Source organism: Homarus americanus, unplaced genomic scaffold (assembly GCF_018991925.1).
Source record: "Homarus americanus isolate GMGI-L3 unplaced genomic scaffold, GMGI_Hamer_2.0 scaffold32583, whole genome shotgun sequence".
In the NCBI taxonomy this organism is placed as follows: Eukaryota; Metazoa; Arthropoda; class Malacostraca; order Decapoda; family Nephropidae; genus Homarus; species Homarus americanus.
Window position 1 is genome coordinate 16,602,821 of NW_024713129.1, and position 72,089 is coordinate 16,674,909.

Here is a 72,089-nt window from a genome sequence, read left to right on the forward strand (position 1 = left end):
TCGATTCCCTGGGGTGCTTATCTCACTGGCGGGTCACGGCTCTCGTTGGTACTGTCTAGTGCTGAAGTCATTGGCTTAAACACTGTTCAACACTGATCCCACTTTTTTTCCGAAACTAAATTGCCACTTTTGGAGGGATTATGTTCATATCCCTGTGGTGAGGATGGGTCGAGGAGAGAAACTTGGGGAATGGGCCGAACATTGGCCGGGGGCAGCTGCCGTAGCAGGAGTAGGCGCCCGATAGGTCTTGACCCTCCAGTGGTCAAGGATGTAGTGTGTGTGTGTGTGTGTGTGTGTGTAAAGAAGACGTTGACAGTATGTCTATAGGCCTCAACATGAGTGTCATGCCGACTTAGAACTTACTGTATGTTCAGTACAAAAAACCGGGGTTGTTGGCGAGATGTTTATCGAATCAACACACTTCAAGTTGGCTTAAGTTCAGAGGTTCACATAAGATGTGGCATTGTTTTTAGGCTCATAAAAACATTCTTACGTCGTCTTTACACACACACACACACACACTACTACAAGTACTACTACTTTGCTGTCACTCGGAATCGATTATGACGATCATCCAGCTATGATACAATGATATGAGTTATTAAGTTTGTCAACTAGGTTAATGAGTTTTGAGGTAACTAAAGAGGCCGATACTAGACCCGGAGGGTCGTCTACATTCGTTGCACATGTAAAGTAGCTGCTTTGGCAGTCTACTGTCGTCCATGCGGGTAAAATAGCCTGTCCAATGTAGTTGTTCATGGATAATGGTAGCCTCGATGCCCCTACAGTTGGTGTCAGCAAGAAAACTGGCATTTGTTCTCTTGTCTTCCCAGCAAACTCGGAGGATGGAATGTAGACTGCGTTGGTGAAAGTTTTCAAGTGCCTTGAGGTGCCTCCTGTATGTGACCCATGTCTCACTGCCATATAGCACGGTGGGGAGGACCACTGCTCCATATATGTGCAGCTTTGTAGAAAATTTCAGCTCCCTGCAGCTCAAAACACGGTTTCGGAATCTGCCAAAGGCTTGAGATGCACATCTGATCCGATGTTGAATCACTTCATCAATGTCTGCGGTGGTGGACAGGTGGCAGCAGAGCTACCAAAGTGGGTAACATTAGAGAAGTTCCCACCCAACCTATGACGCAAACAACCTTACTTATGTCTCTCACACACCAAACCAAACGAGTTCCTGTCGTGACGGTGCTTCTTCTACACCGCCTCCGTCAATAACCTGATGCACCTTAAGATGCACCTTAAGAAGGGGTGATAGTCAACAGAGATTACACCCACAGCTGAAACCAAATTTGAATTTTATTTTCGTCACGCGAGGACATGGATAATATACTTTACTGTAAGTCACTCGATAACAAAAACCCATAATGTCACTAATTGCAATTAGCTAAATGAAAAGCTAAATAAATACTGGACATGACAAATAAAAAGACCATGGGAAATATATTCTTTTGCCAGGTAACAAAATCTGAATTAAAACACATAAAAATACCATAATCTAACAGTTGTACTCATGAACGCGTCAGCTGGACACCTACACAACCACGGCCGATTTAGGAATTAAAAAATACAATTAGCGAGCAAATGAGGACACGGACATAATCCCTGAGTTGTTGACCAAGGTGGCCTCAAATATCCATCAAGAGGACTACACCAGACAAGACAGGACACACTGAGGCGTCCCACTAATACCTCATCAAGCAAGTCACCAAACAGTGTGAGGTCCCCGCCAAGTGTTGTGTCCAGACAATAACGAGTTCTTGTCACACACTCGGTCGCCTGTCTTATTAATAAATAACACAGTGTACACATAAATGTATAGTGCAACGTTATCATAACACTGCACGTGACATAGAACCGGTACTGACAGACACGTGTCACTTACACTCAGTGCTGGCATCAAGCTGTGTCCACCAGGGGGATTATGGCCGCTCTTCTCTAATACCAGTAATGGCTACTGTACCTGTAATACTTGTAATTTTCGTCAAAGCTGCTCCTACATGCTAAGTAGTGGGAGAGGCAGCATGAGAGCTTAAATGTTTTACCTGTTACGCAGCGGTTGTGGCAGTCATCAACTAAGTGGGATTGTTACTATTTTATAAAGGCTCATATTCCATCCCTGTCAAGCAATGACAGAATGAAAATATTAATTACAAGGGTGACCAAAATACCCCAGAGTTATCTATCAGAGTCAACGACTGGACGCATACGTTGAGGACAAAGAAACATACAATACAGCTTATACCAGCAGTAAGAGAGGGTCAGGAACGTGACCAATTTCCACGTGTGAGAAGAAAATTACACGATAGAGGAAGGTGCAGGCGAGAATGACGCACGAGGTATTACTACTGGGAAATTTTGTTTGTTTATGGATTATTGCCTCTGTCTCCTCCATCGTTCCCTGTCTCCCGGGAGGTGGCCTTACTTCACCTAGACTCTTTTGTTTACTGTTACTACACACATATTATTCTTTCAGGAGATCAATTACTTTCAAAAATACAAAACTGACAATAATTTCAATACAAACAACAGATTCTCTGGTGCTTGCGAATCAAAATTATCAAACTTCACTAGTACTTGGAAAGTGAGCACCTTCCTTGGTATTCGTCCTCCAACCGACAAACTCTACACTGAACTTATTTGACAATTTTAGTAAAAGTAAATACAGATGAATCTTTCAAATCCCTCACAAGGGATCTTGAATGTTTCATCTGTTATCAGACATATTTAACTTAATGTAAAACATATGCATTCACTCTCAATTTCAAGTGTTATAACATGGTATGAGATACTAAGGAATATCAGAGTCTTGGTACTACTTGAGAGAAAACAGACATCTCAGGCGTACTGAAGCGGTAGAAAATCGAACGCCTCAGATGGGGGACTCAATAATGAAGTCATAGCTACATGTTTTATGGGCTATTGAGCATAATATGAATCATCTGATTTTACTTTAACTAACACTAGTAGAAACGCCGCCCTCCGGGCGGCTCATTCGCTAGGCCACGGTAGGACGCCACCCTCCGGGAGGCTCCACATTGTCTCACTGTTCAGTCCCCAAAACTTCTTCTTCAATCAATAGTTCATTAACGGTGTATGTAAGTTCCACCATGTTTTTCACTACAACATTACAGCAAAGTACATTTTTTAGCATTAAACTGTTATTATTTTATTGCCTAATCATCACTACATATAACACAACCCATCATCACTACATATAACAACATCCATCACTACATATAACATCATCCATCATCACTACATACTGAGATAACCAAAGAGGCTGATACAGGACCGGCAGAGTCGTTCACAGATGTTGGACATGTGGGGGCTACATCTAGTGTGCAGGAGGGAGGGGGGTGGGGGGACGGCGGCTGCGGCAGAATCTTTCCCGGGCTGGAGCTTGTTTGCCTCGTTATGCAGTCGGGCTAACTAGAAAGTATTGACACCTTCTTCTGTGGTGCTCCTCCAAGCGTTACAGTGTGGAGTAATCGTCTCCCAGGTGAGGGGGTCGATTTGACACTTTTTCAGGTTTGTCTTAAGACTATTCTTATACCTTTTCAGTTGCCCGCCAGGGTTACGTTTACTACACGTTAAGTGACTGTAAAGTAGCTGCTTTGGCAGCCTACTGTCGTCCATGCGGGTAACATGGCCAGTCCAACATAGTTGTTCATGGATAATGGCAGCCTCGATGCCCATACAGTTGGTGTTAGCAAGAATGCTGGCATTTGTTCTCTGTCTTCCCAGCGAACTCGGAGGATGGAACGTAGACTACGTTGGTGAAAGTTTTCAAGTGCCCTGAGGTGCCTCCTGTATGTGACCCATGTCTCGCTGCTATATAGCAGGGTGAGGAGGACCACTGCTCGATATACGTGTAACTTTGTAGATACTTTCAGTACCTTTAAGCTGGATGGATGGTGGAGGTGTGTGTGTGTGTATCAGGGGCAGGCTGAACGAGAATCCGAGTCTTGCGTACTTTCACCTCAAGGCCAAAGTGTGCATGTGCATCTCCTTAGGTGAAGTTACTGAATTTCCTTTGTATTTTATTGATTTGTTTACCCAACCCTCGTTATTATTTGCTCAATTGCCAGTGTAATTATGATTAACGTTAACTTCTGTTCATTCTTGCTGAGTTGTGAATATTCCCACATCGGTTAATACCTAGTAAACCCATCTTTTGATTCAGATTAATTATGTACTTTTGTCAGATGCTTTATTTCTCTTGTTAAATGAATTTGTATTCTCGTTTATTCTCTTGTGTTGCTTATTCCTTTTATTTATTAATTTCCTTGGCCACCTTGTTACTTTTTACCCTGCTGCCGGAGTGAGGAACCTATGATTTGACACAATCTAGGACCACCAGTCTGTAACACAACCATCACAACCATTACTACAACCACCAGCACCAGCATAACTCCGGCTACAACAACGTCTCTCCACCCTTGAAATGCCATCCCTCAGTGACCTCCACCACCGAGCACTAGCTAGGTTTGGCAGTGGACCACTTCACCATCCTCGTCATCGCCACCTCCTGCCACGGGCAGTCCCCAGCCCACCTCGTTCAGTCCGCTACTACAATAAAATTCAGCCCACAAGAGCCCGCACTGATAGATATAAGAATAACACCATCCCATCTATTGTTAAAATAATAAACAACTCATGATTTATGTACTGTACAGCCCTGTAAATGTATTCAACGCATATCATTATGTCTAAATCAAATGTAAGTTTGTATATTTTCAGCCACCGGCTGCAACTCTATAAATAAACCGTTTATTAGTATTATTATTTTATTTATTTTATTTACCACAACAGTAAGAATATCATCATTATCATCCCCAAAGCACTTTTGTGCATCACGAAACCAATTGTGAAATATTTAAACCTATGGTCTTTTTTCACTTGTTCGGATTTTTCTTTTCAAAAAAAAAATGAATTTCACGCAGTTTTGGTCCGGCCTCTGCTTGCTCCTCCTCGTCGTCACCACTTGGATGGTGTGGAGTGTCAGCGACAGCAACATAAAGGTGAAGGCCGACGTCAACGTACTCTCCCAGATCCTGGTCAGCAGTTACCAGTCTCGGTACTGGGTTCAACCTCCGCCCCTTGACCTCCACCCGGAGTTGTTTACCTCCAGGTGGGAAGAAGTGCCTGTGGTAGGTACCTTTGTCACCAGCGTGATGAAGAGAAGGCAAAATGAGTACTTACTGCAGACACTTCTCTCACAGGAAAAACACGCGGCGGCACCGAGAAAGTGGTATTGTCTCTACTTCGCCACATTTTTAATGGCGATATCAGTGTACCTGTGGCGGGCTTCGACGAGCGCACGGGCAAACGCCTCCGAGCAATCCCAGGACACTCATGAGCAGTTCCTGGGAAGCCATGAACAGAGCAGCCAGGATCAGCCCCAGGCCAACTGCAAGCACCCCCATAGCAGCCGTAAGCCGCCCAAGGCGTGGTTTATACCACTCCACGGCAAAGATGAACTGACCCAGGGCAGTCATGAACACGCCCAGGAAAACCATGAGTTGTCCCAGGGCAGCCAGGAGCAGTCCCAGGGCAGCTCTAAGCCGCCCAGCTGTAAGCTGCCCCAGGGAAGCTGCAAGCCGTCCCAGGGCAGCTGCAAGCCACCCCAGAGTAACTGTGAGAAATCCCAGGGCAGCTCTGAGACTTCCCAGGGAAGCTATAAGTCGTCCCAGGGCAGCTATGAGCCGTTTGAGGACAGCTATGAGCCGTTCCATGGCAGCTATGAGCAGCCCCAGACCAGGGATGAGCAGCGTCAGGGCAGCAATGATCAGCCCCAGGGAGGCTGTGTATTTCACATCTATAGCGAAATTTTTAACATTTGGGTAATAAAACAATAGTTTGCTCGTGATATTTAGTTGTATTAGATTCTTTTTCTTTTCTCTCATTCATAAGATGTCTCTAAACTTTATTTTCAGTGGGTATTATCAAGCTACCACTAGGCGCCAGTTACCAGTCAGGGTAACCATCCATTTATTACTAATCTATTTTCTAAGTACAGATTATAGTTAAAAAGTAATTCTTTCCTGGGTGTGGTAAGCTGTTTCCCTCTAAACTGCAGGGTGACTGAAGCAATAACTCTGAACACTTCTCCTCTACCTTGTTACGCATTTCTACACTCTCTCTACTGTAACCTTCCCCTGCAGTTATCTAGAGCTTGCTGATAAGTCCTCACACACACACACACACACACACACACACACGACTTCCTCAGATCTAGAATTAATCAATTCGTTTGCGGGTTGTAATGCCAGGACGTAAAAAAAAAATCAATACATGAAAATGACAATTAACAAGATGGGTTAATAAGAGTGAGACACAGGGTGAATATTAAGGTTATAAATTAAAATTACGTTATTCTCATATTCAGAAATTATGTGTAAATGTCATAGTCCAGGTGGGGAAAATACGGTGAGATCAAGTCATACATAACGAAGCTTATGGTCAGTCAATAATACTCGAAGGCAAATGATAACGTCATAACCAACTTTGACAAATGACCAATAACTATAAGTCTTGAGTAATGACGTCATTACCACATAGAAGAACGACCAGTAAAAGCGAGCCTTTAGTGATGACGTGCTTAGCAGAGAGACGAACGACCAATAACAGGGAATCTTGAGTGATGACGTAATTATGACGGGAGACCAAGCCATGATAAACTGTACCATGAGAGGTGACGTAACAGCACTACCATGAGCGGTGACGCAACTACACTACCATGACAGGTGACGTAATCACACTTCCATGTGAGGTGACGTAACAACACTACCATGTGAGGTGACGTAACAACACTACCATGTGAGGTGACGTAACAACACTACCATGTGAGGTGACGTAACCACACTACCATGTGAGGTGACGTAATCACACTGCCATGTGAGGTGACGTAACCACACTACCATGAGAGGTGACATAACAACACTACCATGTGAAGTAACATACCAGCACTACATTGTGTGGTTACATAACACAGCTACCATGAGAGATGACGTGTATTAGCCCGTCTAATGGACAGTAGTAATTATATAAATATGGATTAATACATCAGTTTTATATAATTCCATCACCCCGTAATTTTCCATGAGCTGTGAGATATCATGAAGTGATCATATGATCACTAGTTTCCACTGGCGGGCGCCTTCCTAAAGAAGCTGACCCAGCTTCCTTTATAGCCAGCTTACCCTCAGTTATCATTCGACTCTCACAAAGCATAGATGTTGACTCCCAAAGCTTCCCAAATAAGCTTGCCGTCTATTTACTAACACTCACAGCTTTCAGTGTTAATTACGGTGATATCCTTGTTGCCTCTGCAGAGACTATTTTTATAAATAAATGGAGAAAAGACCATTTGGGATTTGCAAACTTAACCCATAAATATTTTTTTATATGTAGCTCAGTCACCTGTCAAGCTCAGGTGACCGGTAACGGCTACAGACGTAACAATACTACCATGAGAGGTGACGTCACACTACCATGAGAGGTGATATAACCACACTACCATGTGAGGTGACGTAAGAGCACTACCATGAGAGGTGACGTAACAACGCTACAATGAAAGGTGACGCAAACACACTACCATGTGAGGTGACGTAACACTACTATGAAAGGTGAAGGTAACAGCACTACCATGAGAGGTGACGTAACAGCACTACCATGAGAGGTGACGTAACAGCACTACCACGAGAGGTGACGTAACACTACTATGAAAGGTGAAGGTAACAGCACTACCATGAGAGGTGACGTAACAGCACTACCACGAGAGGTGACGTAACACTACTATGAAAGGTGAAAGTAACAGCACTACCATGAGAGGTGACGTAACAGCACTACCACGAGAGGTGACGTAACACTATTATGAAAGGTGAAGGTAACAGCACTACCATGAGAGGTGACGTAACAGCACTACTATTCGAATTCATTATTGAAATATGTGTCTCCAGCAGCAGATCAGTGAGGGACAGTGCTGTATATTGTTAACACTTAAGCTTATTTAGTAGACTACAGTATCTCCACTAAGGAACCTCAGGTGGTGTTGGCCATCACGATCTGTAGGTGTCAGCCACTCACATAACTCACGTCTGGAGTTGTGCCGGAGATGTACTGTACTGTACTGAACTGTAGTGTATAACCGTGTGCCTGCATAATCTACAGTATATACATGCCAAACCATTCATAATCTTGTATGATGATTTTAATGACAAATTATTATTATTATTATTATTATTATTATTATTTATCATTATTGTTATTATTAATCATTAATTATTATAATTATTGTCAATACGCTGGCCGCTGAACTGCTGACTCACCGTGACCTGTAGTTTTCTCGAAGGCTGAACACAAGAGTCTGGAGAGTAACAATTACCACCAGGTGGGATGTGTCGATAACAACAACTTGCTGAACCAACCCCGAAAAAGGAACCTCGTTAATTACACCTCAACAAAGAATATTGGACGATCAATGGTAAAATTCATGCATATTTAGGCTATTCATTTTTTTTTACTTACTATATTGCCTCTGTGATCTGTTACAAATGCTTGAACTAATAATTATTTAAACCGTTTTGTTCCATGTTTATCTTCCTATACATAGCCTAGTCATCCTTCCTACCTAGTATACTGTACCTGATCATTTCATTGTAATCCTTGTGATTAAAAAAAAGGGGGGGGGGAATAATAAGGTAAAAAAGACAGAAAAGGAAACTTAAAAGAGGAAAAGGATGATGCATAACGAACGAAATATGTAATTTCTTCATTTAACACGATTCAAAATTTTCTATGGGCTGTTTCCCTTTAAGCAGTGAAGTGTATTTAAAGACTGAATACGCTGTAGGAAAGTGAACAGTCACCCATTATCTCTACAATACGAAAGAATAATTTTCTCAACTTTACACGGTATTGTGCATCTGAGAATACAATAGCACCCACCTCTAACGGCACATAACAAACGGTCATAACAGTTCAGTGGTAACAGGGAAATGGTAAGTCCGTGCAGCCAGCCTTGAGGACGGGTGTACAATACTGACGCTGTTATTACATCTGAGCTGACGACGACCCCTAACACAGGGACATGGTTGGTGCACACTGCACACCATCCGTTTTTTTTTTCTTTCTTTCTTTACGGGGATTAGCCCACCCGGGCACAGGTCACTGACCCACATCGGGGCCTAGGGGGTGAAAATGTAAAAATAATAATAATAATAATAATAATAATAATAATAATAATAATAATAATAATAATAATAATAATAATAATAATAATAATTCATAGTAAATAAATTTTAATAAAAAATGAAAAATTTAAAATAAAATAATAAATAAATAATAATAATAATAATAATAATAATAATAATAATAATAACACTGTAATAATCATAATAATAATAATAAAGAAATACAAAAATAAAAATAAAAGATCAAAAGTGAGAAACAATATATGTATGTTGTGTTGTGTTGTCAATAGTAAGAGAAACAATTGAGACCCTGCAATTGTGTGTAAATGAGGCGGAAATTCATATTAGCAACCTGGGACTTGGTCACAAATTTCGTGATGCCATATGGCAGCAGGGTCTACCATTAGACAATACATTATGCTTCCAATATCTTCCCAGGCGGTAGTACCTCCCTGTTTGGTAGCTGCTTACTACCTACTAATGGTATATATCTACGTCAAATGTTGTTGTACAGTATTACCTTCGTCTTTTACCAAAATTTTATGAATAACTGAACTTATGATACAGTGACATTGATAAATGACGTCTCCACCTAATTCGCATCGGAAAGAGGATTCCTCACAAGCTGTTGCAATTTCTCAACCCTGTGAGTAAGACGTCTTAACCCCATGAGTACAGTGGATTAGCCCAATGTACTGTATATGATATATTTAACACCCATGAGTCGGATAAATTACCTCACTGAATATGATAGCTAAGCCCCGTAAATATAATGACACTCCAGCGATTAAGATAACTCTACTCAGAGGGGTTAAGTCACCGTACTCCAGGGTTAAAGTACTAATTCAGGGTGACATGTTTTGTTTGGCTTCCAGGAAATCAAATAAATAGTAAAAACAATTGTTGTATACCGATCATCCCTACGTGAGGTTTGTGTTAGGAACAGTTTACATTATCGACACTCCTTCTACATGTATACTAAGGTCTTGTGTTAACGCAAACCGACACAAACATTAAAAGTGTCAGTGTCTTTCCTGTATGTGATGGTACAGTATGTGGTGGTATAGTATGTGGTGGTAGAGTAGGAGATGGTAGACTAGGTGGTGATACAGTATGTGGTGGTATAGTATGTGGTGGTGGTACAGTATGTGGTGGTAGAGTAGGTGATGATAGAGTAGGTGGTGATACAGTATGTGGTATGTGGCGACCTGTGGTGTAATGGTCATGCTCGCCTCGCAAGCGAGTGAACCCGGGTTCGATCCCCAGGTAGGGTGAAACTATGGTACAGTAGGTGGCGATACAGTAGGTGGCGATACAGTAGGTGGTGGTACAATAGATGGTGGTACAATATGTGGCGGTACAGTAAGCTTTGGTACAGTAGGCGGTGGTGCAATATGTGGCGGTACAGTAGGCGGTGGTACAGTAGGCGGTGGTACAATAGGTGGTGGTACAATATGTGGCGGTACAGTAAGTGGCGGTACAATAAGTGGTGGTACAATAGGCGGTGGTATAGTAGGTGAAGGTACAGTAAGTGATGGTACAGTAGGTGGTGGTCCAGTAGGTGGTGTTTCAATAGGTGGTGGTATAGATGTGATGGTACAGTAGGTGGTGGGACAATAGGTGGTGGTACAGTATGTGGTGGTACAGTGTGATGGTACAGTATGTAATGGTACAGTAGGTGGTGGTAAGTATGTGGTGATGCAGTAGGTGATAGTACAATAGGTGGTGGTACAGTAGGTGATGGTACAACAGGTGGTGGTACAGTAGGTGGTGGTACAGTAGGTGGTGGTACAGTAGGTGGTGGTTACAGTATGTGATGGTACAGTAGGTGATGGTACAGTAGGTGATGGTACAGTGGGTGGTGGTACAGTAATGTATGTGATGTGGTACAGTAGGTGGTGGTACAGTAGGTGGTGGTACAGTAGGTGGTGGTACAGTATGTGATGGTACAGTAGGTGGTGGTACAGTAGGTGATGGTACAGTAGGTGGTGGTACAGTAGGTGGTGGTGCAGTATGTGATGGTACAGTATGTGATGGTACAGTAGGTGGTGGTACAGTAGGTGGTGGTACAGTATGTGATGGTACAGTAGGTGGTGGTACAGTAGGTGGTGGTACAGTATGTGATGGTACAGTAGGTGGTGGTACAGTAGGTGATGGTACAGTAGGTGGTGGTACAGTAGGTGGTGGTGCAGTATGTGATGGTACAGTATGTGATGGTACAGTAGGTGGTGGTGCAGTAGGTGGTGGTACAGTATGTGATGGTACAGTAGGTGGTGGTACAGTAGGTGGTGGTACAGTATGTGATGGTACAGTAGGTGATGGTACAGTAGGTGGTGGTACAGTAGGTGGTGGTACAGTATGTGATGGTACAGTAGGTGATGGTACAGTAGGTGGTGGTACAGTAGGTGATGGTACAGTATGTGATGCAGTACAGTATGTGATGGTACAGTGGTGTGTACAGCAGGTGGTGGTACAGTATGTGATGGTACAGTATGTGGTGGTACAGTATGTGTGGCACAGGTGGTGGTACAGTATGTGATGGCACAGTAGGTGGTGGTACAGTATGTGATGGTACAGTATGGTACAGTATACAGCAGGTGGTGCATGCATGTGTGCAGGCGTGTGTGGTGGTGGATGTGTGGTACAGTAGCTGGTGCACTGTGTGACAACAGGTGGTGGTACAGCATGTGATGGTAAGTGGTATGTGATGCACTGGTAGGTGGTGGTACAGTATGCATGGCACAGTAGGTGTGGTGGTACAGTAGGTGGTGGGGTACACAGTATGTGGGGTACAGCATGTGATGGTACAGCAGGTGTGCAGTATGTGATGGTACAGTAGGTGTGTGTACAGTATGTGATGGTACAGCATGTGGTACAGCATGGTGGCACAGAGGTGGTGGTACAGTGTGGTGTGATGGTACAGTATGTGTGGTGGCAGTATGTGGGGACAATAGGTGGTGGTACAGTAGTATATGCACTATGTGGTGGTACAATAGGTGGTGGTACAGTATGTGATAAGTACAGTAGGTGATGGTACAGTATGTGATGCTGTTGTACAGCAGGTGGTGGGTACAGTATGTGATGGCAGTGGTACAGATGGTACAGTAGGTGGTGGTACAGTAGGTGGTGGTACAGTAGGTGGTGGTACAGTATGTGATGGTACAGTAGGTGGTGGTACAGTAGGTGGTGGTACAGTAGGTGGTGGTACGAAGGTAGTGTCTCACGTCGCCTGTTCGTACCTGTCCCATACCTTTCTCGTTTAATTAAGTGATTGCAGGCGGCCCATGCAACGCCCCAGTCTATTCTCGGCGTCTGTACTTCAATCTAGCCTGAAGACGCTCTTAATGTGAAATCCATGTTGGAACTCCTGAGGTAGTTTTAAATTGTGTTTCATAAGCAATCATTTGTAATTACTGTTGGGAGCTGTTCTTTATGTGTTAATACAGAAACGCTTTTGTGTGTGTGCGGGGGGGGGGGATCAATACGCCCATCTTGGTAAATAGTGAAAGACTGTAATATACTTCAAAGAAAATTATATATTTGATCTGATTATAATGTCGTATAGTATATCTTGCACTTAAATGGCCTTCAATCTCCACATAGAAACACTGTATAAGATATAGGCTGATAAGAGTTGGTTTTTAATGTTCACTGACGTCTGGAAACTACCTCACAGTGACTGGGTGTGGGGTACCTGTCTCGCTCTCCAACCCCTACCTCAGCGTCTCAGCATAAGCCGGTGTAGAATAAATGGTCGAACGTAAGAATGTTTACGGGCGAGGCAGCGAGCTATGGGGCTTAAGCTTGTACATTATTCTTTTATGAAACAGGAAACAGATCCTACACAACTAGTTCATACAAGGGAAAAAAGTGTTAAACTTTATATAATAACTGGATGAGGTGTATCAGGTTACACAAGTGCTCGTCCCCGTCTGGTCAACACACAGGTGCATAGGTTCACTACTGGTGGGGGGGGGTCGGTGTGGGTCAGCTGCCAAATTTGGTTGACATCGTATTCAAGACTGAAGAAGTGACTACTCACCAACACTAGATCAGACCAGCGATGTGTGTTTACATTTCAATTAAGCTTTACTTAGTTTCTATTCTTTTCAACTGTTTTTTGTAGATTAGTATTTTTGTTCTGCTATTTACACAAATCCTATATCTTCTGATTTACACTTTGCTTCCTCCTCCTACATGTCATAAACCCATAATCTATCACAATATATTATAAAAAAATATGTGATGTCATCTAGACACACACACACACACATACACACACATATATATATATATATATATATATATATATATATATATATATATATATATATATATATATATATATATATATATATATATATATATATATATATATATATTTGATCTACTGCTAAAAACTTCTCTGATCCACTCCTATTCTGTGAGCGTATATTGTCCTCTCTCCCCAGGACTAATACATGCCAGCAACATAAATAACAAGATCTTTTACTCAATGGACATCAAAGACAAAATGTTGTCACACGTGTTAAAGTGAATAAATATTTGTCATTTCCAGAAAATAAATTTTCAGCGCCTGTGGGTCGAAAGGGTTATATAAGGTCAGATAAGAAGACAATTTATCGCATATCTAAGATAAAAATGGGGAAAAAATCCTTCAAACACAACTGAATTATTCATATTTTCCAGGTGATTTTATGTGAATTTTCTGAAGTAAATTACAATGTTAACGTCAACTTTTAAATAAACAAATATTAGACTATTCTCCCTTTAACTATGTACTGACAAATGGATATAAAGGTCTCTTGGCTGGCTGCTATGTGTTAGTATTAAAAGGCCAACTGTCAAAGGTCACGTATTTGAAAAAGGCATCACCCGGCGTAAGGTGACACCTCCCTCGAGTGTACAGGTATTTCAGTTAACTAACACAGTCAGCCGAGTACGCCGCATGTTAAATACACTCCCCAGGTGCATGTGGCCGTAGCGTGAGGTAAATATTGCTTATCATTACTACTCATGGGGTGAGACAGATAAATGGAAACAAAGCTCATCTCTTGTCCTATAAAGTCTCTGGTTTACGCCCAGGGCAGGACTCCTCAGTTCACCCAGCTATGGTGGATACCTAACCTTACATTTCTGTAAGTGAACTCCGTCGAGTACGGTGGTGACCACACCCTTCTTTTGTACCCAAAAAAATAAAAAATCTTTTCCTACAGTGTATTGTATCTGCACTGCCTCTAATTGGCCGTCAGGCCTATGGGACACTTTATGAGGTGCGGCAGCAGCGTTGATAAGGCTCTCACCTCCTCTCCTAAGGGTCGTGGTTTGTTCCTAGTCCACCCAAATGTAAACTGAGACCAGACATACAGGCCGGAAAAGTGACGATGGTTGAGCGCAGTACCGGCCATGATGCCTCCTTGTGAACCTAAGGATTAGTATACAGTGAGTTACATCCATACTGCGTAGGAGGCCCACTGTCACTAGTACGCCCATTACTTGTTTCTGAAGTCGGGATTAAATTTAATTTAATTAGTTTAAGTGAGGTTAGGCTGGCACGTCAAGTGTGGGAGCAGCAGTCACGGTATTAACCAAAGACTAATCAACACATCCCACACCTGTATACTGTGACTTCTGCTGAACCACCCCCAGTGTCCTGCCTCACCATGGTGTGTGTGTGTGTGTGTCAGGTACACGCCAGGTATATTGGCATCATGGCCTCATAAAACAGCCAACACCTGGTTTTGTTGACCTCCAAGGGGCCGCCTGACAATAAACTCATCAAACGCCTGAAAGACTTTTAGTGACTACGAGCGAAAAATGAATGACAAGTTTTTATTACAGGTGAGAAAAATTCGACGTCACCAGTTTTAATTTTCGCCTTAACACGTACTGTATGTTCCTCTGACGTGATGGTGTATCTCGTCTTCCTATTAGGTTCATTAAACACAGCACGCTACACCTGCTCTTCACGCTACTGTCATACACATTGGGTGCATTATCACCATGTGTGTAAATATAGTGTGCTATCTTACACAATTATCCACATATCTGCGTCTTATGTCCAGCTAATAAATTTAATTGCAGATAATAACTAAAAGCTAGCCGGCACAATGCATGGAACATAAACAGAAACATTAATTATACTAAGTATGAATCTTACCAGCCACGACAAATATCGAACATGATCAATATATCCGTCAGTCTCATATAAACAGACCATCACAGTGATATCCCGCGCGCCGCCGACTATAAATCTAAGGACACGACAGCTCTTTTCCACACTTGCCTCTACAGTCGAAGATCCCATACGTGAAGGAGAAGACCCGGGCCTTGAGCATGAGTGTAGCGTGACCTAGCGTCTTGGAGGGTCCGGGTCAGCGACGGCGCACGCGAGGCTCCGCGCCGTCCACCACACTACACGCGGGGTCAACTCCAGTGACGCCGCCCCTTCCACGCGCCTCTGCTGCTCCTGCTCCCTTGCTGCTGTTGACTGCCGCACCCACTCTTAGGGCTGTCCCTGCTGCTGGTGCTGCTCTTCCTACAACTGCTGTTCCCGTTGCTCCTCATACTGCAAGTGCTGTACTGGTGCTGCTCCTGGTGGTCCTGCTCCCACTTCTACAGCAGTGCTGTATTATTGGTAAGACCAGAGGCTATTATAGTCTTTGGGTAAGACTCTCAAACTTTCTCACAATTTGGGAGGTAGTAGCTGTTGGTTACACTTAAATTGAGAGGCGGCCAAGCAGATACATCGCTCACCTTTCGTCCTAAGAGTCGCTGGTTCGCGACCAGTGCACCCCAATCGACTCACCTGTAAATGGACACCTGACTTTCTAGTTACGAAAGTAAAGGCGGTCGAGTGCAGTACCAGCCACACTGCCTTGTACCCCGAGGCCCGTCAGGCCTTGGACTTCACTTTCACTCTCACATCATTAATGTCGATATGTCGCACCAGTTTCGAGATATTTTCCCAAATGTTTTACCTCAACCACCTCTTGGTTTAGGAAAAATGAGACTTAGTTTTCGGGAAAATAAGAACTGGCTTTAATAGAAATGAAACTTAACTAAAAAAATAGAATCAGTTGAGGGGTAAAATTGGACTTAGCCTAAGAAAAACGCGACTCAACTTTGAGGAAAAATGTGGTATATTTCCTAATCCTCCGACAATATCTGGTGTCTTTAAGAGTCTCACACTATATTTTATCGCTGTAAGGTCAACTTTTCGTAGTCTTGTTTAGTTATTTTTTTATATCTTGTAAAAAACTATTGCTTTTATTTATTTATTTTTTTTAACTTACACAAATCAGACGAGGGTAAAAGGCCCATCTGAAGTATCATTATGCAGGTCAATTTCTTGTGATTTTTTTTAATACATGTTGTTAAGGCGTCGTGTAGGGTAGTCCTCGTGTCATACATGATATAGTTAGATACAGTACATAGAAAGTCGAGGAGGGCACTTCTTAGTTCAGGGTTACAGTCGTGGTAGTGGTGGTGGTTATAGTGGGGGTGGTAATAGTAGTAGTAGTTGCAAATTCGTGGTGGTGTTGGTGGTGGTTGTAGTAGTGGTACTGGTAATAGTGATGGGAATGATAGTCAGAGTAGCCATACCGGTAATGATGGAGGTCATGACAGTGGTGGTGGTTCCAATTAGGTATTGGTGGTAGTGATAGTGACAAAAGCAGTGTAATAGTGGTAGTGGTGGTATAACTAAATTCAATACATTCTTTTTTTTTCATTATTATGGAAACCTTCTATGTGTTTTATCATCACATAGCTGTAGTTTATCTAAAAATATAAATAAATAAATAAATAATTAAAATAAAATTCCTACACAGGTTCTGAGCAATGGCCTCCCGACCACCTCAAACAACAAACCCAAATTCCCGACGGTACACTTAATGCTGTCAAACGAAAATGTTACATATGCAAGTAATTATTATTATTATTATTATTATTATTATTATTTGGGGGTAATTCTCTCTCTCTCTCTCTCTCTCTCTCTCTCTCTCTCTCTCTCTCTCTGTTATACGTTCTCTCCCTGTCATGGTAGAGTCTCAGTATTACGTTCTCTCCCTGTCACGGTAGAGTCTCAGTATTACGTTCTCTCCCTGTCATGGTAGAGTCTCAGTATTACGTTCTCTCCCTGTCATGGTAGAGTCTCAGTATTACGTTCTCTTCCTGTCATGGTAGAGTCTCAGTATTACGTTCTCTCCCTGTCATGGTAGAGTCTCAGTATTACGTTCTCTCCCTGTCATGGTAGAGTCTCAGTATTACGTTCTCTCCCTGTCACGAGTCTCAGTATTTCGCAGTGTTTGAGGCAACTTGTGTGTGACTCGATTAATAACCTCCAGGAATAGAGATGAAAGACTTTAATTCCTGTAGCTCTGCCCCCCCGAGACCCTCCCTCCTCACCCAATCACCCTCTCCCCCCAGCCACCTCCCACCTCCACTTGCTAACCTTCAGGGCTCAATTTCGCAATCCTGACCCATTTCTCTGCCCCCAATTACACTCCTGTAATCCTTTAATATAAAAAAGTTATTACATCCACAATTCTGGTCTTTTATGGCATAAAAGGAGACTCGTGGCAAGATCAATGCTGACAGACAAAGCTTGGAGCCTTATCAGCCCAGCTAACTATGTAAAGTATTTGGAGTCATCGACCTCCCCCCTTCCCGCCATCATCCCCCAGACCTCCCCAGGACAGAAGACAACTGCTTCATGCAGGCGTGTGTACCATGGCTGGCTACCACTGTGTGTGTGTGTGTGTGTGTGTGTGTGTGTGTGTGTCAGTTAGTGGACGTCATGCATTTGTTCACTCAAAATACTAACGTGAAACACATTTCATTGCTGCCTCTTTGACAACGTAATTTAATCTCTTTTACGTGTTCCCGCTCATCAAGTATCATGGTGGTATATTAAAATTCTAACGAAAAACTGGATGTCGCCAGACTAAGGCCACTAAATGTTTCACTCAAAACGGACCAGACAACAAATGGAAAATATTGTCAAATGAAAGATGTTAAAACTATGTGAACACCAAATTTAATTTTACTAAATATGTATTTCTATCTCTGCCGTTACGTTCTCTCTGTATCACATATAGAACATCACAAAGATATAGTGATATTATTGGATATAGATAGTATCGGTGATAAGTCTCACTATCAATCAACAGCATTAGATATAAGTTAAATGTCGTTTTAATTACAGTAAGGAATTGTATAATGCACGGAGAACATACACACACTTACTGAGATACTTGTGTATAATGTCCACCCATATTGACGACCTTCCCGGATAAAGTGGAAAGAATATTAAGTAATTAACTGCTCTACAGCCTCTTTTACGAAATAATAATTGAACTTCGCCAGATTAATATGTCATGGTTACATGTTAAAAACTCACTGGCGGTAAAAACATCTTAATTATTTTTCTTGCAACATTCATTATCATTTACTTTATTTTATATGATTAATAACTGGAAATTTAAGATATTTAGTCGAAATATTTATAATAAGTACTAGTAACTCCACCAGTAACCGCACCCTCAATCACTACATTCCTAACATAACAAAGCATTTATCCCTAAGACTGTCTCCTCATTTGTGCTTATTCAAACAGTATTTCTCCACAACATCTCACCCTTTACAACATCCCTGTAGAGTGTTGGTCGCACGAGTGGGTAGAAGCATCGTACTCAATACAAACTAAAGGTCTTTCACATCATCAGTAACCAGTCCCTTAGCTCTTCTTCCTCGCCTCTACTCAGTGTCAGACGATATGTGTCGCCACTTATTCCACTTACTATTGCATCTTGTTAATGAGCTGCTCTATTTCATCACCCTCTCTCTTCAACTTCATTCCCAACACATATTCTTTATCATGCTGGCATTACCTCTACACATGATTCACTCAGTAGAAACTCATTATTCATCTCCTTCACTCCTCATAACAATTCTCGTCTATAGAACTTTATGACATTTCACATAATTCTCTTGATCAAAAACTTAAAATTTCTTTGATAATAATCCCGTTACTCATCTCTCATAACACAACTAAATAATACAGTACTTCTTCATCTCTCTTACCTTTGGTTGGACAAGACAAGACTGGCATCAATATTGGTCACTCGTCGCTCCTATTAACCATCTGAGGACACATCGCCACATGTATTTCCCCTGGTTCATTACGGATTAATATAGTATTGTAAGAATCAAAGTTCCTCATTATGAAAGGACTTACATACGATTAATATCTTGAATAAAAACACTTTCCAAATGGCGACTAGTCAGCACTAAGCATCCAGGAATGGCTCACAGGTCAAAATCTCCAGCTCCTTACATGGCTTTATCAGTCTACCTTTACCTAGTAGTGTCTGGCAGAACTTGAAGCCACTGTTACTAAGACAAATTCCTTCACGTTGGTGCAGCGTTGTGTATACGTGTGACAAGTAGCTGTTTAATACTGCAAATGACGAGTGTGATTACTAAGATAATCTAAGGTAATCTAGTGTTACTTAAGCTAATTTAGGTATAGTTTGGTTACGCTATGACGATAAACAACGTCTTAGCACAGTAAATTTGGTTATATATAAACTAATTTTCCTTAAGTTATAACAATAAAAATATAAAACTTATTCCTATTTGGCAAAAATGTCGGTTGCGTCATGAGGCTTAACCGGGCGATTATCACTGTTTAGCGTGACACACACACACACACACACACACACACACACACACACACACACACACACGACCACAAATAAACAAACACATTTCTATCCTGTTTAGTTCCGTAAATATATCAATAAAAATGACAAAATTATATCCAGAAGCGAAAACAGAGACGCCAATATTATCCACCTGTGACAACACCTTATGACAACACCTTCTGACAACACCTAATTCAATACAAATAAATTAAATTCAATATTTCTTTTAAGACTGTTATTACCTTCGACACAGACACCATCCATGAAACACGTTAATTGAAGGAAAATAATATGAGAAAAAAACATGGCATGATTAATGTTGCCTTTCTGAGAATTGAAGGAAAAGGGATCAGGGTAAACCAGCGGAGACCGTCCTGACCATTTACTTAATGTGTGTGTGTGTGTGTGTGTGTGTGTGTAAAACCGCCCAGCTGTATAAACCCAAAGAGAGCTTCCTTTAGGCCAGTGAAGTCAGCTACCGTTGTTTCTTTACTGTTTTATATAGTGAGACATTAATTGTGTAGCACTGTGAAGGTGACAAATACGAACCTTCTTATTTTTTATTTTTTAAGGACGAATTATTATTAGTTTTCCTCATCTTATCTGTTTTCCCCAACCCATACACCTATAACCCCACCCCATACACCTATAACCCCGAACCCCATAACCCCAACCCATACACCTATAACCCCACCCCATAACCCCAACCCATACACCTATAACCCCGAACCCCATAACCCCAACCCATACACCTATAACCCCACCCCATAACCCCAACCCATACACCTATAACCCCGAACCCCATAACCCCAACAGAGGCAACCCCAACAACCTTGCCTTACCCCCCCCCTCCCCACCCTTCTCTCAAGTCATGAAAGATTACGGGCAATAAGGCCATAAGTGTAGACCATAGTGAGTGAGTGACACACCTCAGACAAGATCACAAGGCGGGATGGGATCTTAATGACGATCTGTCTGCCTTAGTGTCTTGTGCCTCAGTCCATGACGACTTAATCACGAGGGAGACGGTGAGTTTTATTATATGTTGATTACCCTCATTATTACGAAGGGTTGTTCTGCCCTCATGAAAAATCAACTTTTGTTTTTTGTTTACATTTTTCGATTAGGATGACGTCGCTCACACGCACAGCGGAAGTTTTTTTTTTTTTTAAGGAACAACGTGCATAAGATTATATACAAAAGATAATTATCATGGCTACAGTATATACTACTACTACTACTACTTACTACTTTGCTGTCACTCGGAATCAAGTATGACGATCATCCAGCCATGATACAATGATATGAGTTATTAAAGATGTCACCTAGGTTGTTGAGTTTTAAGGTGACTGAAGAGACCGATACGGGACCGGCAGAGTTGTTCACAGACGTTGCACATGTGGAGGGCTCCATCTACTGCAGGAGTGGCGGCGGCAACGTCTTTCCGGCGTTGGCGCTTGTCTGCCTGGGTTTACAGTCGGGTTAATTCAAAGGTATTGACAACTCTTGTGGTAATCATCTAAGCGTTACGATGTGGAATAATCGTCCCTCAGGTGAGGGGGTCGATTTGGCACTTATCAGGTTTGTCTTAAGACTATCCTCATACATTTTCAGTTGCCGGCCAGCGTTTTTTTTTTTTCAGGGATTAGCCCTCCCGGGCACAGGCCACTGACCCACATCAGGGCGAAAATGTAATAATAATAACAATAATAATAATTAGTTCATAGAAAATAAAACTTTTAATAACAAATACAAAAGTAAAAATAGAATAATAACAATAATAATTATAACAACACTGATAGTAATATTAGTAATAATAATAATAATAATAATAATAATAATAATAATAATAATAATAATAAAGAACCGTAAACAAATACAAAAATGAAAAAAGATTAATATTGAGAAATGATGTACTGTATGTATGTTGTGTTGTCAAAGGAAGAGAAACAATTGAGACCCTGCAATTGAGCGTAAATGAGGAAGAAAGTCAGATCAGCAACCTGGGACTTAGTCACAATTTACGTGATGCCATATGGCAGCAGGGTCTACCATTAGACAACACATTATGCCTCGATGCCCCTACAGTTGGTGTCAGCAAGAATACTGGCATTTGTTCTCTTGTCTTCCCAGCGAACTCGGACGATGGAACGTAGACTACGTTGGTGAAAGTTTTCAAGTGTCTTGAGGTGCCTCCTGTATGTGACCCATGTCTCACTGCCATATAGCAGGGTGGGGAGGACCACTGCTCGATATACGTGCAACTTTGTAGATAATTTCAGCTCCTTACAGCTGATGGCACGGGTATGGAGTCTGCCAAAGGCTTGAGATGCACATCTGATCCGATGCTGAATCTTTTCATCAATGTCCACGGTGGTGGGCAGGTGGGAGCCTAGATACTGAAAGTGGGTAACATTCGAGAGGGTAGTACCATTCAGCTGGATGGATGGTGGAGGTGTGGCTGAACCAGGGGCGGACTAAAAGAGAATCTGAGTCTTATGCACATTTACCTCAAGGCCGAAGTGTGCATAGGCATCTGCACACCTGTAGGTGTTCAGGATCACTTTCAGTGTGAGCGACAAGGGTGAGGTCGTCTGAAAACTGAAATTCAGTAATGGGAGCTGCCGACACCTTTTTCCCGCCTGGAGTCGACTTATTTGGAAAAGATCTTTCATCCGGTATACTCTATGTTCACCCCGCCGGCTAAAATGGCACGAGCACGAGTAAGGGAGGCAGCCATGAAAATGGAAAAGAGAGTTGGTGCCAATATACATCCTTGTTTTACCCCGTTTGGATGGGGAAGAAATCAGACTGGGTGCCATTGTGCACGACACTGCCGTTCATGCTGTCGTGGAGTTGCCTCACAATGGCGATGAATTTTGGTGAGCAACCAAACCGGCTGAGGGTGCGCCAGAGGGCTTCCCTGTTGACCGAGTTCAAGGCCTTGTTAGATCGATAAATGCCTGTACATGTCACAGCGTTGTTCTCTGCACTTTTGCTGTATCTGGCGGTTAGCAAAGATCATTTCAATGGTGTCACGTAATGGTCTAAGGCCACAATGAGATTCTGGGAGGAAGTTTTCTGCCTCAGGAAGAAGTCTGTTTAGGAGGACTCGGCGATAATCTTGCACGCTACGGACAGCAGCGAGATCCCGCGGTAGTTGCCACAGTCTGACCGGTCTCCCTTGTTCTTATAAACATTGACAATGGCGGCGTCTTTAAGAGCTTTGGGGGATTTCCTCCTTTCCCATATATTCTCCAGGAGAGAGTGGAGACGGCTAGTAAGCAGAGGTCCTCCTGCTTTATACACCTCGGCTGGGATTCCATCAGGCCCTGAGGCTTTGTTATTTTTCATCTGTTTGATGGCAGTAGTTACCTCATCCAGGGATGGAGGATAGCTGAGATGGGTCAGCTGAGGGCCATATAAACCCCCACATCTTACAACAACACTTCAGAGAATTGTGTTGATGGCTTTACCAGCAAGTGTAATTTCTATGGCTGGTTATCTGACTAGAATAATTACTGTATATCATTAGGCAACAAGAGTCTGGACGTGTACATATTCCTTCTGTTTGGATATGAGAACACCAAGTTGCCCCCCGCCCCCTTCCCGACCCTCAGTGAAAGGAATCATAAAGTAGCAAATTTATTACATTTCTCGACCTGTAATATTGCTTGTGGTCAAACATTACTCACATAGTTATAGATGGTTCATATACTACTGTTCTCCTTCCCTAATTATTGCTCCTTAAGATGCTTTTGCCTCCTAAGTAAATTATAATTATTGCACATCCCTTATATTTGTTACTTCTTATGAAACTTAGTTAAAAAGAAGCTAACAATTAATGAAAAGGAGATGAAACAAGAAACAATTATCTACTAGCAATTCCCGCATCTTATAATCCATAACTAAGTCTTTCTGCTGTTTAGGCAAAAAATAAAAATAAAAAATAAAAAAATCCTCTAACAACTAACGGTGAATGATGATGATGTCCTTCCCTCTGTGAAAAAGTTTTGATGTTTTTTTTTTTTTTTTTTTAGACTTTGTATATCCATAAATAATCAGGATTTTTTTTAATGTTAATATAGATCGCCAAGCCTGTGTAGCTCCATGTGATATCCAGGAATCGTGGAAATGTACGGCCCTCCACCTTGATTTGTGGTCACTAATATATCACCATCGGCACTTCCCTGTACCTCCACAACGACTTGTAATTACAGACTGACACTCTTTCTTTATTTTGTAATTATACTTCCACGTGAATCATTAATCATTTTGCAAGGCGATACGAAATCTTTCCTCCAGAATACTGCTACTGTCATAAGCCCAACTTCCCCATCATAAACAACACAGTGGACGAGGTTGGGTTTTATGCCACACCAACGAGCTCACACATAATGCAGGGGCAAATTACGCTCACCACATGGTCACATCATACTTAATGTTGGGTCATGTTGTCCCTAAAACCACATGATATAAGTAGCAGTACATTACGCTACATTCGGAGTATCACTGCGCATTACGTGGTCATTTCACAGTTAACACAAGATGGCGTCACATGTAACATAATGTGACGTTATGCATCAAGTGGATTAACGTCATGCTTAATGCAGTGCAACTTCATAAATAACGCGAGGTGACGTCATACACTGGGCGGGGCATGAACGTAACGCGATATAGTGACGGTGGTGGAGGTGATTAATGGCTGACACCCGACTATGGCTTTTTAATCAATCACCGACATACACAGAGCTTCCTGGTTAATTGATTTTGGAGAGTAGACAAAGAAAGTGTGTGTGTTTTTATGTATGATTTTTCCAGGGTGCATCAATAATAATGAATGATAATAAAAATAAAATAATAATAATAATAATAACAATAATAATAATAACAATAATAATAATAATAATAATAATAATAATAAAACAGGAATGAGTGAGGTGCTGAGAGAGAGAGAGAGAGAGAGAGAGAGAGAGAGAGAGAGAGAGAGAGAGAGAGATAAAAGCATATCATCTGTTTCCGGGTTAACAATGTGACTGTATAATTTCTTGAGGGACAAAGATAAATTCTCGGGAATAATTCTAACGATTATTTAACAGTCTTATCCCCCAAGACAAGTCAGAGTGGGCGGGGGTGTCGTGCTAGCCAGCCCTAACACAACCTCCAGAGATGCGCTCAGTAAACAAATTAGTTCTATTACAAAGCGAAAGAATAACGAATCATTTCATAAGTATTATTTTATCGTAAACGATTTCGTAAACGGAGAGAATCAGATTACCTTTAACTTCAAAGGCTTCTTTAACAGAGATAGAAATAATAATTTAATAAATATTTAACCGACAAATAAAAAAGAGGAAGCAGAAAGGATTAATTTTTAGTTATTTTCTTTAGTTTATATTTGCATTATTTTTATCAAAGAGAAAAGAGAGAATTTAAATTTATTATATTTCAGTAACAAAATAATGTCTTTAACAGAGAAAAGAAAGAATTACCTCAGAAATTGTCATTAATATAAATAACCATTGCGTTAACAGACAAAAAAACCAAAAGATTATATTAAAAACAATTTTCTTTAATTTCAACAAATAAATGAACACTACAGCGTTGCTTTCATAACAACTGTGATTATAACCACTGAACGGAAACTAATTAAACACACACAACACTAACACTCTGCATTTGATTACGACAAACTGAAATCTCTCCAGCCAATGCGTTAACACCAGTCAATGGGTTAAAGTATTCAGTGCTTCAACAAAGAGGATCGAAACCGTCACTCAAATACTAATATCAAAATGAGGATGAAAGGCATTAGATACTACCCACGTGTGCCTTTGATCAACATATACCACGTACTATACAGGATCACGGCTGACCATGCGCGTGACACTATTGGTTTTCCTCCTCTTAAATGACGCTGTTTATATAAATTCATGGGTGTCACCGCTGGACACCGTTACGTCATCGTTTTCTTTCACGACCGAAAAACATTGTATCACCATTCTTGGGACAGACACACAGGACCGAAACAATACCCTGCCCAGTATTCATAGTGAGGATAATAAGGTAGAACTGAAGGTAAACAATGGCCCAAAGTAACCATCTGGGGGGGTCTAGATGTCAGTGAATCAGTTGAATTTTTACAAGCCTCCTAGATGAAGATTCGAACCCTGGACTAATAATCTCCCAGAACAGTAAAATAACCATTCTATCATCATAACCAAGACGATGACGAAGACTCCACAGTAAAAGCTTTTCATCTAAGACTTGAGGGACACGATACAAGATAATGTAACGGAGAATTTTGATCATGTATTCATCTTAGACCAATTCCGGACACATCTGAGGCAGCCAGGAACTTAAACTCTCACCAATTATGGCGTCACCTCCGGAGTAAAAAAAAGTGGAAGACAATTATAATATTTATCCAGCAGTTTTCCTCGTCTACAGTTAACTAAAACACGAGATATAGTAATTTTGTTTAGTTATGGTTGAATTTGGCAAAGAGTTCACAAGGAAACACAAGGGTAAAATGTCTAAAGAAAGAGAGAGAGAAAGAAAGGTGTGTGTGTGTGTGTGTGTGTGTGTGTGTGTGTGTGTGTGTGAGTATTCTATAATGTTATCCTGACGTGCACAGAAAACATTCAACACAGACAGGCTCGGCCAGTTGGTCGGGGACTTTACGAGTGCTTTAGTTTAACAGTCGTGTGGCTGAGTCATTCTTGAGGATTTACAATGAAGGTAATAATTGTCTGTGTGTATCTGTGTGTGTGTGTGTGTGTGTGTGTGTGTGTGTGTGTGTGTGTGTGTGAATATTTTTATCACGTGAATTTATAGGTTGCATGTATGCATGTATGTATGTATGTATGTATGCATGTGTAAATCTGATGGTTTATGGAAGGTTTTAAGGAATCTACTTAAACGTGGGTAAGAACACTGAACAAACGTAGATAAGAACACTGAACAAACGTAGATAAGAACACTGAACAAACGTAGATAAGAACACTGAACAAATGTAGATAAGAACACTGAACAAACGGAGATAAGAACACTGAACAAACGCAGTCGCCGTATGTTCATTACTCGTACCTGTCGTTAATACAATAAACCTGGACTGTTAAACCCTACTAACCCTACTGTTAAACCTGTACTAATAAACCCTTCAAAATCTTTTAAATAATAGACATCTTCGTTAGATATGTGACCCAACCTGGTTTAGAAATACTCATAACATCAAGATGGAAGGAAGAAGACCCGAAGTCGACTCCGTAATCTAACAGAGAAATTTACACAGAGGAATCAGTCTTCAGATCCCAAGCAAGTACGAATATTTTACCGAAAACACACTATAATGTAGACCAGTCCTCGTCCCACCACGCCCGCGCTCACAAACAACCTAAGGTAAGTAAAAGCTACGGTGTTCGCCTCTTGATGTAAGTGAGGGCGAGGAACACTGAAGTCGGTGTAAATGGTCAGTTTATGCCCTCTGACCAGGTAGATATTAATTTAAGCCAAGTTGTACCCCGAGTGTAAACTAGCCCAGGGGAGATACTACCCAGGGATTCATTCTGTTATATAATCTAACCTAACTTATATCCCAGGGTAAGTTAAATAAACCTTAGTAAAAAAAAAAACAGTTAGGATATGACTTACCTGTTACTCAGAGGGGCAGAAAAGCTGATCATTAATTAGGAAGCATTTGTGTGTCTAAAAGTGACTCTCCTCATCCTGGGGTGATATTATTCTTAACCTAACACTACTACTTCTGGCCCAACACACGTATTTCATTATATAAAACTGGGCGGTTTGTATTCATAACAGTGTGTGTGGGCCGCTGGCAATATGAAAAAAATGTTGTGTATCAACTTTATATATTTTGATACCAGAGGTGGACTAATGATGGATGAGTTATCGTGTCAGAGACCTTTAAATTGCATACATACATAACTGCACCTCCGGCTATTGCTGGGTGGCCCATAAAATGTGTAGCAGAGCTGAGCGTGGAAAAATTAAATAGGAATTTACTTTGATGGCTGGATCACGCCGTCCAGCGTCACATGTTACAGGTAATTATATTTGTACATAGTGCCGGACTACACAAAAATATCGTTTGACGAAATTCTATGAAACAGAATGAGAAACACAGAAACTGTCACTCTCCAGGTTAATGTGGGCGAGGCAGGTGACCCAGCTAGGTCCTGACGTCACTACACGAAGGGACACCACTGATTCTTCCTGCTCCTCCACCTCTTCCTCTTCCTCCTCCTGCTACTCCTTCTCCTCTTCCTCCTCCTCTTCCTCAGATAATGTTTACAACATTGATAACTTTTCATCAACACACTTGCCTGGTACAATGTAATTTCTCTTATTTCTTACTACACTCGTTATTTTCTTGTTTTCCTATGAACAAATTTCTCCTCCTTTTCACTTTCTTTAACATTATATTTCCTTAAAATGTTTCTTTAATAAATGTTAAATTCAGACACTGACGATGACTTAACATCTGTGTACGATGACTGAACCATTTGTGTGTACGATGGCTTAAACATTGCGTACGATAATTAAACTTAGCCTCTCGAGTCCGATGTCTTAACCCCTTGAATATAATGACATCTTTTTGAGTCTGATGTCTTAACCCATAGAGTAAGATGGCAACCCCGAGTACAATGAATTAGCCCCTGAGTTAGATATCTTAACTCCTTGATAACGACGATTTAGACCCCTCCATTATCATGTCTTACCCACCTGATAACGACGAATTTAGACCCCTCCATTACCATGTTTTAACCCCTTGATAACGACGACTTAACCCCTTGAGCACTGTCTTAACCCTTTCAATACGATGGTACATTCCCTTGAGTAAGATGACATAGTAATCAGAGAGGTTAAAACACACTACTCAAACAATCAAATTACAAGTCTACATGATACTCGTAAAGTGGGACGTCGTCAGATTCGAAAATAATTTGGATATAATTAAGAGGATTCAGATAAAGGATCCACTTTAGATCTGAATCCAAGTGCTCCACGCTGCAGATGTCGCCACTTACCCCAGTCATGACGACCAGTCCTGCGGGGCCGCATCAGCCATGGTCAAAATACGGTTCGTTTTCACGTTTTTCGCAGTTTCTTGTCCGTATGTGTCGTTTCTCTGCTCCCAGCCATCGTATCAACCTGAAATTATAAACAAACGTTTAGAAAATCATAAGGCATCAACAGTGAATATGTGTTAGGTGTCAAATATGATCCTTCACTGTTTCTCACGTAAGATAGGAATTTATATTTAATCTCTCTCTCTCTCTCTCTCTCGTCAAGTCACGGCTTCTGACCTTCAGCTGTGGCCTTGACATTCATCCCATCGCCCAACAGTCATTCAATTTGGTCCAACCATTTATTGAAATAGTTTGTTCACACAAACACACACACACACACACACACACACACACACACAATCATCTACAGTAAAAAGAAACGGTTGAAAATACTATAAAGACATTTAACTAGCTAGATGATTGTTTGCCAAAAAGATAATCAACTTTATTTTTATGAAGACAAGGCAAAGTAGGTCACCACTACACCATAATATTCATATGAACGCAAGAATGAACGTACAGTAGCTAAAACAACTATCTGTGCATAAATATGAGGGCTGTCACTAGTCACACGTAAAACTTCGGAGTATATCGACCCCCAACCTGCACAGACAGTTGTTTAAGCGACTGTACATTCTCCTTAACATTCTTCAAGTGTTGGATAATGTTTTATATTTCAAATACCCCATAAATCACATGCAAAAATACCACTGACGACTTTAATAAACTTCTGAATTACATTTGAACATCTCTCTCATCCAGACCACTTGTGTTAGTTCCGATATTTGTAAATAAACAATTATGATTCTCCCTAACAAAAGCATCTCTGTCCACTCCTTCGCCCGTGAAACTTTCTTTGTGTTACTATATACAGGACCTTCCCTCTGTCTCCCGGTATTTTTGTAGCCAGATCTCACAATCTCTACTAACTAGGCCCTTAAATTAAAGCCAATCATCACCAAAAAAACTAGTCCCTAAGGCCTCGTACACACTGAGATAGATTGTTGCGCGACTGTTTCTAGACAATGTATCTTGGTGTGTACGAGGCTTAACACCCCAGCCAGCCCAAGACTTCAAAATTACGCCTTTCCATTCCCTGATTGTTAGCCCTCAGCGTCAGTACCAGGAGCATAAGTCTCTAACCTTACCATCAGGTCCTTAGAGTCCAGGGTAACAGCCCCGTGTTTTAGCTCCCTTCGTGGCGTGACTGACACTTTTAACGCCGCAGTGGTTCCTTCCCAATACAGGATGGTGGGTGTGAGGGCGGACGGTGTACGGGGCGGCCCAAGAAAGTGATGGAGCCCGCACAGTACGAGGTAAGTCTCACACACACACACACACACACACACACACACGACAAAAAACAAAATCGTTCAATCTTTTGCTTCCGGTCTGATAACAGTGTCGATCAATACATGACACAATATCCCTACACGCTGGAACGACGTCACCAGTGAGTGTTTACAACATCAAAAACTACCATCCACACGACACTACACCTTGTGACACTCCCCTGCCCCCCCATGGTCAAAACATAAATATAAACAAACACAATGAATTCAAAAAACTAATGACAGAAGTTAAAAACAATTGGGTCACCTGAAGATTCATCCCACAGCTTATTTCACCTGAAGATTAACCACCCTATTGCTACCAGGGGGGTTAGGTTAGGTTAGGTTCAGGTGTAATAAGCAAATCTTCAGGTGATCCTAAAATAAATAATAAGCGGATTTGGTTAGGTTAGGTTAGGTTAGGTTAGGTGTAATAAGCAAATCTTCAGGTGATCCTAAAATATATAGTAAGCGGATTTTTTTACACAATATAAACAGTCAGCGCGTTACGTTGTTACAGAGGAAGGTACGTGATGGCTATTTGTATACACCCAATGGCCTTGTCTCGTATGAATTGGACATCGTTACCTCCCGCTCTTGCCCCAGAAACCAAATTATCTCCTAGACCACACACCACAGTCTCCACCCTCCCACACACACACCACGGTCTCCACCCTCCCCCACACACCACAGTCTCCACCCTCCCCAACACACCACAGTCTCACCCCCCCACACAGTCTCCACCCCCCTCCACGCCACAGTTTCCCTTCCCCACACACCACAGTCTCACCCTCCCACACACCACAGTCTCCACATCCCCCACACACCACAGTCTCCACCCCTCCCCACACCTCCACCCCCTCCCACCACACCACAGTCTCCATCACCTCCACACCATCCCCTCCACGTCTGCCTCCCCCACCACAGTCACCCTCCCCACCCACAGTCTCCCCCACACACCTGTCTCCCACACTCCCTCAGTCCACACCACAGTCTCCACCCCTCCCCACAGTCTCCCCTCCCCACACACCACACCCTCCCCCCCACACACACAGTCTCCACCTCCCCACACCATAGTCCACCACTCCTACATAGTCTCCACCCTCCCACCACAGTCTCCACCTCCCCCACACACCACAGTCTCCACCTCCCCCCACACACCACAGTCTCCACCCTCCCCACCCACACACCCCCAGTCCCCACAGTCCCACCACAGTCTCCACACATCACCACAGTCTCCACCACCCCACACACCACAGTCTCCCACCTCCCACACACCACAGTCTCCACCACCATCCCCTCACACACACACCAGTCTCCACCTCCCCCACACACCACAGTCTCACCTCCCCCACACACCATAGTCTCCACCCTCCCCCACAACGACAAATAATCCGCAACACAACAGCCGATCATGACCACTGCCATTAACCCACGACGCCCTTGTCAACCAGATTCCTTTGGTTGTGTGGCCTCCTCGCCGACGCCCATGGCAACGCCTGTACCTCACGCCCACCCATTCTTCAGCCGCCCACGCCAAAACCCACGGCAACCCCCACAACCACGCCCATGAGGAAGAACGGGCGAGAGACAGCCTGGAGTGGACCTTGAGGGCTGAGTACGACCACGAGAAGGACCTATTTAGGGACAAGCCAGCTACCCTACGTCGTTCAGGGTCAGTCAACAGAACTAAAGCCGTATGAGTGATAAGAAATTTTAAAGTAAGGCTGATAAGTATACTCGTATATGTTAAGTCTAATATTTTTAAAAACTATAAGTATTTATACGTCTTAAACCTATAAAGTTTATAAGTATTTCTTCAAGTCTTAAAAACTTCAAGTCTTAAAAACCACAACTCAAAGTAGTTAAGCAAGTCTTGAAACCACAGCCATAAAGTACATAACCAAGTCTTTATAACTAGTCTTAAAATTAGTCTTACAGTAATCCAGTAAGTATCAAAACCAGAGTTAGAGTTCTTTAATAAGTCTTAAAAAATTAGCCTTACATTACTTCAGCAAGTCTTACTTACACACACACACACACACACACACACACACACACACACACACACACACATGATTTTTAAGTTTTCAATTCCTAAAAAAAAATAAAAAATAAAATTAAAAGTCCATCGGTTTGTGTGTCAGTCAAGTTCTTTCAGCACCTAAAAAGTCTTGAAGTTCAACCTAATCAACACCTCTTATCATCAAGTCCCTTAAGTTCTCTAGTACTTCTGATTGTCTTAAGTCCATCAGTACCAATTGACGTTAGGTTCCTCCTCCATATTTAAGTCCAAAAGTCCCAAGAATTTTTAAAACGAAACTTAAAAACAAAATTCTTAAAACCAAAAGAACCAGTAACCTAAAATTCTATTTGTCCGAAAGTTAATATCTCAAAATTTTATAATCCTCAAACCGCTGTAATTCAGAAGATTTTCGCGTTCGTAATCTTTCATCTTCGTAAGTCCTTTAATTCCTTAAATTACGTTGTATTTAAATCAAATAATTTTTTAGTTTTTAAATCAGGAAATTCTTACACTCATGAATTCGCCAAATTCTTAACTTTCTTGGTCCGCAAATTCTAATGTTCCTAAATCTTTAAGTTCTTGGTACCTTAAGACCCTCTAAGTTCCTGGAGCTCTTCAATTCATAATTTCACAAATACTTAAAATTCTCATATTTCTAAATATACCTTCAATCATCAAACACTCAATAAATTAAATTTTTGCAAGCACCCTAAACTACCTCCCATTACCTGTAAGAGCACAGGTCCTTAAATTCAACAAAATAACCGAGTATATTAGTTTTGTTTTAATTATTTACGTCGAATACTTCAACAGCCCTGAGTCATTAGCCACTGTTCACATCATCATGACTTTCTGTACCAGACAAAACTTTTTTATTAAAGAATCATTAAAGATGTATTTTTCTTATCATCTTTCTGATATATAATAAACTTGTTTTAATTAACGGCAAGACCTTTGTTATATAATGTCAATGTTAAGAAAGTGTGTAAAAAATCAGCTTCCTTAATTGATATATTTGAAGAAAACAAAAATATACCCCCCCCCCCCAAGTAAAATGAAAAATAAGTGAAGATTTTTGTCATGAAAGGCAAACAAGAAGGCAACCCCCAAAAATCATTGATGAGAGAAATCATTCGGAATAACAAACAAAAAATTAATTATTGTTTTTCGATAATTGTTCGCCTCCGTGAAATGTGACTTCGACCACCAGAATGTAATGGCATGTATGATGACAGGCTCTCTCTCTCTCTCTCTCTCTCTCTCTCTCTCTCTCTCTCTCTCACACACACAATTTAGTCGACTACTCACTCCCTCAGCCTCTGTTTGTCCCATCCTCTCTCCTTCTCTCTTCCTTACTTTGTCTCATCCTATCTCTCTACTTCTCAATCTACCTCTCCCACTTTCCCTCCCTTACGACACGATCACAGTCATGAAAACTCGCCAAGAACACAAAGGGAGGCAGAATGTAAACTTACCCAACCTTACTCTCGCATTTCACACCTTCCCTCTCGTTCACAACACTACACTCATGTCTCAGTCTCTATCAATACTCGGGAAATGATACTGTGGAATGCAATCTTTTTAGGAGTATTTGTTGCACTGAGGAAAATTTTATATTCTATACGCATTTTCTTTTCCGAGTAATATTTTTTTCGTTCGTGTGTGTGTGTGTGTGTGTGTGTGTGTGTGAGTGTGTGTGTGTCACCACCGACCACCTTTTCTCCTTGCATCAGAAGACAACGAGATGTATGGTTTCAATCAGCGGCAGCGCGTAGTCCCTAGCCTGCCCTTACACTTGTGGTAATCTGCACAAATGGCAAGTTATGAACCAGCTGAGGGGACTCAAATGGCCCATAGCCTAACTCTCTCCTGATTGGCTATCTCCTCTTGCTCCTGATTGGTTGGCTCTTCCCCCCTGACGATAAGACCCGAAAGCTAACTGGTAAATTGTGATCGTAGAGCCCGTCGCGTGATGGTTCTGGCTTTTGTGTATAAGATTGTTGTAGCGTCTTATCTCTGAGTTGATAAGAAATGGGTTAGTCAAATGTAAATCCACCTGAGTATTTCCTAATTGTTGACATCAGTACACTGCCCTTCTACCCACTGTAATAGAAACTAATAGAAACTTTAGTAATACTGAAGGGCCTATCATTAACATTGTTTTTCAAGAGATAAATTCGAGATCCAAAACACAGAATTACAGGATTATAAATTAAACCATCTGATAACAAACCTTTCACATACCCTGAATTCTGGAGTTTATTTCAGTAAGACAAAGGGGAGGCACCACCCACTCAGTACAGGAGGTGGGGAGACCTCTAGGACTACTGAAGTTACAACAAGATCAGGGTCATAATTTGGGTTTAATTGTATTTGATCTTGAGAGGTATTACGTCAAGTTATCGTATTATATGTGCATGAATACTTCCTTCCTTCCCTCACACTTCCTCCCTTTCCTCACACTTTCTTCCCTCCCTCACACTTCCTCCCTTCCCTCATACTTACTTCCTTCCCTCACACTTTCTTCCCTCCCTCACACTTCCTCCCTTTCCTCAAACTTCCTCCCTTCCCTCACACTTTCTTCCCTCCCTCACACTTCCTCCCTTCCTCACACTTTCTTCCCTCCCTTCCTCCTTCCCTCACACTTCTTCCTTCCCTCTTCCTTCCTTCCCTCCCTCACACTTTCTTCCCCCTCATACTTCCTCCTTCCTCCACTTCCTTCCTGCTCTCCCTCACACACTTCCTTCCTTCCTCCACTCCCTCACTTTCTCCTCCTCCACCTTCCTTCCCTCCACTTCCTCTTTTCTCCCTTCCCTCTCACACACTTCCTTCCTTCCCCCCTCTCCTTTCCCCTCACACTTTCCCTTCCTCACACTTCCTTCCTCCCTCACACTTTCTCCCTTCCCTTCCTCTTACACTTTCCTTCCTTCCCTCACATTTCTTCCTTCCATCATACTTCCTTCCTTCCCTCACCTTCCTTCTCCCTCACACTTCCTCCCTCCTCCACACTTCCTCCTTCCCTCCTTCCTTCCCTTCCACTTCCTCCCTCCTCCACACTTCCTCCCCTTCCCTTCCACACTTCCTTCCCTCTCCTTCCTTCCCTTCCACCTCCTCCTTCCCTCCACTTCCTTCCTTCCCTCACACTTCCTCCTTCCCTCCACACTTCCTCCCTTCCCTCATCTTCCTTCCTTCTCACACTTTCTTCCTTCCCTCACCCTTCCTTCCCTCATCTGCCCTTCCTCCCTTCCCTCCACTTCCTCCTTCCTCCACTTCCTCCCTTCCCCTCCTTCCTTCCCTCCCTTGCCTTCCTCCTTCCTCATTTCCTCCCTTCCTTACTTCCTTCCCTCCCTCTCCTCTTCCTTCCCTCCCCTCACTTTTCCTCCTTTCCCTCACTCCCTCCCTCACTTCCTCCTGCCCTTCCTCCTTCCTTCGCACTTCCTTCCCTCCCTCGCACTTCCTTCCCTCCCCTCACACTTCCTTCCTTCCCTCACACTTCCTCCCTTCCCTCACACTTCCTTCCCTTCCCTCACACTTCCTTCCCTCCCTCACACATCCTTCCTTCCCTTCCTCGTCATCATATATGTACTTCCTTCCCTCGGGATATACCCCCGCAACATACATCAATCAATGAACAAAACTTGGTAAACATTCGCTGGGGACAAATCATACACGAGTCATGCCACAACCTCACACCACTGTCCACAGGCGAGACGGGAGACTGTGTCAGGAGGATTTGACAAGGAGGACGGTGCTAAGAGAGGTGAGGGAGGCGCTGCAAGAGGGCGGGGAGTGGCAGGAGGAGAGCGGGAAGAGGCTGGAGGGAGAGACCACACACCGTTCCTCCAGCACCAACAACAGTCAGACTCACACCAACAACAACGGTACTGTCATGATCACACTAAACTCTTCTGCTGTTTTGCTTTTACCGTTATTATTACAGTACTGTATTATTCTAATTTCAATTGACATAACTTAATATTCATTTCGATTTCCTCAGCGCTTCGCAAAATTGAAGAGCATGGATGAATTAAGGAGGTTGAGAGGTTAAAGATCATCGTACTCAACGGGTTAAAGAACATCGTACTCAAGGGGTTAAGGTCATCGTACTCAAGGGGTTAAAATCATCGTAAACAAGGAGTTAAAATCATCGTAAACAAGGAGTTAAAATCATCATACTCAAGTGGTTAACGTCATCGTAATCAATGAGTTAAGGGCGCCTGGGAGTGCTAGTCATTACCTTGACTACTACACTGTATCCATGTGCCGCCCACAATCTGATTTTCGTCATATCATCAGCCCCTCCCAGCGTCTCTGTTCCTCTACACACGGGTAAATAACACTTGACCGTGAGCCTGAGACAGATTACAATATATCTCGGTCAGATAAATGTGAATATTTACCTACCGGACTGATACACAAATATGATGTTCGATGTCATTACGAAATCAAATCACACTTAAATCAATAATACCCTTCGTTTGTAAACATTATGAAAACACACACACACACACATACACACACATACACACACACACACACACACACACACACACACACACAGGCAATATTGACCTCTGTTGTTGAAAATCAATAGCTTTTGATCATTGTTTTTAAGCTGAAACAAAAACAAAGGCTTGAAAAATAAGTTACAAAAAATCTTTCTCTTTGACGTCTCTCCCCTCTCCTTTTCCCCTTCACATTTCCTTTCTACCTTTCCCCTTTCCCCATCCCCCATCTTCTTACGCCCTTTCCCTTCTCTCTCTATACGACGAAAAGAAAATCCATTAACGGCAATTACCAAATAATTACCACGCCAGCATATTCCCCACAACAAACCCGTGTTTACTTACCACTATTACGGACCATCAAAGCGCACCCAGTATAGTAGTAAACATTCATTCGGGGGGGGAAGGAAATCACATATATTCCCCCGACTGACGAGATATCACCATGCAAAACATACGTAAGTTGACGGGGCTGTAGCTGACGATAAACAGTCAATTAAATCCCTTTGATAGATAAGGAGCTCGCGAAAGGTAAAGTCAAACTGTATAGGATGGAAATTTCCACCCCAAGTACAATGACAACATAGCCATCAGTTTCCAAGATTGATGGCTGAAGTGTGAAGTAAACAGTATTGTGTGAGTCAGATAAGATACAAGACTCGAGACACAATAACGAGTATAATAAGTGTGAAGTAAACAGTATTGTGTGAGACAGATAAGATACAAGACTCGAGACACAATAACGAGTATAATAAGTGTGAAGTAAACACAGATAAGACTCGAGACACAATAACGAGTATAATAAGTGTAGAAATAAACAGTATTGTGTGAGTCAGATAAGATACAGACTCGACACAATAGACACAATAACGAGTATAATAAGTGTGAAGTAAACAGTATTGTGTGAGACAGATAAGATACAAGACTCGAGACACAATAACGAGTATAATAAGTGTGAAGTAAACAGTATTGTGTAGCGTTATATTGCCTGCTCCTCTACCACACTGGACCAGGGACTGACCCCTCATCTCTCTATCTATACATGCAACTTTCTCCTCAGGCCACAGCAACTCCACGAACACGTCGAATGAATGAGAAATAATTAAGATAAAGTCGTAATCAGGTCAGAGTAATAGTCACGATGATAATAACTATGGCAGGGTATTTATTACGCAAGAGAAATAACTATGCTACAGTAATAAATGTAAATAATTATTATGTTAGTGATAACTAGAGTAAATTAATAATTAGATTAGAGTAGTAAGTACAGTACGTTACAAACATAATTATAATATAATAATTTATACAAACACACTAAGACTGGCGAGGCGCTGTACAGATTCAATAAACAGAAAAAAACAATCCCAACTCCATTACAGTAACTTAAGATCTTCATGACGACATAATGTGATCGAGCAATAATTGTGACCTGGCAACTCACCCCACGTAATAAATATAATTAGGACTCGATTACTAATATTTTCATGGTAAAAAATTATTATTGTTGTGACAGGGAATACACACACACACACACACACACACACACACACACACACACACACACACACTCAATGGGTCAATTACTCTGTTCTAAGGAGTTATTCTGGGCCTTCCTGTGTTTACCTTTTAAGCTGAGGGAGGAATTTTAAGATCACCTGAAGATTAGACACCCCAGCTTATTTCACCTAAAGATTAACCACGCTCACCTAACGAAGATTATTAGCTTACTTCACCTCCTTCTCTTCCTATCTACTATCGTGCTCTTTATCCCCATAGCTCCTCCTCCACCTGCACTTCCCTCGCAATACGTGACTGAGGTCAATTATTTAATGACAGTAATTAGGTAAGCCACCGCGCCAACCCCTTTGTCTCTCAATATTTTATACACCACACATGACGGTTCATCCACCATGGTCATCTCTAACTCTTATGCTCGTACTACAAGTATATAACAAACCAAACAAGATTATACACCATAACACTGACTACTGTTTAGTGTGTTTGGAACAGAACTTAATGTCTGGGTTAATACAGGGTAGTGTTTGCACGCAAGACTTCCCCTTCAAAATTACATCACTTTAAGGCCACTAGAAAACCCATTACGTAAATTAAAAGTAGAAGTCCCAATTACAAGCCCTGTGAATCTCGTTCTAGGGGTAACTGTTGTGATTGTTCCACCTCAGAAGGGTAAATTGAGATTTTATTACAAGGTAGGTAAGGTGGAGCACAGCGCCCCCCAAGCATACGTCAGAGCAACACTGTGATTTACTGGTATTCACACAACATGGCCAAGAATAGGCGCTGAGACCCTTTTCATTCTTCCTCAACACATCCGAGTCTGTCATTATTTAAAAAAATACTCACTGAGCGAGTCATTTTTACAGTACGTAAATAATATTGTGTTAATATCACAAACGTGCCATTTTTATTATGCCTCTTCACATCTTAAGCTTCTTCACCATAATCATGCATTTCGTAATGAATATATTTATATTCATGAGAAACATAAAAAAATCCATTTCAGATTAATTCAATTTAATAAAATCAGAACACACAACCAGACAGTTCCTGCCCACACGAAATATTCTAAAATAACTAACTTTCCTGGTCACCTCTGATACAACACTGATCATGCTGTGTTATATATATAGAGGTTTTAGATGTGTTAGTCAGCTCTATGAACGTCTTTCTTCATTGTGAACCCGTGAGACAAGTTTTCTAGCGCGAGCCTGGCCCTCTCACGCTATGCCTCTATTGCTCACCGTCATCACCAGTTGTTTTGCCAGCACATATTGTTCTCATTTACTAGGAAATAGCTTTCATTACCTCTTAATTTATACTCATAACTGGTTTAGTGCCAGGAGACGCCCCATGTTAACACTGGGGTATTATTTTAAGCATAACGAGATAAGAGAAACAAGGCACATAACATTTAACTTCTTCTGTGTTACTCCTCTATACGTACGATTTTTTATAGGCCTGACTTGTTTATCCATTCTAAGAGTGTGTTGTGTTACAGGTTCAAGCGTGGTGGGTGTGAGGCCTCGGGTGGTGCGAGTGAGGACACGGGATTCCTTGGTCACCTCGCTGCTGTACACACCTCGCCCTACACATACCCTCACGATGCCAAAGGCTGCCCCGGGCTACGCCAGGAACCCGAACGGTGCCTTCTTCACCTCGTAGCCCCACCCTCATCACTAGTAACGGGCGCCTGAATCTGTCTCAGACGCCAGTAACAGTGTTGTTATTATTATGTTTTTAAAACTTCAACATCTTGAAGCATAAAAAATTCACTGAAAGCAGTGCCTTGTTCGTTCATGTTAGGAATAATAATCACCCCATTGCTTGGGAAAAAAGCTTAGAAGTATTCAAATCACCTTGTGTCACAGAAAGACTTCTGGTTGAAGCTAGTTTGATTAAGGAATTAAAATCAATAAACCTTAGTGATGGTCAGTTCAAAACTGATATGTTACATAAATTTATTTGTCAGTGGCCCAAGGTTAAAAATGCTTTGAAAACCTTTGATCTAGATGTATGATAGTTATTTTGTGGGTCCTTTTTTCTGACCTGACCTGGCTAGTCACGTCACCACCCTTCTCTTAAGCTCCTCTACGTGTGTGTTGGTGTGGGGATTAGTGGATGTCATCATTATGACCTGACCTCATGTTTTTAGGTCACCCTGTATATTTAAGCCTCTCTCTGTCCATGTAATCCAGTTGCCTCTGAAGATGTCTTGAATAAAGACGAAAGCTAAGGTACTCCGTTGTTTCCATTTTCCCGTGTGATTTTATCAAGATATATATATATATATATATATATATATATATATATTTCATGTACATATATGACTCAACTATTACTAATATATTAATCAAGAATAGCCCAACCTTGAATGTAAATGGAAGTGTTTACTGCATTCCATGTTGCAATTGTAATGGGAATTATGTAGGACAAACTGGGAAGCATATATATATGCCACTTTTAAATGTAAAACTGTGTTGGTAGTAAGTTCACAGAGTTTTACCGTATGCGCGATTGTTGTTTTATTTCTATCTAAATATAAAAAACACAGAGCTGTTGATTAATAAATGTGACAGGTATGAAGGTGTCAAGTGCTTACCTTACCCGTTTAACACTCATTATAACCATTCAACTGTTCATCATGTTAAAAAAATAACATTGGTAAGAGTGTACCTCAGTTGTTGTGGTGCCACTCCATGTAGATGGTGGAGTATGGGACGTGACTACCCTACAGCCAGAGGGTACAATAACAATAGTAATAACATTAAAATATAATAAAGTGAAACAAGGGAAGCACATTGAAGGCTGGGAAACACAATGAAGGAAGGTAAGCACAATGAAGGTAGGGAACCAAACTAGCACATTAAAAGGAGTAAAATACAATGAAGAAAGGGAAGCATACTGAAGGTAGGGAAACACAGTGAAGGTAAGGAAGCATAATGTAGGTAGGGAAATAGTGAAAGTAGGGAAGCACACTTTTGAGGCATGACTACAACCTACTCTAGGCTTTGCTTGGTGCCTGAGTGCTCCTTCAGTCACACAAATTGCGGAAATGTCTAAGCCTTTGCCCCCCCCCCCTCCCACTCAAGAAATAAAATCCCTAGAATCGCCATTGGACCCCCAAGGGACTTGATACAAAGGAAGATGTTGGAAGATAGTTTCTCTCGGATGCGGTAGATGAAATAAAGAAAGACGACAAGACCTGCGAGTGGTGGAGGTTTTCATGTTGCCGGATTTTGTAAGGATCTAGGGTACCTGCAATGTCGGCATAAGCCCAGTCAAATACAAAACCCCCACTGATTAGGCTGGGAAATATCATTGGGATGTAACTCATTTAAATGTTGCGGGCTCGTTGACTTGGGCATTGGTAAAACATGAAGTCTTCTGGTCAGATGGATTTGTTTTTTCTGAAAGAGTTTCCGTGTTCGCTCTACCATACTTGGCGCACGAGTTTGACTGCTAAGACGTTATATATATCATCCCCATATGTGAAGAATATACTGGCACGCCTTCTTGCAATTACACACGCGCTCCCTTGCAAACCTGCCACACATTCCCGTCGTTTAAGAGGTTAAGAATTTTCATAAACATATACAGGTGTTTATCATGAAATAACTAGTACCCTCCCACTGACTTTCCTGGAAACATATAGCAACACCAGTTCCATGTTCTATTGACTGATAGACAAAGAGTATTATATTTCCTGCTATTTGTAAAACCGACAATTGTGTTTGTTTAACCTTTAAGAACAAAATTTTTATTTTTATTTGAGTCCAGACTTCCGGATACCCTGTACATTCCTCATAGCTGCAGCCACGGCAAAATGGACACCAGATTTCGTGATGTGTTGAAGGAGATAACGGTGCAAAAAACAATGCTGTATTCTTAATAGTTTTTATTCTACATGTCTTATATCCATGATTTCTGACGTGTTGTAAATTGTAAATTGAATCTAGGGTCAGCATATAGTACAGCGTCGTACTCTAACTCGTATGCATTAGTTTTAGAGTAAATCTGTTGTTTTCAGAAGCAAATAACACATACGACAGACTGGATTAAAACCTGTGTTTGTGTGTGTAAACAGATCAGTGATCATGCAAATGCAAATTTTACACATCTTTACGTCGTTTGTCAATAACCTAACCATGTTCATGAGAAGTATCGTGGGGGAAGATTTGGAGATAACTTTTCAATGTTTTGTTTTTTTAGCATCGTACAAAATATAAGATCCACTTACATTATTTTGTTATGTAACAATACACCAGTCGGTAAATTCCCTCAACTTTATTTTCTTTAAATAACAAAAAAATCGTATACAAACGCCAGAAGCAGCTATTTTGGGGAAGTGCTCGACAGTCTAGCCAATATGCGTCATCATTAACGCTGGTAAACTTAGCGAATATCCTGACACGCAGCTGTATCTCTCTTATCCTTTAATTGGTGATAACTAGTGTATTTACTAACTTAGTTGTTAAAAGACCTTCTCAGGAACCGAACTCGAGCATTAATATTCAGTGTGTTGTATCTACACTACCCCTAACGGGCTGTCAATCTGATGGGGCTCACTTTCAATTTTAATATTTAAAGGAGATAATAATTTGGGCAAAATTTAAGTGTGCACAGAAAGACGCGAATTGTCAAGTTCCCTTTCACTTATTAATCAGAGGGTCGCGGATTCGATTCCCAGCTGAAGTGGAGGACTGGGTTCCCTGGCAGGCAAGTGGGTCGTCCGCTGGCTGTTCAGTGTTAAAACCTTTCAAGTTGTATCTAATCTATGACGTCGTTTACCATCAAAATGTTATCAAACTATAACTAAATTAGGTAAAGAGAGGAAAATTTGGGAAATGAATGGTTAGGTTAAGTTAGATTAGTAGTGATGCTATACACATGTGGTGTGCATTATGATTACTGTACTACATGGTCGTCCCAAGTGTATATAATAGCTTTATCTCGTAATTATCCCTATTTACCGTGGTGTATATATATATATATATATATATATATATATATATATATATATATATATATATATATATATATATATATATATATATATATATAAAGGCAGGGTATTCCGTATATACCTTTCTTAAATCAAGGGGGTGCTTCCTAATCAAAAGATATCTGGATATGTTCATGTATTCAACTTCATTGTTTTCCTCCACGTCAGATAAAGAAGGAGGAGGAAACCGACCTTCCGCTATGAGAAAGTATAGAGTCAATTGACTGACGTCCCAGACACAAGCTCACTTACCAGTCTCGAACACTTTCTTTTACCAGTCTCGAACACACTCGATTAAAACCACCACCCATGCTCGCTTGCAGGCTCGAACACTTACTAATAGTACAGTAAGCTCGAATGCTCTCTAACACATTCACCCGTTATGACCCTAATCTTACGATTCAACTCTTCAAATTGAAACAAACGGACAGACGCCCCCAAACAAGCAAGGAAACAATTTAAAAGATGACATAACAATCCTGACAGTCATCTCTGCGTCTTGATAGAGCTCACACTTGGTGCCGTCATAATGTGTTAGTCTAATGGTAGACCCTGCTACCATATGGTATCACAAAAATTGTGACCAAGTCCCAGGTTGTTGATCTCACTTTCTGCTTCATTTACACACAATTGCAGTCTTAATTGTTTCTCTTACTATCGACAACACAATATATACTGTATACTGTACTCAGTGTACTGTACTGTATATCGTTCCTCACTCTTGGTTTATTTTTTTCGATTTTGTATTTATTATTATTATTATTATTATTATTATTATATTTTCTCCCCCCAGGCCCTGATGTGGGTCAGTGACCTGTGCTTGGGTGGGCTAATCCCGTAAAAAAAAAAAAAAAACCTGGCCGATTGTTCCAAGAGTTCACAATTCTCCCTCCGAAAAAGTTTGCCGTGACCGGATGTGAATGTTACTAGCAATACTTATATAGCTGTGAATATTTATAACACAGGTATACTTCAAAGACTTCAAATGAAAAACTTCTGCAATGATACCTTACAGAAATGTCAAATCAATCACACACATACCTCTGTCCAGGCTGAGGTATTTGGACATAACCAAGAGCGTACATTTATAAAAGAAAGTAATTTATAAAACATCAAAATGGTTATACTTAAAACCACTAAAAAACATCAGAGTACGTAGCTCTAGTTACAGATAAATTATACAGTTGTTAATGTTGTTGTCTTTTTTTACTTAAAATTTTAGTTTACATATATACATCAATACGTATTACATATTATTATATTTGTCTGTGAAATATTTGGATGACTTTTCTTTTCAAATACACTTGATCATCCATTATTATTAATATATCCTGATTTTAATAAAGGCTAGTCTCCATACATTATAATTTTGCTTCCTACTTAACTACATACAGTAAATATAATCTGATATGTTTATGGGTTCACGGCTGAATAGCCTAGCTGTATATGTATCCGCCCCAGCTGCATAGACTACCAGGCTATTCAACCAGTGACGGACCGACAACTTAGCCATTTCAATTTAATGTTTTCCGTACTCAGCATCACTCGTTTTCTGTAAATCATCAGCTGCAAAGAAAATTGTTTATTACGTCATGGTAAACTATTTTATATATTTTAAGCCTCGTATAACTATAATACAGTAATTATAATTGTAATTGATTTTTTCCGAGGATATATTTTCTATAGCAGCCGAAGTAATATTCTAAGCAACCTTAGGTTAAAATATGGACACCAACAATGATGGATCTAAGTAATTAATCGAGTATTAATTCAAGCACCGTACGAACGAAGGACATCTTAAATGAATTTAGGGCAATTATGTTCAGTAACTTTTTGTAGTTAGAGCAGTACCAGTATTAGTAAAAAGGTTATCACTATTTCGCAACAATTATTTACAAAAAATTATTGTACTCTACTTTTTCCCCCGTGAAATGATGCACTGTGGTATATCAAACATTTTTCGGCTCAAATTTGATTTTTTTTTTTTTATATACAGTTAACACAATCAGAGAACGTGATTTTCAATTCTACTTTGTGTTCCAATATATGACATTATGAAATTTATTTAAAATTATATAGTATCCCTTAAACCCTATTTGAATTTTCTTTGTTCAAAATTTTTCGGTAGAAAACAAATATTATTTTCATGGCAAACAACAATTTTAGTGTAGGACCATAATGATCATCTCACGGCTTGATCAGTCTTCAACTAATGGTTACAAAAAAATTGGCACCTTGTAGCAGACATTACGGCAGGAATAAGTCGTTTTTCAGTTTATTGATATAAAAAATGTACTGTAGTTTAAAAAATCAGTTGACTTCTGATCAATGGTTAATTAAGAATAGGCAAGTACTATGTACACTTGTATACCTGCGTGGTCTATATGCATGCTGAACTGTCAACCGACATTGTTCATATAAGGGGTAGCAGTCGCGGCAAACAATGAATGACCCCTCCCAGAGTCCCAGACACATGAAACAGACAAAGGTACAAAAAAATAAGTAATGGTGGCATGTTTCACACATTTTAGCAAAACCACTCAATAGTTGGTGCTGCCTCCTTGAGTCGGTAAGGTGAGGAGAGACGTGTGAAAAGGTCTGTGAAGGAGTGTTTCGATGTGCTGCTCTTAGGACCAGCGGCAGAATCGGGAGACCAGGGGCGGATCTATTGGGGGTCCTGGGGGTCTGGGCCCCCTTTTCATAAAAAAATTCCTATAAATTTTCTTTAATGCAGATTTTTTTTATCATATTCGCCACTTATCAGCTTACTAGCCGTTTAGGCGTCTTTGTTTAGTAAAAATTAAGTGCTATTGACCTCAGCATATCTCTTAACATCAAGTGCGCATGGCTTCAAAATGACCCCAAAAGTCCATGAAAATGTTCAAAGGAGGGCCACCAGACTGGTGCCTGCACTTCGGCACCTCAACTACCCTGAGAGATTGGACCGCCTGAACGTGCCTAGCTTATACTACAGACGGGCAAGGGGCGACCTAATTGAGGTGTATAAGCAACTCAGTCAAGTGTCCTTACGGGGAGCTGGCGGACGCTTGCCCCACAAGGGGTCACAGCTCAAGATTGAAGAAGCAGCAAGTCCAGAAAACTGTGAGGGCAAACTTTTTCGGAGTGAGAGTTGTGAACTCTTGGAACAATCTGCCAGAAAATGTTGTGACGGCACCGAGTGTGAGTTCCTTCAAGACAAGACTTGACCAACACTGGAGCGGGTTCAGGTACATTCAGGAGCCGGTGCATGCCCAGTACTTGCTAACAGTGCGTGACAGAGACGTGGCTTATCGCCCAAGCGGCTAACGAGCCAATCACTGGTGAAAAAAAATAGGGGGTTGGGGGCTTCCCCCACTCCACAAAAAACAGCTGAGTGGGCTGGCTGTGCTCCCCATACTCCCCCGCCCACAACTTCTTGGACTCCCCATTTTGATATTCCTGGATCCGCCCCTGGTGACTCTACTTGGAACAGCACTTACGGTTTCTTCTGGGCTGGAGGAGGGCCAACCATTGTTTGTCAACCCTTACATACTGAACCAAATGTAAACTTGTTTGACGAATCTATTAAATAAATAATTTTCTATCTACCTATCTTTTTTTTCTTTTTTTACGGGGATTAGCCCACCCGGGCACAGGTCACTGACCCACATCGGGGCCTAGGGGGCGAAAATGTAATAATAACAACAACAGCAATAATAATAATAATAATAATAATAACACTAATAACAATAATAATAATAATAATAATAATAATAATAATAATAATAATGAAATTAAAAAAAAGAAAAAAAAAAGATCAAAAGTGAAAAACAATATACAGTATGTATGTTGTGTTGTCAATAGTAAGAGAAACAATTGAGACCCTGCAACTGTGTGTAAATGAAGCAAAAAGTCACGTCAACAACTTGGGACTTGGTCACAATTTTCGTGATGCCATATGGCAGCAGGGTCTACCATTAGACAATACATTATGCTTCCAATATCTTCCCAGGCTGTAGCACCTCCCTGTTTGGCAGCTTCCTACTACATACTATATATCTATCTATCAGGAGTTTAACGCTATTGCCCCAATGCTATAGAGAACAAAGCATGGGACCGGTGTGACAATTTCAAATTACCTCCCTTTCAGGTTACCCCGGTAATTTGAACCAAGTTTCAAAGTATCGGGGGTAAGTTCTAACTAGGTTCAAAATACCCCTGGGGTAATAATAAACACATGGGTTGAAACTACCCATTTAGTTTCAAATTACCCCCACACGTACTCGTAAGAAATCATGTTTTGCATGCTAGAAAAACACACGTGCGCCCTCAAGCATACGGAGAAAGGCCCACATCCACATGTGAGGTCCTCTCTAAGACTACACTGTCATGAAATATTGAGCGTATTAAGGAAGATGTTGAATTGAATATTGTAGGTTCTTTGATGTCGAATTTTTGCTTTGAGAAAATATATCTAACTTACTTTTCTCCATCAATAATATATTTCAATATTTTTTGCAATTGCGCGTTAGTGTTAATTATGATGGTATATAAAAGGGCGTATCCAAAATTTGGAAAGGGAGGTGGGGGGGAGGGGGTGCATCCACAAAAAATTAAGCATTAAAACAAGTGTGTCACAAGAATCGGTCATTAACCTTACAAAATCGTTGTTTTAAATACAGTTAATTACATTATCAAAACTCAATACTTGCATAACCACACAAAAAAACAGTCAATAAGACTTGGTCGATCTTTATGTCCATATGACCAAATCAGCTGTGAGACATAGAGGGTTATTTGAAACTGGGGAGGGTAATTTCAACCTAGGGTCACAAGCCCGGCGAAAATGTTTACGCTAAAACTTGGCCTCAGCCGTTCAAAGTCCGCACCCAAATAAGTACCTGTGCATAAGCCACAGCCGAATGAGCTTGAGACACATTTGAAATAGTTTTGAAGTTCGTCAGGGATCGTGTTTTTCGATGAATTTGCCAAGTGCCCTGCTCGTAGGTCAACAATTGAGTGACAGGCAAAATCCAATTAACTTTTACAATGACATAATGTTTAAGGAAAGGTACAGGTTTAAAAAAGTTGATTTCTTGAATATAGTTTTAGAACTCGAGCCTGTGTATGAACGACCAATAGATTATCTCTACCACCCTTGCATCTATTCATGCTTGCAATGATATTCTTTGCAACAAAGTTTTCAGGTAAGCAAAATGTTTGTTTGTGGAGAATATATAAGTACCATAAGTAAAACCCTAATTTATTGTTTACAAGAGTAAATTAACATATTGTGTGCCAATTCATATACTCCCCAGGGGTAAACCGTTCTCTCACCTCTTCCCACTTCTTACTATCAATAATTATTGCATGTTCTTTCACATAGGCTGCCATCAATAAACAAAATCTGCGTTGTGATTGGATATGATCAAGGCAAGTCGTGCTTGTTATACTCGAGTAGACTTGGGACAGTCCCAATCCAGATTGTAAGCCCGATCCAAACCTCGTACCATCATTCAGGTCTTAAATTCTGCAGTGTAAGTTAGTCTTGCCCAACCTAACCTAACCTAATCCTACACAATCTCGGGAATCCAAAGCAGGACAACTTCAAAACAGGCAGGTCTGAGTATGTGTTGCTGGAGTGTGACATTTCCATAGATGTTTATTACTTATATTTATAGACGTCTGGAAAATAAGCTATCCACCTTATTTGAATCAGACCACAAATGTAACCGCTTCACAGACTGTGTATATTATAGCCACGTACACTGATAATAATACTCCGGACGTTCACTGGCGGTCGTGGACAGTGATTACCAGGACCACCGGTGATAATATTAACGACTTAGCCGCCACACCAAGCTGCAACAGATACACCCCACAAGTCAACGTGTAGGTCCCCTGCATGGAAGATAATAAACAGGGAAGCGCACAGACAGTCTCTCGCCAAAGACTAACAATAATACACTATGTAAGGGTAATGCTGTATTCATCTACCGTCGCGGTAGATGAATACAGCGTTTGCCATAACATCAATGTATTACTAACCTTGCTACGCGCTTAAAGACCTTTGTTGTTGAAGCGCAATACTAATATTATCATCACAACAAATCAACAACTAACCCTACCTAATCGACAATCTCCCAAAATACACCCACTTTCGCGCCAACAGTGACATCAAACAACCATCAAGTCAACGAAAAGCTATTGAGCGGAAGCCAAATATTACACACGTTGTAAAAACCACAACTCTACTACCCCGTCTCCCACTCACACTCCGAACTTTTAGCCTGAGGAATAAACCGACCGTCAAAGGAGGGAATATATCAAACAGACTCGCTAAAACAACTTCCCTCCTGCACATTTTCCCTCCAAAACCCATCTTGAATACAGGAACCCAAAGTACGATAATTAATAATTAAAGAGAGAAAGAGAGAGAGAGAGAGAATCAGATTCACGGCTGACAGGAAATACCCAGAGGTGGAGTTTCTGGGTAAATTTTCTATTCTTGTTAATACGAAAATAATGATTATGACATGGGCAAAGCACATGTCATATGACGTATATCCTCTTGCTGGGTGACACAATTAAGCAAGTTGGGTTAGGTTTTTTTTTTCGTTTAGTCTCCTTTTCTATACATTTTTACTCCAAGCATTTATTTTCTGTTCCTTATTTTCGCCCTCTCCCTTTTTCTCTCACTTCCGCTTTGGGTGACAGTATTTAATCTATCTTCTCCATTATCTCTTTCTTCCTTACATTTTGGATGTTTGTATCTATTTTTTCCATTACCTCTCTCTCTCTCTTTCTCATTTTTCTACTTTGTCTCTGATTCTTACACTGTGGGTGTCTCATTCATTCTCTCACTGCCAACATGAGTCAGTAAGGTGCGACGCTCTTCTATAAATCCCTAGACATTTGTCACCCATTCAGCTATTTCCAATTTCAGCTGCGACTGTCATCTCGTCAATTCAATTTCAATTGTTTATTCCTTGATAGAGGAAGCAGGATCCTAGTGCTGTCACTAGGTACCCCTGTACAATGACACCAGAAGCATCTGGCAAGTGTGACAAGTATATACAGTATAGATATTATAAAGGGGCTTACTGAAGCCTAAGGAAGGAAGGATATTCCTTTAACACATAATCAATGTTATTTACAAAATATCTGGCCAGTATGGGGAGGATCATCGTGTCTCTTAGGGAGTCAGCAGTGTCTACTACAGTATATGAGTAATCAGTACATTGGCGGTTGGTGAGCGGAGGGGGGGAGGGGGTGACAGCCAACACCATGAGGGAGGCAAGCTGGCGGGGGTGGGAGTGACCTGAACCTGTGTGTGTGTGTGTGCCACCTTAAACTGCGAAGTAACGAGTTTTTTGGCATCATTATCTTCTTTGCTTTTTATTACAGCAAAACATTATTCCTGTTCAGTCTCAAAATAAAAGTGTGTATATTTCTAATTTTATTGTAATCATTATTAATGTTATTTAGCAATGATAAAATATTAATAGTAATGAGATCAGTTAGAACATAAGAACAAAAGAAAACAAGGAGTCTGCAATAGGCCGGTTGGCCTGTGCATGGCAGCTCCTGTAGAGAGTTACTACCACTCTCTATCATCCATGAATCTGTCCAGCCTTCCTTTGAAACTTTCCAGCGTTCCAGCACTTACTACAAAGTTGCTAAGCTTGTTTCACTCGTCCACCACCCTATTTGTGAACCAGTTCCTTCCTATCTCCCTCCTAAACCTAAACTTATCCAACTTAAATCCGTTGCTTCGAGTCCTATCCTACTCGGATATTATAAGAACTTTATCTATATCACCTTAATTGATTCCTTTCACCCACTTGAATACTTCTATCATATCTCCCCGCACTCTTCGTCTTTCTAGGGAATGCAAGTTTAGTTTCTTTAACCTATCCTGATATGGAAGGTTTCTAAGTCCCGGAATCATTTTCGTCATTCTTCGCTGCACCGACTCTAGTGAATTGATATCCATTCTATAATAAGGGCACCAGAACTGAACCGCATAATCGAGGTGCGGCCTGACTAGCGCAAGATATAGTTGCAATAAGACCTCTGCACTCTTATTACTTACACTTCTAGATATAAAACCCAATACTCTGTTTGTCTTATTTCGAACATTAAAGCACTGTTTTCTAGGCCGTAGGTCAGGGCTTACAAGTACCCCTAGGTCTCTTTCACAAGTCGACTTCTCTAGGTTGATGTTGTTAAGGCTGTATACATTGACAGTATTTGTTCTTCCAATATTAAGTATAAAGGTGAGGGGTAGGTGAGTGGTATATCGCGAGGGCGTAGCGGGTAAGTAGTCATCAGAAAGCCGGTATGTAATTAAGAAACTCTTGAGAGAGATGATTAGATAATAAAGCGACAAGCGTTCAGATAGTGATGCTGGTTGTATACAGTATTATCTGTTATCGTTTTAATACTGTCTTGTTATCAGTCACAATTTCTGGAGGCAACTACAATGTGTATTAACTGTGGTGGATGGTACACCCTCTCACTGCTCCAGCTTCTCCAGAGGCTGATATGGTGAACAGCCATATTCCTCGTCAATGGTGAAGTAAAAATACACGTGAATGATGGACTATAACAAAAATAATGTACAAAAATAGCCTTAGGATTACAATGAGACTAATTTGACTAGATAGGTTCGCTTTCAGATTAATATACTGTACTGTATTTCATCACGTAAATGAAATGCAGAACAAATTTACTTAATACTAACGGTATTTCTTACTGAAGAAATAAGTACGGAACGTTGGTAAAACTTCATAGGCTTGCGCTAACTATGCATAAGAAGAGTTAACAAGGCGGCCTGTGGGTGTGAACCATTTATTGAAAGATGAGATTTTTAGATAACAGTAGTCTTAGATCACCCCTTATTCTTTTCTGTTTCAATGTAACTCCTAAATGAAAATCAAAACTTGTCAATAAAAAAAAATCGAGACAAAAGTTGGAGGTAAAATAGAGTAATTAGACTGCAAGTGATACCTTAAATATACTGATTTCTGGGTAAACCATCAAACTTAGGAATCCACTAATTACAAATCATGCAACAAAGAGGTAAATGTTCATCTTGTTCATTTGGGTTTACGAATTACTAACAGTTGCAATGTTCGTGACAACACCGTAATGTTCGTAAATGTAGTCGGCCTTTTCGTCAGGCAAACTTAATCAGGGTAATGTTATTTCTCTTCAGCCGAAGGTCAATACACTTCCTCATAAAATCTGAATATAAATTAACGCCTATCCGAGGCTTTAATAAATAAAAACACCAACATCCAAGTATAATTGTTTACTATATGTTTACTACAATGCAAGTATATGCTTCATACTCTGGAGAAAAAAAATGGTAATGTATATCAACTTTTCGCCCCTTTAGAAAAGAAGACAAAATGGATGTTTTCTCGCGCGTATGTAAAAATATATGCACAGCATCCATGAGCCCTTTACTTTCCATTGCCATTGGATACCTTGACTACAACGAGTAGTGACACTACTCCGTTCACATGGGCTTTACTTTTACTTTTATCCTCGTCACCTCTGATCGGCTCGTTAGACGCTTGGGCGATCGGTCACGTCTCTGATTACTTTTCCTTTTTTGTTATCCTCTTCACCAAAAGATCGGTTCGTTAGCCTCTTGAGCGATCGGTCACGTCTCTGTGACGCACTATTGGCAAGTACTGGGCATGCACCGGCTCCTGGATGTACCTGAACCCGCTCCAGTGTTGGTCAAGTCTTGTCTTGAAAGAGCTCACACTCGGTGCCGTCACAACACTTTCTGGCAGATTGTTTCAAGAGTTCACAACCCTTACTCCGAAAAAGTTTGCCCTCACATTTTTCTGGACTTGCGGCTTCTTCAATCTTGAGCTGTGACCCTTTGTGGGGCGAGCGTCCGCCAGCTCCAAGTAAGGACACTCGACTGAGTAGTGCCCCTTGAGATGCTTATACACCTCAATTAGGTCACCCCTTGCCCGTCTGTAGTATAAGCTAGGCAAGTTCAGGCGCTCCAATCTCTCAGGGTAGCTGAGGTGCCGAAGTGCAGGCACCAGTCTGGTGGCCCTCCTTTGAACATTTTCAACCAACTGACAGTCCCTAGCATATCTCGGGGACCAGACGGGGTGACAGTACTCCAGATGGGGAAGCACTTCACTCTTGAAGATCGTTACGAGGGACGGACCGTCTAGATATCTGAACGACCTTCTTATAAGACCCAATAATTTATTTGCCTGATTTACCTTCTTCTCACAATGGCCCGAGAACTTCAGCTCATTGTCAACATACACACCTAGGTCCTTCTCACATTCAGTCTCAAATAGTGCAGTTTCTTCATCCCGTTGGGACATATGATACGCACAAGGTTAGGGATCACTGATCTAATGGACGGTGAGACATTCACCTTGCTATATGTGCCCAAAAAAGAACTCTGAACATATTTAATAATCTTGAAGAAATGAAAGTTAAGTACATCGGCAAGTGGGTTTCAGGTGTCAACACCACGCTTGTTTCAAGACGCGAAGGAAGATTTCTTGAAGTTTCTTAATTCTGTAATGTCAGTCAATATCAGGTCCTCCAGAAGACCGTGAGACATTATTCTTGCCACTTCTCACAAAAGAAAACAAGGTTAATATTCGTCCATTGGCTGTCCGCAGGTTCTTGCCATGTTTACATGAGGTTATACTCTTCACAGTTGCCTCATTTCCTGAGGTAGGTTGGTTCTTTTGGTATGAGAATACGTTTTCTTTAGTTTTTTGTGTGTGTGTTTTACTCAACTATGACCTCTATTTGTGTGCAAATTATGTTTCTGTTAAAAATTTTATTTTTTTTTTTTTTGCAAAAACCGCTAATTTGCACAAGAAATAAAGGTAAGATTTGAGTAAAACACCGAAAAACGTCAAAAACCTATTCTCATACCAAAACCCAAGAACAGCCAATGGACGAATATTTATCGAAAACAATAATATGGTCCAAAATATAAGAAAAACCAGTTACGTACATCCCATAATTCACAGACGATGGTCGTGATGCTTAACGCCTAGAGAAACTTGCTCTATTAAGTGTAAATTGTAAGGCAATATTCAGTTGTCCACATTACCCTCAGATATTTACCTTGCCATGTCTCGCAAAAGGAAAATCTTTGCATAACTAATAAGCTCAAAAATTTAGTTGTTTTGTCCATATCATCAGCAAAATACCCGAACCCCTCCGGGTGTCACCTTGTAATATTTTGCTAGGTTTTTTTTATTATATCACTTATTTTGGGGAGAACTATGAGAACATAAGGCATTCATATTTTTATACCTGGCCACAGAAAAGCCTTAGCCTTACGAGTATTCTCAAAAAATTAAACAAACAAACCTCAACCAAGGCAAGGCGGTTGTAGGGGTATCGAGATATTAATGTTGTCTAGCACTCAGGATGGAAGGAAACTCTAATGTGGTTTTCTTGTATAATATAAGTTATATGATAGACAGTCTGGTGCTGGAGGTGCAGAATGAGAGTTGGTTGGTGAGGAAGCTCAGAGGAGGACAGCTGGTGGGTCGCCATGCTCGCTGGCGGGAGCGAGGACCGCCAGGCAGGCGAGGAGATGCGAGGGCTGCCAGGCAGCAGCGGATGCGAGGGCTGCCAGGCAGCAGCGGATGCGAGGGCTGCCAGGCAGCAGCGGAGGAGGAGGTGTTGCTTGTTCAAGAAGAATGGTCAGAATGAATCTCAATGGAGAGACAAAGCTTATATACCCAGCAGCCGCTATGAGTCATGTTGGGAAAACCCGAGAAGTCGCCGGCCTTTTGGCTCGGTTGCTAGGATACTAGGATACGGCGGGCATTGGAATGCGGACGCTTGGTTGCTAGGGAAGACGGTAGCAGGTGGTGTGCAGCTACGCAGTTTGTAGGGGAGACGTCCACTACACCGTCACCTTCTGTGACTGCCCCCAACTCACCAGATGACGTGCGTCGCTAGCGTGACGTCATTGAATAAGGTGGATTGTCCTGACTGTTACTGGTAATATAGTCCTTGGGCAGAATGAGGTGCATTGGGTTAATCTATAGAGCTTTTCATTATTTAATAAATTTTCTTTATATTCGGCAATTGCAAATAATATTAACAAATAAATGTTGACCCAGGATGATATCAGAAGCCTGGCAAGTAAATCTTAGCATGTGAAACACATTGATACCGTAGATATCTTAAAACTAAAGTTAAAAACGTTCAGCTGAGAGCTGCGTTTGCTGTTATTTCGCCAACACCACAGATAGTAGGCAGCTGCCAAACAGGGAGGTACTACCGCCTGGGAAGATACTGGAAACATAATGTATTGTCTAATGGTAGACCCTGCTGGCATATGGCATCACAAAAATTGTGACCAAGTCCCAGGTTGCTCATCTGACTTTATGCCTCATTTGCACAATTGCAGGGTCTCAATTCTTTCTTTGACTTTGACAACACAACATACATATATCGTTTCTCACTATTTTTTTATGATCATTTATTATTATTATTATTATTATTATTATTATTATTATTATTATTATTTTTATTATTATTATTATTATATTTTCGGCCCCAGGCCCTGATGTGGGTCATTGACCTGTGCCCTGGTGGGCTAATCCTGAAGAAAACAAAAAATAAAATGCAGTGCACATATTCACCCGGCATGACTGGACGAATCAAAGGCTTCCTTTGAATTGACCAAGTTACAAGCTTGGAATTAACAGTATAGTTGAAGTGGCCATTTGACGACTTGTTTTCTGTATACTACTTGAAAGCCTCGCTCCCAGAGCGACTGCATTCAGCTCAATGGCGTTTACCGTCTGGTATTTTGATCGTTGACGTTATATTGTTATTGCTGCTCTTCAACATCTATTAACATTTTAAAAATATGGGACAAAATTTTCTGTCATTTTGGCCTTTGATGTTACTATCATACTGTGGAATTAACTAACTGTGGCATCAGAACTGTACTACGTCACCCTTCCCAATTGTATGTGCTGAATGATGCACTTAAAAACCTTCTGCAGTATATATATATATATATATATATATATATATATATATATATATATATATATATATATATATATATATATATATATATATATATATATATATATACACACACACACACACACACAGTAATACCCCGCTTTACGCGGGTTTTTTCGTGTATCTACATTTACACGGTACCCCGCCACAACAAGAATATTCACTTTACGCGGTGCATCTACTCATATACGCGGAATTAACTGTGGAGTTACTAACTGTGGCGTCAGGACTGTACTACTTCACCCTTCCCAATTGTATGTGCTGAATAATGCACTTAAAAACCTTCCGCAGAAAATATATATATATATATATATATATATATATATATATATATATATATATATATATATATATATATATATATATATATATATATATATATATATATTTCATTAGCCCAATAAAGCGGACTTCTACATCAACATCAACCCGCAGAATCGAACCCACCCACAAGCCTATGACTGTGGTTATGTTCCCCGGTCATAGTTGATGTATATATATATATACGTATATATATATATATATATATATATATATATATATATATATATATATATATATATATATATATATATATATATATATATATATATATATATATATATATATATATATATATATATATACATACATACACAGTAATACCCAGCTTTAAGCGGGTTTTTTACGCGTATCTACATTTACGCGGTACCCCAGCAAAACCAGAATGTTCACTTTACGCGGTGCATCTACTCATATACGCGGGAAGCGGCGCGGGCAGGGTGCACACAAGGTCGCCCAGTCATCAAAACATTACCGAGTTCTTCACCCGCCACCCACCACAGCCCGCCCAAGTCAGTGATAGTGATAATGAGGATATGGACTTATATGGACTTTGAGGGGTTTGACAAAGAGGCCCTGCAAGCCTCTGTGGTGGATAGTGATACAATTGATACAAGTGATACAGGTGAGGAACAATAATCTGCCCTCTGCCTCGGAACCAACCCCCCATCCCCGTGTGCCCAGCCATCTTTTCTACTAATGTAAGTGTTAAAAAACCTAATATTATTGATATTTCTCTTAATTATTAATTGTGTGTGCATACCATCATAAAATTAAGAAGTTAATTTTACTACAATGTAGGTATTGTGTCTGAAAAAGTGGAGTTTGGGGGTCGGCCCGGTCTCTATTTCAATTAATCCCATATGTTCTGTTGTTCACTTTACGCGTTTCCCGCTTTACGCGGGCCTCCGTGGGTTCAATTGACCTCACCAGCCAGGACTCGAACCCTCGACCTACTGTGTGGGACCAGGGAACGTTACCGACCATAAGGACACTAAAAGCAGTTCTAGACTATGCTACTGACATCCACATAAGCGGCACAGGCAGTTCCCAGTGGGAGGTTCACGGTGCCATCAGCTCGATGAACAGGCTTTGTGTGAAATATAACGTAGTCTAGAGCTACTTTTAGTGTCCTTGTGGTATGGTCGGTAACGTTCCCTGGTCCCACACAGTGGGTCGAGGGTTCGAGTCCTGGCTGGTGAGGTTGTTGATTATATGTTCAAAGTCCGCGTGTTATATGGATTATATATATATATCCTCGAATTAAGTTTATTATAATAAAGTTTACATAAATATCTTAACCCTTGAATTTTTCGCACCTAGCATGAAGGCAAGGCTTGCTGGCTGTTATTCAGATTTTCAGACAATATACATGTCTACAGCATCCTGACTTAATCTTTAGCAACACCAGTAAATGTTTCAACACGTATCTGCAACTAATTCTAAAAGGGAGCTCATAAAATGACATGAATTACCTTATGGGTACTGAAGATCTTGTTACCCACAACACCAGTCAACGTGTACGTATACCATGCTAAACCATCTTCCCTTTTGCCTGAAGAGTGCGTGTACAAAGGATCCCGGCGCTCCAGTGCACTCAATTCTGCCAAGAGATATAACATATAGACAGGTGCTCGAATTGAGGTGGAGATGGCATCCCCCTTGTTAACATAATATAGATAATCTAGAATTATCAACCCTTGTCTAAACAATGGGACTCCATTCCATTTGCTAATTCAAGATCAAATGGCCTACCAGATTAAGAATCAGTAAAAGGACAACAATGAAACTATATTCATTTCTATATTGGGAGATCGAGCGAAAAATTAATTAAATCTTTTTACGCGTTTTCGTGGGAAAATTACATTTTTCGATTTTTTTTTATTTTTTTTTTACTTTTCGATTTGAGGTTTGGCTCTTCAGGTTCCTGTTTATTTTTCTCTTGTCTTGTTGGGCTAGAGCCATTTGATTAGGTTAGGTCAGGTCTTTCTGGTTTCTCTGGATAGGTTGGGTTAGACGTGTATATAGTACTAATTTTTGAGTCGTTAGGTTAAGTTCTTGAAGAATTGTTTGGCAAAATTGATTTTCTCCGCCATTTATGGAATGGTCTTGACAGGGCCGGTGCAAGATGATTTGGCGCCCTAGGCAAGCCTTGATGTGCGCCCCCTTGAAAGTTTTGATAAGCTAATGTAGGTACAGTAACCCATTACTACATTGTTTTCATTTTGTGGCTTTATCACTTCACCCATGCAAATAACCAATTATTGTTATTACATTAAGTCAATAAATTCTTGACGTAATCTTCAGAGGTCAGGTAACCTTGCCTCATCCCGACAAAGGCAGGGAAGGGGCGGCTCAGCCGCCCTGACAGTAAGGGAGGGGAGGGGATGGTGGGGTTGGGAGAAGGGTTCCTCAGATGTCAGCCTTCAGGTCACTGCTCGACAGTTCTCCAGGCCGCCAAAGATAAGGACCCGGGTTAGGCCCTCCGGGGGGTTAACGAATAATATTAAAAAAGAAAACACAGTCGGCTACCGTCTACCTACCCTCGCCTCCCTCCGACCCCCCCACCCTTCTAACATCCTGCTCCGACCCTCCACGGCTCCACCACAGTGTCCACCACAGTTTTCCCTTCATTTTTAATTTTATCCAAGTTTGCCCTGAATTTGTGGCGCCCCCAGATGTTGGCGCCCTAGGCGATCGCCTAGTTCGCCTAGTGGGTAGCGCCGGCCCTGGGTCTTGATAAACTGAAGAGCTTGTGTCTTTTATTGAAAAGTTTCTTAATTCGGCTGGTTAACACTGGCACCTGTTCTTAAATATATATTTTTGGGCGTGTTTTTACCCGACAATTTCACTTTACTTTCATTCAAAGCCCTGCCCACATGTTTGATCAAAATTTTATTTTTGTGAAATAAAAAATAAAAAATCGAAAAACAGAATGACAAAAATATAATAAAACAGGAAACACCATTGCATGCCTTTATTTGTGTATAGTACTTGGGTGACTGCCGCTATTTGGTGGTTCATTCTATACAACACGAATAACCCAAATAAAGCATGATCTTGATGCTTTTTTTATCCTATTTTATTTAAAAACACCTAGAATAAATAAAAAAAAATACAATATTATTACAGAAAATACCATTACACAAAAAAATTAGTATGATATTTGGTTCATTCGAGCCTTCATGTTTCAATGACATGAAATTTTTCCACAGGCAAAAATATTACGAAAGTCATTGTTTTTCATTATTGAAGGCTTTTCGTACGGTAAGAAAGCAATTTTCTATTGATATTTTCCGTAAGTTGCTGATGAAGGTGTGCAATCGCCATCCAATATTACATTCCTTTTCTTTTCACAGTTTTACTGGGAGGTTATACGACTCCCCATAACTTACCCGCACCAAGGATAAAGTTTCTTATTCTCCGGCAACGAAGGCGTCGCCAACCGTCGTGGTGTATAAAACACATTTTGCATATTGCGCCTCACATATTATGGGATAACACCAGATAAAAACAATTTATAAGTAGTCAGTATCGGTTATTGACATCCAACTTTAGATATATAGGGATAATTTCTGAAAGCAATTACATTGATTATTTTGCAGAAGATAATTACTTGCCTAGTTATTGGATATACAGTACAGTATACTCTTCGGTTCGTCAGCTACAGCTTTACACCATTTAATATTAATAAAAATATCAGACAGTTAACCAAACCAATGCACTTTATTGTATTTTTTTTAACAGGCAACTATTTTTGTACTGTAGTGATATAAAGGATATCTAGGTATTTTACAAGCTGTCCGGGACCCAGTGTGCATGGTGGGCATTCGTTATACACAAATCTAATCATTCATTATCGACTGGTGTTACCTCTTATGTGAAGTTTCCATAATGTTCACCATCCCGTACAGCCGTCTACATGCGAAGTCCACCAATTATACGCGACCACACTATCTCCATGCAGCATTGAGGGAGCCGCCGACGCCATTTGCAATATTTTGGCGTCGGCAACTACTTGCAGACGGTAGACACGAACTTTTTTTTTCACTCACACAATATCCTCCCATTTTATTATTATACTGATTTTTTAGCCCTTTATGTAGAGTATTTAACTAATTAATCTTTAGGAATATAATATATTACGAATAAATCATATGAGATAATATCGACAGAAATTAAGGACTACAGTATGTACTCTTTTTTTTCTTTTTCTTTTTTTACGGGATTGGCTCACCAAGGCACAGGTCAAATAACCCACATCAGGGCCTGGGGCGAAAATATAATAATAATAATAATAATAATAATAATAATAATAATAATAATAATAATAATAATAATAATAAGTTAATAAAAATTCATAAAAAAATATTAAATAAAAATAATATAATAGTAATAATAATAACAAGAATGATAATAACACTAATATTAATAATAAGGGACCATAAATAAATGCAAAGATTTTAAAAAAGATCAATAGTGAAAAACAATATATGTATGTTGTGTTGTCAAAGTAAGAGGCAAGAGAAACAATTGAGACCCTAAAATGAGGCAAAAAGTCAGATCAGCAACCTGAGACTTGGTCACAATTTTTGTGATGCCATGTGACAGCAGGGTCTTTCGTTAGACAACACTTTATGCTTCCAATATCTTCATAGGCGGTAGTACCTCCCAGTTTGATAGCTGCCTATACTACCTACTACCAGTGGCGGCTCGTGAAAAATAAAATGGAGGGACTGCAAGCCTCACACAACAATAGGATACACAAATTTGACCTACCTCAGGTATGAGTTGTAGTTGATGTCCACGAATTCCCAGGGCATGGTAGTAGTGTTGGTGGTAGAAGGGATGGCCGAGGTGGTGATGGACCAGTAATAATTGAAAATAAAGTCGGCGTGTCTGCTCTTCGATGTAGCAAAATTGTTTATTACTATTTCATTAAAATCCTTTATTTCTGTTATAATTTTATTTTCAATGGATATCACTGCTAAAGCAGACAGTCTGTCATTTAATGTCAGCTGGGAAAAGTTGATGTTTTGCAAATACTTCACTCGATTTTCCATCGTCAAAGGGTAATTAAAGTAAGCACGATTTAACCACACCGTCCACACGTTGTACGAGACTAAGCTGCGCCAAGTGCGGCGGCGGCGCCAATTAATAACAGACATGAATCGTACAGCATTGACAGCAACTATGAAAGTAACTTAAATTTTGGTCTGATTTTAATGAAAATTCACTTAGCAACGTATTGAAAATAATTAAATAACATATAAAATGATATATTTGTTGGTAGTGTATTATTCAGCTGTCTCTCTAAAGGAATCATACGCCTGGCAGTGAGTGTCTGGGGGACTGCAGCTCTGCAGCCCTATGCACGAGCCGCCACTGCCTACTACCTATATAACATCGCGTTTATAGTCTATCAAATACTATATTATAGTCTTCGATAGAAATGTTGTAGGTCGTGCGACTGGGCGAAAAAAGATAACAGTTCCCCCATTTACAGAAACCCATTTGTATAAACCCAACAGGTATAGACTACGGTTAGTTGATTAACGGTTAGACAAGATAGAAATGTCTTAAGAAAAAATTGTGTTGGTAGATTCGTCTGTGTGTAATATATTGTACAGTCGGGGAAAAAAGTCTTGAACACTTAGCAATATCTGGCATCTACTTCTTAGTTATATATATATATATATATATATATATATATATATATATATATATATATATATATATATATATATATATATATATATATATATATATATATATATATATATATATATATATATATATATATATATATATATATATATATATATATATATATATATATATATATATATATATATATATATATATGATTGGGATGTACTAATAATACTACTAGTCATCACATATTATGCCTGAACCTGGTGGTACTAAATTGGCTTAATAAACCTTACTATCAAGATACGAATCTCCATTATAAAATGTAGGGACGTGTAGGGATATTTTGCTAAATCTTAGAGGCACATAGGGACATTTTGCTTTTCTCTTAAGGATTTTTCAGACAGAAATCCATATTTTAGTTGGCAACAATGCTTCGTGCAGCGTGGCTTTGTTGTTCACAAGGCAAATCGCCCTTTCCCAGCATTAGTTATTGATCATGCACACGAACAAAACAATGTAGTTGTGAAAGGAGATGGTGGGGCAGTCAGTTTGATGCAAAACCCAAAATCTCTCTTGCTGTTTATAGATGACTACGAAACAGTTTCCCTTGAAAACAGCACCGATCAGACAAGCATAAGTTGTCTGCATAGGCCACATTTGCTCGCAAAACCAGATTTTTCCCAGTGTATTTTCTGTTGTTTTAAGTGAATCCGACCTTCATTTCCGTCGCAAATGAGCCGTTATTGAGATATGACCCTCTTCCCCTTAATTACCAACACTATAGGTCATTCAGAGTGTGCAGCGCTTTGAAGTAAAGGGAAAATATGGGGTAAAATAAAATAAAAAAAACACCAAACAAACATTTAAAGCCTTACCTAACCTTTCCTAGCCTGTAAAAAAGTTAGATTCGCTTTCGAGTTTATGGGATACTCCTTATCTGAACACCGACAACAACACAACCATCACATGTGGGTGATTTGAAACTGTTGCAGTTGGTAACTTTTTCCAGGCAATTATCGAACACAGTCTGAACATATCAAATATAATTACGCTATTTTCATAAATTGTCTTAACAACATTACACAATACACATTAAAACATATTGTTTTGTGGGCCATGCGATTGAGGCGGGAAATTCAGATAAATTGAATATGAATGACGTTCATCTACACTGTGTGAATTTTGTTTACCAAATTTTATGATGTAAAATTTTTTATTCCAGAAACAAAAATTGAATGTGTAGAAGATAAGATACATTATTTCTTTCTGTACTCTGGATGACAGTGAATGTAAAACAATATTTTATATATTTCCATGTTTATTGGAAGAGAAAAAAAAGCTGTGAATTGTGTAAAAAATAAATAAACAATATACTGTAAAGATGCAGAACTGTTACTTATCAAATATTTACCTACGGCCTAGAAAACATTGCGTTAATGTTCGAAATAAGGCAAACAGAGTATTGGGTTTTATATCTAGAAGTGTAAGTAACAAGAGTGCAGAGGTCTTATTGCAACTATATCTCGCGCTAGTCAGGCCGCACCTCGATTATGTGGTTCAGTTCTGGTGCCCTTATTATAGAATGGATATAAATTCACTAGAGACGGTGCAGCGAAGAATGACGAAAATGATTCCGGGACTTAGAAACCTTCCATATGAGGATAGGTTAAAGAAACTAAACTTGCAATCCCTAGAAAGACGAAGAGTGCGGGAGATATGATAGAAGTATTCAAGTGGGTGAAAGGAATCAATAAAGAGGATATAGATAAAGTTCTTATAATATCCGAGCAGCATAGGACTCGAAGCAACGGATTTAAGTTGGATAAGTTTAGGTTTAGGAGGGAGATAGGAAGGAACTGGTTCACAAATAAGGTGGTGGACGAGTGGAACAAGCTTAGCAACTATGTAGTAAGTGCTGGAACGCTGGAAAGTTTCAAAAGGAGACTGGATAGATTCATGGATGATAGAGAGTGGTAGTAACTCGACAGGAGCTGCCATGCACAGGCCAACCGGCCTATTGCAGACTCCTTGTTTTCTTATGTTCTTATGTATGGTTACAGTCTGGTTGATATTGCCCATTGGATAAAAAAAATAAAAAATAAAAGATATATATATATATATATATATATATATATATATATATATATATATATTTATTTATTTATTTATAGCGTGTAATGTGATTGGATATGCTCTCCGTTGTTAATACTCCAACTACTGTACATCAATAACTGTTTACTTCATCTGTCGAGTTATTTTTTCACTAGTATTGTGATAACCAGATGCAAGCAGTATATTTTGGTATCTTATTTAGAATATGAGGCTGAATCTTACTGTTAAAAATAATCCTTTGTATACTCTATCTATAGATTAAACGACCATTAGTGATATATGACTATGAATACTTAAATATATTGCTTGAATAAAGCAAATTAAAATGAACAAATATGAAACGTTTTGCTGCTCTGTCTGTTTGTACACATTAGAAGATTGTAAAAACTTTCCAGTAAAGCTTGTATGATAACAATTATTACGAAATAAAAGATATCTTCTTATTAGGTAAATTATTTTTAAATAATAATAGCTAAATATTTAATATACTTGATTATTGATTATACAGAAAGGGAGAAACAAACGCGAATAAGTGAGCGCATGCGCAGACAACACTGACCGTGCGTGTGAGCCCCGTTTTGAATATCCAAGATGGCTGCTCTGTAGAGACAACTTTTACAGCTCAATTGTTTGAATGTACTCATAAAATGTAAACAAACAAATGTTAGCCGTTCAGCTTCTGCCCAGTGATTCATGTACGATATATAATTATATCTCCAAGATTTGACACTTGTGCGATAAGTAAAAGTCGCCTAAAACGTTTAATATATTGTTGATGTGGACAAGACAGTTGGTGTTTACATTGGTTTTTAAGTCCAAAGTGTTGTGTATTTCGAGTGATATGTGTTGTAAGTGAAGGAAAGAGTGCAATATAAGTCAGGATATAACTATACACCAGTGAAACACCATCTTCTCAAGCACAATTACCACAAGGTAGGTAATTTTAACCCTGTTTATGTTGTTTATAGTAAAAAGAAGGCGTGTGCCCGCCGAAATGTTCCCATTGACGTTTTTATAACTAAGGCCATATGTAGATCTTAACTGAACCATTGTCATACGGAAGTTGAAAAAAAATCGAATTATTTGTTATTGTTTTATCCTTGAGGCATATTTTGAGTTAAAGTTAGTTAAAGAAATGGTGTTTACAGGACTAGGGTGAGCAGTGTTGGTCTGGGGTAATGTTCTAGTCTAGGGTGGCAGAGTGGGCCACTTTGTCACTAATTTGAATTCAGGGTCCTCCAGTAAATAGGAGTGTGATATGAAAATAGGTACATTAGTTGGTTTCGTTAACAGTGAGTAATCATGGTTTGAACTGAACACTGAAAGACTCGTAGTTTTAAGTAGCTTAATGGCATCCCTAGTTAATGACTTAGCTGTACATAAGAACATAAGAAAATAAGGAGTCTGCAATAGGTGTTCCAGCACTTACTACATAGTTGCTAAGCTTGTTTCACTCGTCCACCACCCTATTTGTGAACCAGTTCCTTCCTATCTCCCTCCTAAACCTAAACTTATCCAACTTAAATCCGTTGCTTCGAGTCCTATCCTGCTCGTATATTATAAGAACTTTATCTATATCCCCTTTATTGATTCCTTTCACCCACTTAAATACTTCTATCATATCTCCCCGTACTCTTCGTCTTTCTAGGGATTGCAAGTTTAGTTTCTTTAACCTATCCTGATATGGAAGGTTTCTAAGTCCCAGAATCATTTTCGTCATTCTTCGCTGCACCGTCTCTAGTGAATTTATATCCATTCTATAATAGGGGCACCAGAACTGAACCGCATAATCGAGGTGCGGCCTGACTAGCGCAAGATATAGTAGCAATAAGACCTCTGCACTCTTGTTACTTACACTTGTAGATATAAAACCCAATACTCTGTTTGCCTTATTTCGAACATTAACGCACTGTTTTCTAGGCCGTAGGTCCGGGCTCACAAGTACCCCTAGGTCTCTTTCACAAGTCGACTTCTCTAGGTTGATGTTGTTAAGGCTGTATACATTGACAGTATTTTTTCTTCCAATATTAAGTACGCTGCACTTGCTGGTGTTGAATTTCATTTGCCATGAAAAGAAGTGCAATAGATATACGTACTTTCTTATGTTTCTGAACAGATACAAATGAAACACAACAATATTTTCTTCATGTATACTGTATAATCATTGCACCTTCGGTCCCCTTAAGCAGTATTGAACTTAGGCATAGTAATGTAATATATTTTTCATTGGGGGGGCTCAAGTAGAGGTAATATCTGCTTCTTGTTGCCATCACCCCCAACACACACAGCTGCTGTGACGAATCTTTTACCCCTCGAATGTAATTAAAAACACCAAGATCAACTTTGCATAGCTACTGTATATACCGTATTGTTTTAAATTCTTAAAGACTTAGTTTAGCTTTGCAGACTTAATTTTATTAACATATTTATTTCGTAGTGGATATAGGTACAGCAACCGTATTGATGGACTGTTGATATTGGTTAGGTTTGATTAGGTTAGGTGAGCCAGAAAGGCCATCTTAGTAAGTATTGTACAGTCTACCCAACATGCATGTGCATTAGGTTCCCGTACCAATAGACATTGATGTTTCACATATGGCTGCTGTACTTTAATCCTGTGCCTATTTATTTTCATACAAAGAATTTAATTGGGTGGTTATAACACAAACCAGCCAAATCAAACTACCGGATAATTTAAGATTGACAATAAAATAGTCAATCTTGGGAATATAAGCATGTCAAAAACTTCAGTGTTAGGCTGTCATAAATAATAACCAGTTAATAAGCCTTTTTTTTTTAATTCTTCCTGCACTCCTTTTATACCAGGGGTCTGCAACCCCCATTTTTCCGTGTGGCTGGAAAGGGGCACATTTATGACTGGCTGAGTGACGCCAAAAATTTTTACTGCTCGAAGACAGTTTCATATTTCCGTATTTTGTGCTGCTAAAGATTATGTATCCTAATTTCTCTCCAGAATTTATCACTTGGCTAGTGACTAGTGCTATTATTTTAATGCCGAATGCGTATATACTAATGATCTTTGTTTTAATTTCTTTATGGTTCCTTATTATTATTTTTATTGTTATTATTGCAGTGTTTTCATTATTATTATTGTTATCAGTATTATTTTATTTTTATTTTTGTATTTTTTATTATAAATTTTACTTATCTGAATTATTATTATTATTATTATTATTATTATTATTATTATTATTATTATTATTATTATTATTATTATTATTATTATTGTTATTGTTATTACGTTTTCGCCCCCCGAGCCCTGATATGGGTCGGTGACCTGTGTCCGGGTGGGCTAATACCCGTAAAAAAAAAATACTGAAAATGAAAGCTATGTTTAGTCTTAAATATCGGTCTTGTTTATAACAATTATCTGACACTAAAATATAGTCCTGCATTTCTGATTTTGCATTCAATTCTGTGGAATGCAGTACTGACTTATGTTGGCTTAGTATACCTGCTGCTGATCGCTGATTACTAGCACCATTAAGTGGCCGACTAGTGTATAAAGGTTGCGGACCCTTGTTTTACACCAAAAATTGAGAGCCATCCTTGGTCACCGATCCCTCAAAACACTTGACCCCAAGATACTAAAAAGAATACCAGTTCAAGAGGTCTATTACTGTCAATATGAATCATCCTAAAATGACTTAGGTATCCCAGTATGGCACAATGTATCCCATCCAGTTTGTTTGTAAGAACATTTGTAAAATTAAAAGTGAAATTAAAGTATATACCTGTACTTGTACCGGTACAGGCAGTACTAGTAGTAAATGAATATTGTGCAAAAGTACTGTATCCAGTAATTTTTTGGGTGGAGACATATTTTACCAACTGTGCAGCAGGTAATATACCTTACTTGAATTAGGCCAAAATATATCAAAATATACTAATATGGCACAGTTTACATCGAGTTTTTTGATGGGCAGGGTTACTAGGTAAAGGTAACCTGCAATGTATTGGTTATTATGCATGTATCACAAGTGAACGGTCTTGGGTTTGATCCCTGGGTAGGGTGAAACTATGGTCAAGTTTCCTTATGCCATATGCCCATGTTTATGTAAGTAATGGATAACATGAATGTTAATGGGTTTGTGGATCATGTTCTGGGGTAAAGGATATCCATTGCAGTTGGCAAGTTGTCCTGGCTTCTTAGATTGTTTACTGACACTGTGTCATACAGCTTGTTAACTCTGGGTGTGGCAGTTGTGTTATGATAGCTTCTACACCTTAAACAAATTTACACCTTGGTGGTGAGGTAAATGTGTAATGTGACACTGAAAGAGAGTAGCCCTAGCTGGGCATTGAGAGTATTGGTGAAGTTCTATACAGAGATGGCTTGGGCATGTGAAGAGAATGGATGAGGCCAGTTGGGTTAAAGAGATGCATGAGCCTAACACAGGGGGGGAGAGCCAGGAGTAGGTCAAGAATGACATGGGGAGGGGATCTTAAGAAATGACACTCGAGTCAGAACCTGACAAGACATGCTGCAAGAGACCATGCAGTATGGAGAACTGCCGGCAGGTAACCGCAGCCAACCCATGCGAACATGGAAAATGGAGGACTTGCTACATCCACTTGTTTCATTTTATAGGCATCTGTTTATATCAGTTTTTCCCACACATTTTTCTAGTTCCTGGTGTATTGCTGTTTTATATTAACAGTAAATATTATTTCTTCCTATTCATTATTGGTTTGAATGCGTAAACATATGTAAGGCTCTATGCTACTGGTTTGTTTTAGTACTGTACATTATAGAGCTGAAAATCTTATGATCAGGAACATATCCTTATATTATCCAGTTTAGGAATTTTGAAATGTACTGTACTGTACTGTACTGTATAGGGATTAGGATATAAGTGAATGCAAATGTTCATAACCAGTTGATGTTTTAAGAGAGAGAAAATGCATCATAATTGAGGCTGTATTTTTTTTTTTTTTTTTTTTTTTAAATTGGGCACCCCCCTACATCCTTGTGTAAGGTGAAGCGCAGAAGCGTTTACAGCGCCCAACAGGGAAGGATGCTAAGTTCATGCTTGCCTTTATGTCTCACGAGTTAAGGGCGTAGAAGCTTGAAGAGTCTGTTGTTTATGTCATCAAGTTATTGGAAGCTCCAACAACTTTCCCTTATTACGAATTCCCAACTTTCGACTTACAACAGGTACCTACTTTACTGGTAGGTGAACAGGGACTAATGGGGGCGAGGAAGTAAGTCCAAACAACTTCCACCGGCCCGGGAATCGAACCCGTGACATCTCGCTTGCGAGGCAAGAACGGTACCGCTTCTACCACCGGTCCCCCCTGAGGCTGTAATAAATATGCTTTGCTGTCATTTCATCACATAAAACGCCTGGTGGCAGACTGTGTTACATAGGTCGAATGAATCGCCCTAGAATTAACTCAAGTTAGGCCTAAGGGAAAGGTTTTGCAGGTCTGAAGTTTTCTGACTGAAAGTTGATATAATAGCCTGGTATTGTACCTCACTTGCTGTTTCTTATTACAAGGCATGTTAGTGAAGCACTGGCTGGTCTTTTGCACTCATGCATACATTTGTACTGTAAACAACTCGTTACAAGTTTCTATATATCGAGAAGTAGTTCCCAAATATTTTCCAGTGTGACCCCCCATCTAGTGCTGTCACCTATCCAGTGCGATTCCAAGTCATTATGTGTGTGAGGTGTCTTAGAACAAATACTGGCATATTTTTTTGCAAATTTAACCATAAAAACAAATAAGGAAAATGTATTACATAATGCATTAATCTAGAAGAATCATTTAATACCTATAGCATACCTGTTTATATCGTCATTTAATAGTCTATACCTGGAGGTGCAGTATGATTACAAGGTTAAGTAACTTAACTTACTGTACAATTTTCTTAGTTACAACTCTCACATTTTGTATGTGACGTGCATTGTTATTTATTAAATTTATTAACTGTGCGTATAATTATGTTATTAAACAACGTAGCATACAGTGTTCTATGTTACAACTCTGTCAATTGTTGTATGCCATGACTGTCATATTTCATGTCTCACATGTTTATGTCATCATTTGATTAATTTTCTATACGGTACCTGGTGGTATACGTATAACATTAAGCAACAAAGCATACAGTTTTCTAAGTGAGGTTTAATATTATTGTTACGCTAACCATATTTTATAAACACCATTGACAAGAAACCTGCCTCACACACATAGGTGCTTCCAAATTGTACCAGAACCTTGATAGCTCAATTTTTAACTGCTGAATATCTCTATGATAAAGTTATCCAAAACTTTGATATGTCAATAATAGACATAAAGATTCACCCTTGCCTCGTTGCCAGCTTGTAATTCTGACATTTCAAGTGCAAAAGTGCCACACTGTTTTGCATCTCTTGAATGGAAACTGAACAAAATCAAGACTCAATAAGCAACTCAGGGAGTCTATCATTGAAATTTGCTACCATTTTCTGTTCAAAGGTAGTAGTGTGGCACTTCTGTTGCGAAACGTGTCAGCAAGGCAAGCCTGACCTGGACTGATCAGATCTGACACAAGGAGAGTAATTGCATTACACGGTAATCTGTTAACTAGGGTCCTAGTCTTAGGTGCCTTACAGAATAGTATATTATGTACGTACAATGGTAAATTGAAATGATATTGATCTCTAGGAGCAAAATAAAAATATTACTGCCAATATTACACAATAGTGGGAATAGTTAAACTGGGTATAACAAATCCCGTGAAAAACAAAATAAAATAGCAGTTTATCTTCTATATTCGTAAAATGTGACTCTCAGATAAGAAATAAATTTTAATTTATCTAACATAACATTGAGTTCACCGAGTCAAAATAGAAACTTGGTACAATGGAATCAAATCCAAAGTGAGATTTAAATTCAATGCAAAATGATGATGGGAAGGCAAGGTTTTCAACGAACTACAGGTTATCGCACAGTAATCCGGAGCCTTATAATATCCTTCAGCAGAATAAACGCGCGCACATAGGCTGGGCATCTGTGTAAATGTATACATGATGACTTACACCGTGATAATACCCTAAAATCACCCACTTCTAACAAAGAGTAGTCTTCATCTATTAGTAAAAGATCGGTTGGTACATCCAGAGTAAACAGTGTGCCATCAGAGTATCATGGGAAAGGTTCTACATGCCGTGCATTAATTAGCTTTGCACTAGCATAGTTACGTGGATGAGGAAAGCAGTGCATGAGAGTTGACTCAAACAGAAGGATATACTGTACTATTCTACCTCTTCTTCTGCAAAAATTGGAGTTAACCGATAACTCGTCTTGGCTATTTGTAAGGCTTCAAGAAGAATTTTCACATATACGTGCTGTGCATCCACTCGTCCTAACCCTGCATCAACCATACTTGCAATTAGTTCATTTTTGTTAATAGATATAGCTTGAGTTGAAGTTTTTGTAGCATGCAAAATGCTTGGAAAAAGAAATGAATCATTCCAGTGTAGGCACTGAATTCATGAAATTATAAAAAATTTAAATAAATGATTAGACTCAAAAATCTTTTCCTGTTAATATCATTA

The 72,089-nt window shown here is 40.0% G+C and overlaps 2 protein-coding genes across 9 annotated transcripts in view; both read left to right on the forward strand.

Moving 5' to 3' along the window:
- Positions 1 to 15,645: 15,645 nt before the first annotated feature.
- Positions 15,646 to 40,239, forward strand: LOC121871199. Of its 2 annotated transcripts, XM_042373381.1 has the most exons (5): positions 15,646 to 15,846; positions 30,258 to 30,326; positions 31,796 to 32,016; positions 36,073 to 36,248; positions 39,892 to 40,239. In XM_042373381.1, exons 2-5 carry the CDS (start codon positions 30,306 to 30,308, stop codon positions 40,053 to 40,055), a joined length of 582 nt encoding a protein of 193 aa, XP_042229315.1. In that variant the 5' UTR covers positions 15,646 to 15,846; positions 30,258 to 30,305; the 3' UTR covers positions 40,056 to 40,239. The 2 variants fall into 2 exon arrangements, with proteins under 2 accessions (XP_042229315.1, XP_042229325.1); XM_042373391.1 differs by lacking the exon at positions 36,073 to 36,248.
- Positions 40,240 to 65,094: 24,855 nt separating this feature from the next.
- The window catches only part of LOC121868730, a 116,213-nt gene continuing 109,218 nt past the window's right edge, over positions 65,095 to 72,089 (forward strand). For 6 of the 7 annotated variants that reach the window (XM_042369610.1, XM_042369602.1, XM_042369635.1 and 3 more), the window contains exon 1: positions 65,096 to 65,457. The gene's annotated coding sequence lies outside the window, so the exon portion shown is untranslated. Of the gene's footprint in view, positions 65,458 to 72,089 lie in introns of all 7 variants that reach the window. The other variant, XR_006089445.1, reaches the window with a different exon arrangement.

Excerpts from the sequence above, each read along its gene's own strand:
- LOC121871199 (XM_042373381.1), top strand. The coding sequence starts at position 30,306 with ATGGAGCCCGCACAGTACGAG. Across the intron at positions 30,327-31,795 it reads TGGAGCCCGCACAGTACGAG|ATTCCTTTGGTTGTGTGGCC; the intron begins GTAAGTCTCACA and ends CTTGTCAACCAG. Across the intron at positions 36,249-39,891 it reads GACTCACACCAACAACAACG|GTTCAAGCGTGGTGGGTGTG; the intron begins GTACTGTCATGA and ends GTTGTGTTACAG.